The sequence below is a fragment of the Gadus macrocephalus genome, chromosome 18, assembly GCF_031168955.1.
Source record: "Gadus macrocephalus chromosome 18, ASM3116895v1".
NCBI lineage: Eukaryota > Metazoa > Chordata > Actinopteri > Gadiformes > Gadidae > Gadus > Gadus macrocephalus.
The window spans coordinates 13,284,298-13,355,668 of NC_082399.1; the positions used below are offsets into that span (position 1 = coordinate 13,284,298).

At 46.8% G+C, this 71,371-nt stretch overlaps 4 protein-coding genes across 5 annotated transcripts in view; all 4 read left to right on the forward strand.

Moving 5' to 3' along the window:
• ghdc (GH3 domain containing) overlaps window positions 1-2,503 on the forward strand; it is a 6,231-nt gene extending 3,728 nt beyond the window's left edge. Inside the window, exons 8-11 of the mRNA XM_060036381.1 lie at window positions 137-208; window positions 629-762; window positions 1,157-1,245; window positions 1,710-2,503. Coding sequence (XP_059892364.1) covers window positions 137-208; window positions 629-762; window positions 1,157-1,245; window positions 1,710-1,931 — 517 coding nt within the window. The 3' untranslated portion in view covers window positions 1,932-2,503. The remainder of the gene's footprint in view (window positions 1-136; window positions 209-628; window positions 763-1,156; window positions 1,246-1,709) is intronic.
• A 7,869-nt stretch (window positions 2,504-10,372) lies between these two features.
• On the forward strand, window positions 10,373-54,246 carry kcnh4b (potassium voltage-gated channel, subfamily H (eag-related), member 4b). The gene is made up of 17 exons (XM_060037277.1): window positions 10,373-12,643; window positions 19,949-20,182; window positions 26,038-26,169; window positions 27,370-27,506; window positions 34,219-34,459; window positions 36,697-36,854; window positions 37,819-38,026; window positions 39,566-39,760; window positions 40,394-40,593; window positions 41,110-41,359; window positions 42,590-42,804; window positions 45,374-45,412; window positions 46,249-46,706; window positions 48,551-48,642; window positions 49,508-49,584; window positions 51,681-52,251; window positions 52,282-54,246. The coding sequence occupies exons 1-17, from the start codon at window positions 12,568-12,570 to the stop codon at window positions 52,857-52,859; spliced, it is 3,861 nt and encodes a 1,286-aa protein (XP_059893260.1). The 5' UTR covers window positions 10,373-12,567; the 3' UTR covers window positions 52,860-54,246.
• A 6,237-nt stretch (window positions 54,247-60,483) lies between these two features.
• Window positions 60,484-67,794, forward strand: LOC132446699 (ras-related protein Rab-5C-like). Of its 2 annotated transcripts, none has more exons than XM_060037131.1 (6): window positions 60,484-60,657; window positions 61,170-61,460; window positions 62,811-62,962; window positions 64,456-64,578; window positions 65,580-65,673; window positions 66,829-67,794. In XM_060037131.1, the coding sequence occupies exons 2-6, from the start codon at window positions 61,307-61,309 to the stop codon at window positions 66,957-66,959; spliced, it is 654 nt and encodes a 217-aa protein (XP_059893114.1). In that variant the 5' UTR covers window positions 60,484-60,657; window positions 61,170-61,306; the 3' UTR covers window positions 66,960-67,794. The 2 variants fall into 2 exon arrangements, with proteins under 2 accessions (XP_059893114.1, XP_059893115.1); XM_060037132.1 differs by having other exon boundaries at window positions 60,497-60,668.
• Window positions 67,795-70,724: 2,930 nt separating this feature from the next.
• LOC132446698 (zinc finger protein 385C-like) overlaps window positions 70,725-71,371 on the forward strand; it is a 48,872-nt gene continuing 48,225 nt past the window's right edge. Inside the window, exon 1 of the mRNA XM_060037128.1 lies at window positions 70,725-71,371. This exon is cut by the window's right edge and continues 741 nt beyond it. The gene's annotated coding sequence lies outside the window, so the exon portion shown is untranslated.

Sequence of the window (71,371 nt, forward strand, 5' to 3'; positions counted from 1 at the left end):
TTGAACAATGATATATATGTGCAAATCAATTGCTCCCCAACCAAGACCAGAGCGATATTCCTATTATTTGTGAAACACGCAAACGTGGTGGATGGTCTCACAAGGCGACTGAATCCACTGAATACTACTACCTCAGGTACCGGCTGGGAGACGTAGTGAAGGTGGTCGGATTCCACAACCAGTGTCCAATCATGGAGTTTCAGTACAGGTACGGAAATCACACACGCACGCACGCGCGCGCGCGCACACACACACACGCACACGCACGCACACACACCAACACACGCTCACATACACACGCACGCACGCACGCGTGCGCTCACAGACACAGACAACCACAAGTACAACCTTTTTCCATCTGCATTTTCGGCCCTGGATAGCAAACCATGCTGTGCTCATTTAGTCCAACCGAAATATCTCACACTTTTGGATCGCAGACATGGCTATTCACTCGTTTATGTGTGAAGCATTCTCCAATGTGAAAACAAGACTCAATCTCTCATCCAATCCTTCACATGTGCCGATCCAGGACATGCATATGGAAAAGGGTCGCTGTGTGTTAGTGTATATAGCTTCCAATTCCAGATGTATCGTAACCCGCGTGTGTGTTTGTGTGTGTTCGTGCCAGGCGTGGCCAGATGCTCAGCCTGCGTGGGGAGAAGGTATCTGAGGTGGTGTTTCTGGAGGCCCTGAAGCAGGTCTTGGTCCAGTGGCCTGGGGCGCAGCTGGTGGACTACTGCTGCGTCGAGAGTGGCATTCTGGGTAATTTGGTTGAATCAAGCTTTAACTCTGATTCGTTGTTTGCCAAACTGATTCGGTCTTGCTAGAAAGAAGGAAAGAACCAGCCTTGCTATCGTCTGAGAAGAGTTGAAGGGGAGTAAAAAAAAAAATATATATATATATAGGCCTATATATATATATATATATATATCTGTTGATGTTTAGCTAGAAATTGTTTTGTTCTTCTACAAATGTTTTAGTTTTTCCTACTTGCTAAATAGCTTGATTTAGATAAGGGTTTAGGTAAGATCTCTCCTTCTCTCCACTTTTGAGCTTTGGTTTAAATTTGTATACTTGGTTTAAAACCCCACATTAGATACTGAATGTGTGTGAGAGGTCTTAATGTGTGCGAGTGTGCCTCCCTACGGCTGTGCAGGGGACTCTGTGGGCGGATGCGACCCTCACTACCAGGTGTTTGTGGAGCTGAAGGGCCTCAGGAACCTGTCAGAGGAGCAGCGCTATAAGGTACATCATGATTAACCTCACTTTAGATTTTATTCTTGTTTTTCGTTAAAAAAATCGCAATCCCCCGCAAATAGACGACATTAAATGATCAAAATTCATGTCACCAACATGTCGGTGTAGTTCTACAATATCACTTTGCAGCTCATACATGAATGAATACCATTTCCTATCACCGACACAAACAGGGCAATGAAACCAACTTCAAAATAAAAGCACCATGGCCGTTTAAAAAGACTGGCCTTCATGGGATCGTTGTAACCATGTCGGTGCAGTTATCCAATACTGTTTTGCATCTCGTACATGGATGAATGTCATTTCTTATCACCAACACAAACTCGGCAATGGACACAATTCCAAAATAAAAGCGCCACGGCCCTTTTTTTTCAAACTGGTAAGCCCTTCATGGGATGGTTGTACCCAGACCGACTGTGGGGTCCTCACTGTGTCCTGGTGCTGGTCCCCAGTTGGACCACTGTCTCCAGCAGGTGTCGGCCGTGTACAAGTCGTTTCGGTCCAAAGGCAGCATCGGACCCATGAGGGTGCAGCTGGTGGCGGCGGGGGCGTTCGCTCAGCTCAGGGAGCGCATGATGGACCACTCCGGCACCTCCCCCAACACCTTCAAGATGCAGCGCGTGCTATGCAGGAAGGACGACGCCCTCTTCCTGTTGGGGAAGACCGTTTCCTGAGTCCGCCGCGGCGGAGGGGAGGCCGCGGTCGGAGCGTCTGGATGGAACGTCAGGACGCAAACGAAAAGTATTCGTAAACACTGGCCTTGGGATACCTTGAAAACCCACGACTTCAATAGGTCAGGACACTCCGCTCCAAAACCGCTGGCTTGACTCCATTGACAACATGCTGAGTTATGATAATAACAATAATATATCTGATTTCTAAAACGACTTTTTCATGAAACATGAAGCACTTTCTCCAAAAAAAAAGTTGAACGTTGAGGAACTAAGGTGTGTGTGTGTGTGTGTGTGTGTGTGTGTGTGTGTGTGTGTGTGTGTGTGTGTGTGTGTGTGTGTGTGTGTGTGTGTGTGTGTGTGTGTGTGTGTGTGTGTGTGTGTGTGTGTGTGTGTGTGTGTGTGTCCTACTGGGGGAACGGAGAGAGTGGGTGAACTGGTATGATGTGATGGGGGACGTTGACCGACTTGAGAGAGATTCGGGAAACGCAATACGCGTTGAAGGACGTAACGTTGCTGAAACAGACGTGTCAAATATTTATAACCAATTATATAAATATTTACAACCAAACGTTTGTATGGCATTTAAATTGTGTATGTGACTTCAGAAAAGTTCAGCATGTGAAGGCGTGGGTTTGACCCTGCTCAAATTGGCTCACACAGAGGCAGTCAGCCAGAACATGTATTTTCACAGAGCACTCTCTCTTTACAGCCATTTATTCCTGCCTGCATCCCGTTTTATAGTGCTCTTGGAATCCGACATCCTTCTTTGACTGCCGTTTCTTACTTTATCCCACTGTCGCTAACAGGCCAGCAGAGGGCGCCTATGTCACATACAGATATATTATCACCAACACCACTAGATAACTCGGGGGTGTTAACTCTAAATGATTACTCATCCAATAAATATTTTTCCCTTATATCCTATTTAATACCACATAGTAACAAGATATTGGTCCATATAAATTGGTTCAGAAGGCGAGGGTATATAATACATCATTTTGAATACACTATTTATTACTCTGGAATAATAATCTCTTCCATTTTCTAGCTTTTGAACCAAGAGGAAAAAATGGATAATGATGCAATAAGATAATGTCCCTGTCTGTGCCTGTTGCTCTGTCGCTCTCTGTCTAACCCTGTCTGTCTAGGTCTTACTGTCGGTCTCTGTCACTATCTAACCCCGTCTGTCTATGTCCCTGTCTGTCTCTGTCTTACTCTCTCTGTGGCTGTCTTTCTCTTTGGCTGTCTTTCTCTGTCCGTCTCTGTCCCTGTCATACCCTGTCTATTGCTGTCTTTCTGTCCCTGTCGCTGTCTGTCTCTGTCTCACTCTGTCTGTCCCTGTCGCTGTCTGTCTCTGTCTCACTCTGTCCCTGTCGCTGTCGCTGTCTGTCTCTGTCTCACTCTGTCTGTCCCTGTCGCTGTCTGTCCCAGTCTCTCTCTGTCTGTCCCCGTCTGTTGCTCTCTGTCTCTGTGTCTCCCTCTCTTTTCACATTACAGATGTATATGTTGAATCAGCGAGTTCAATCAGTGATTAACCCACTTCTGCCTTCCCCGCGCACTTCTTCCATCCGGCCGTGTTGTTGTATGTGGTTGTCTTCTGTCCTGCAGGTCTGTGCGATCACAAACTGGGCTAATATTTTTAGCCCGCGTCCTATTTCAGCGGCAGGGCGGGCGGTGTAATTACTCCAAATGGGAGAGAGTGAGAGCAGCTTAATTGGTGAAACCCACACCAACGAGATACACACACCAGGCTGGACTTGGGACCGTCTGGATCTTAAACAGTTGGTTCCTAATTGGAAATCAAGTCCAATTAGTGATGGAATATAGAAAAACAGTATAGGGAGAAATGGCCGATTTAATTTATTCAGAATCATCAGTATTGACTAGATGGTTGTTTATTTAAAATTCAAATAATTTAACTGACAAACTCATTTAACCAAGTGTTGTAGTGATCCTCCAGAGCAGTTAGTTCAGTATAGTTTTTTTTTTGTTGCAATTGCTGCATATTCATTGGCTCAGCTGGTGCTGTGAAATGTCACAAATATATGTATGCATTTCATTTTAGCCAATCAGAAACATCTGTCAACTGCCGTCTCTGTATGGGTGGGTTGAGGATTTGAAAGCACCCATGTGGTGGTCACTGTGTTGTGGTTGGGATTCACGTGATTGGGGGGCTTCTGACCAATCAGTGATCTAGTGGTGCCCATCAGGGCATCTCTTGAACCGCACAAAGCTGTGAGAATGGCTGATATCTCAATGGCTTTGCACGGTAAGATCCTCTGATGCCAGTCAAGGTTAGATGACTGAAGGCTCAGTCACTCCACAGCTTATTCAACACCATTATCACTTCTTGTGACCACTATTACCACACACACAGGATTACGGGGCCACGTCCCCATAATCCCTTTACTGTTTATGTGTCCTTCATTTACAAGGACTCTATTTACTTGACTTCAGAGGCGAGTGTCCATATGTTAAACTTAGAAGTGTTCTAGAAAACGGGTCAGAGCTTAAGGTTCTACTGAATTGAGGTTCTGACAAATCTGCACGCCTTGCTATTTCCCAAGTATGCCTTAAAGAAAGTTTGTTCCCGGTACACAACGAAGTACATCAGCACCAGCTGTGATGCTAAAACAGGACTTGTTATTATCAAATCAATCAACTTCAAACTAAAATGGTAAATCAGCTTCACAAAGATAATTTTATTAATAAATAAAACAACCTCTTCTAGCTAGCAGTTAAGACCTTGAAATAAATACACAAAACTGTCCAATAGTGCTTTGAAAACCAACTTTGTCTTTGTTCCATTTTTATATTATTTGTCATGTCAGAGAACAAACAGAGCGCTAAGAAGCTATGGATCCTGTGCTGATCTACGGCTACGGCTACGCTAGGACTGTGCGGCTGGTGGCCCCGTGTAGCGTTGGATCCGGCTGGTGGTTTGTGAGCATGTTTAATGGATCGCCCTCTTTATTAGTGACAAGCGGAGATAGGTGCAGTACAAGGAGAAAGGACAATGGGGCCATTAAAAATGGATGGTGGTGACGGGGCTGCCCGGACCTGACCAGAACCTGAGAGGGAAAACATTACTCTCCGTCAGCGGGCCTCTGTCTTCACCGCTCCTCTCTTTCACCCACCTGCCGACGCTTGTCAGTACGCAGCTCACCTGCTGAGGTCAGAGGTGACTTGCACTTGACCGCTTCCTGAACTTTGTACAATCCTTCTCGTCCTTGTTTTCCCCCGTCGTGTCTTTCCTATTAGATCTTTCTGGGGTTATCTGTATTTATTTCCCTTGCAAGCTTTTGTGTGACTATGTTTATTACCCTCTAGCTATAAAACTGCACTTTTTCTATTTGTCATTATCTTTATTCACCTTTCTCTCTCTCATCTCTAGCTATCAAATCACGATTAAATCAATTATTTCTCTTTCTCGTCCTTTATTTCCTGTTTTTCCTTCATCTCACCCTGGTTTTTAACTTGGCTCTGATCATTTATCATCCTCAGATTTGTCTTGATACGGCTCCCCCCCGCCCCCTGCCCTTGCTTGACCCCTGACCTCTGTGTTTGGCAGAAAGCCCAGGTGGTATCTGCCTGTTCCATAGTACAGTGCACTAACTGTGTTGCTAACTCCTTTTTCCCATTAAAGTACCTCATTTACATTGCACTATGCTAACTGCTTTGATCGTTTTTTTTCGACCCCCTGTATTACAGTTTTTTTCAGTCGCTGAAATTCTCAAAACTACCTGTTCAATCTTCAAATCATTGCGTCACTTGTGCACATCAAAAAAGCAGTTTCTCTTTTCTTTGAACAAGTTGCAAATGCTTTGGTACATTCATGCAAATGATTATGTACAATTCTCTGCTCTTTCCTATATTATCAATTGCTTATGTCATTTTGATCAAAATGTGTAGTCTAATGGGTCTTTGAATAGTCGAATAGTCTCACCCCCACAACATTTAGGCCTTAGTTCATTCCATAAGTACCTCCCCGCATGCTGTGACCTTGCTGTGGTGGAGAAGCTTGCGCGCTTCTATGATCCTGAGCTATGCTGGAGGGAGCCTATGGCTCCTGGCAGGTTCAATCATACCAGACTGGTCTTGGGTGAGGAGTGAGACAAAAGGCAGTACCTGGTCCTACTAGGGAAAGAGGGCCTACTAGGGTCTAAAACCAAGATCTGCATTGGAACATGGAACGTCCGAACCATGCTCGAGACCACCAAGACAACACAAGTCCTTAGTGAGATGAAAAGGTACCGCCTGGAAATCTTGGGGAGTCACAGTGAGAGTCACTGGACTGGCTCCGGTCGTCAAGTCCTGCATGATGGGTCTGCCATCCTCCATTCTGGCCACGAGAACACCCACACACATGGTGTAGCCATCTTAATCTCCAAGGAGAAGGCCAAAACCTTGCTGGAGTGGGAACCAGTAAGTGAAAGGCTGATCCGAGTACGCCTCAACTCAAAGTACTGTAAAGTCACCATTTTACAGTGCTATGCACCAACCAACAAGGCTGAGGAGGAGGTTAAAGAAGACTTGAATGAACAACTGCAAATGGCGGTTTCTAAGGTACCCCAACACGACATTCTTCTCCTAACTGGTGACATGAATTCCAAAGTAGGAACCGACAATTCCAACAACGAGTGGGTAATGGGCAGGCATGGATGTGGTGAAAGGAACAACAATGGTGAACGTCTTGTTGATTTCTGCGTGAACAACAACTTGGTCATCGGCGGTACCATCTTCCCCCACAAGAACATCCATAAGCTCAAATGGCAGTCACCTGATGGTAGGAAAGTCAACCAAATCGACCACATCATCATTAATGGTAAATGGCGCAGGTCACTGCAAGATGTTAGAGCTTATCGGGGTGCAGATGCCTATAGCAACCACCACCTAATCGCTGCAATCATTAAACTCAAGTTGAAGAAGTCAATCCCAAAAGCCACCGGCAGAAGTAACTGAACATTGCAAAATTCCAGTATCCAAAGAAAAACTGAGTTTTTGTTGGAACTCAGAAACCGCTTCAGCACGCCAGAGGCTTCCTCTGAAATGGAAGAAGAAACCACCATAAACAGCAAAAGGGATCTTTGTTGAACACCTGGCAAGTGAAGCCGAGAAAGCTGCAGCCTATGGTAACCTGGGTACAGTGTACAAAATCACAAAGCTACTCCGTGGCAAATTTACAAACCATTCTACGCATGTTTGGGTTAAAAATGGCAACATCTGTACATCAGAGAGTGACAAGCAGCCAGATGGGTTCAACACTTCCAGGAAGTACTCAACCTCCTTGAGCCAGAACAACTAGCCAACATCACAACAACAGGAAAATCAACTCCAACCCCGCTGACTCAGCTGAGGTTAAAGCTGCCATCCAAACCCTGAAGAGTGGCAAGTCTTGTGGCATAGATATTCATGCTGAGATGCTCAAGAAAGGCAACACTAAGAACTGCGACAACTGGCGTGGAATCACCCTGCTATCTGTTCCAAGCAAGGTGTTCTGCAGAGTCCTTCCTAACCGGATGGAGACAGCCATTGACACCAGGATTAGACAGGAGCAAGCAGGCTTCAGGAAGGGAAGAGGATGTATGGACCAGATCTTTGCTCTGCGTAACATCATAGAACAGTGCTTGGAATGGAACACACCCCTCTTCATCAACTTCGTGGACTTCAGGAAGGCTTTTGACAGTGTCCATCGAAACACCCTCTGGAAGATACTGCACTCCTATGAAATACCATCAAAGATCATCTCAATCATAACAACATTCTATCAACATTTTGAGTGTAGTGTCATCATGGGAAATGACCTCTCTGAGTGGTTTTCCTTGCAGTCTGGAGTGAGACAGGGGTGCATCATCTCCCCTATCCTCTTCCTGGTCGCCATAGACTGGATCACAACCAACACCACAGCAGACAGACCCAGAGGCATCCAGTGGACTCTGTTCTCCCAGCTGGAAGATCTTGACTTTGCTGATGATCCTGCTCTCCTATCAACCAACCAGTACAACATACAGACTAAAACTGATAGGCTGAACAACTTTGCCAGACAGGTTGGGCTCAGTATCAACACTTCCAAAACACAAGTGATGTGTGGAACCACCTGAGTTTGTGGAAGATTTGACCTATCTGGGCAGTCTAATCAGCAAGGACAGCGGGGCCTCAAAAGACATCAAAGCAAGGCTGGGAAAGTCTCAGGGTGCCTTCCCCCAACTCTGTCCCATCTGGAGATCAAAACAATACAGCCTTAAAACAAAGATGCTCCTATTCAAAAGCAATGTAAAGTCTGTACTGCTGTACGGTTCAGAGAGCTGGCCGGTTGTCAAAACAGACATGAGAAGAATGGAAGTGTTCCCTAATGGATGCCTCCGACGGGAAGCTGGAGCATCATCAGATGCCTGAGATGGCTAGGACATGTTTTGAGGATGGAGCAGGACCGCATCACAAAGGTCGCCTTAAGATGGACACCACCAGGCAAAAGACAACCTGGGAGGGCCAAAACCACCTGGCGCAGAACTGTGACACAAGAGCTGAAACAGATGAAATCCATGGTGTTTTGCTACTTTTACGAATTGTTTTCAGAAATACATTTACTGTTTTGCCAATGTTGAGGATGATTCGAGAAATGTACCAAAGCAACTGAGAAAAACTGTAATGGCTCCACTCCCCACTATGGTAACCACTATGTTGACCATTGCGGCCAGTTGTCAAAACATTTTTTCCATGGCTATTTGCTCGACGATTAGCCAATCACAGCGTTGACTTCCAGCTCAGGATCGGTCAGGATGGTGGTTCCTTACCCCTTGTTTTAACCTGCGATGACATCTTGGGTAAATGTGCATCTGATTCCCCACACATCGATTTATCCCTTTCAAAATCCGCCCCCTGTATCAACGTTGCAGTGAGGCAGTATTCTTGTGGCCATGAATCATATGGTCCGCGCCTGTATATAGGGAACCTTTCATCAAATACTTATTATTATAGTTCAGCAATGTCCTATGACCCCATATGCACCTCAGGCAAAGTGGGATCAAGACCCCACACTTGGGAAACACTGAGAAAGGAGATTGGAGGTCAGGTGTGCTGCTCAAACTGACACAGCAAGGATCGGCCGAGGGGAACCATCCCCCCTCCGATCTATCGGCTCCTCTAGCACCAGAGCCACCGCTAGGAGCTAGCTATGCTCCCCCATCCACTCTCCCACCTCCCCTCTCCCCCACCTCCCCTCTCCCCCTAACCTCCTCTCTCCCCCTAACCTCACCTCTCCCCTCCTCCTTACCTCCCCTCTCCCCCACCTCCCCTCTCCCCCTAACCTCCCCTCTCCCTCTTACCTCCCCTCTCCCTAACCTCCTCTCCCCCTCCTCCCCTCTCTCCCTAACCTCCTCTCCCTCTACCCCTAACCTCCCCTCTCCCTTACCTCCCCTCTCCCTAACCTCCTCTCCCCCTCCCCCTAATCTCCCCTCTCCCTAACCTCCCCTCTCCCTACTCCTCTCCTCCCCTCTCCCCCTCCTCTCCTCTCCCCCTGACCTCCCCTCTCCCTAACCTCCTCTCCTCTCCCCCTAACCTCCCCTCTCCCTAACCTCCCCTCCCCCCCTCCTCCCCCCTTGTGCCCTTCCCCTCTTCCCCATGCTCTCCTCCTCCACCCTGTCCTCCACCCTCCCCCTCCCGCTCTCCCCCATGCCCTCCCACCCCTGCCCTATCCCCAAACTGCCCTCTCTCCCGCACCTCCGCTTTCTCCGTATCCTCTCTCCCCTACCTCCCTTCTGCCCCACCTCCCTGGTCCTCCAGACTCTCTCCCCTACCTCCCTTCTGCCCCACCTCCCTGGTCCTCCAGACTCTCTCCCCTACCTCCCTTCTGCCCCACCTCCCTGGTCCTCCAGACTCTCTCCCCTACCTCCCTTCTGCCCCACCTCCCTGGTCCTCCAGACTCTCTCCCCTACCTCCCTTCTGCCCCACCTCCCTGGTCCTCCAGACTCTCTCCCCTACCTCCCTTCTGCCCCACCTCCCTGGTCCTCCAGACTCTCTCCCCTACCTCCCTTCTGCCCCACCTCCCTGGTCCTCCAGACTCTCTCCCCTACCTCCCTTCTGCCCCACCTCCCTGGTCCTCCAGACTCTCTCCCCTACCTCCCTTCTGCCCCACCTCCCTGGTCCTCCAGACTCTCTCCCCTACCTCCCTTCTGCCCCACCTCCCTGGTCCTCCAGACTCTCTCCCCTACCTCCCTTCTGCCCCACCTCCCTGGTCCTCCAGACTCTCTCCCCTACCTCCCTTCTGCCCCACCTCCCTGGTCCTCCAGACTCTCTCCCCTACCTCCCTTCTGCCCCACCTCCCTGGTCCTCCAGACTCTCTCCCCTACCTCCCTTCTGCCCCACCTCCCTGGTCCTCCAGACTCTCTCCCCTACCTCCCTTCTGCCCCACCTCCCTGGTCCTCCAGACTCTCTCCCCTACCTCCCTTCTGCCCCACCTCCCTGGTCCTCCAGACTCTCTCCGACACCTCCTTCCCCCCACACGCTCCCCACCTCCCATCTCCCCCATGCTCTTCTGCTTCACCTCTTCCCGACCTGCCCTCTCCCACACCTCTCCCTTACCTCCCCTCTCCACCACCTCCAACTTGCTCTTGAACTACAGGCAATCCTCAAATAGCTGAGAGGATAAAATCCCTGTGGCTTATCACAGATGTTGGAGTCAAGTGGGATAATGATCTCTGGTGACACGCTCTGTTTCTTGTTTTGAGGTGGTAATGTTTAGTGCTTCTAGACATCAAAATGCCTTTCTGACCATTGCGGGACAGATCAGCTTAAATAGTTTCCGTGGGTATCTTCAGTCGGCAAAATAACTAAAACAAAGATGTTTTGGTTTTCCAAACAATCGATTCATTTTAATTTCTTTGGTGAATATGTCGCAGAAAGTTGCGTTAATACGACGTGTAGCTTGCTCGCTCTAGCAAGGGAAAATAAATAAATAAAATAAAGACGTGTTGAATTGGAGGTTCTCATGAAGAAAAATCACGCTTGATCCACTTAATCCTCTCTTTTAAGCCGCTTGACTCTTAATTCTCCCTCTCTCTCCGTGTATGAAGAGGAACGCTGAATGAATGCTGTGACTTGAGCCCCGTCTTTGAACACGTGTTCGAGGAAGCAACATAAATACTGTGCTGCTGTTTTACTTCCACTATATATCTAGGGCGGTAATGACTGTCATTACTTGTAGCCGATGGTAGTCTTGGATGCACATGGGTCTGTGTGTGTGTGTGAGAGAGAGAGAGAGAGAGAGATAAAGAGAGTCTGATGGGCCGTGCTCACTCTCTCTAAGAAAAAAAACAACCATTTCCGAACTGGATTATTGTCAACTAGAATATCACTAATCCTAATGGACGCTGCTCATTGCTGCAAAATACCAAAATAAAAAACGACTGTGGCTTGTCTGTCGCTTGTGTTAGGGATGTTTAATTTGAGTAATTTCTTAAATTTCTTTATTTGTACGATATTATATGTATGTACCCAACCGAATGTAGGAGATTTCTCCCTTCTCCCTTCCGCCACAGAGCGCACCTTGCCTCTTGAGGGCCACAGTGCGGCTACGTATGGATTGTGTTCTTTTGAAAGACAATCAAAGCAAAAAAAGAATAAGGTCAGGGTGGACACAATGGGACTCATTGATGGAAACGCTTTTAAAGGTAATCCATCTCTCAGCCTATAGGAGACAAGCACACAAAACCCAGCGCTGATAACGCCACGGTGTGGTGTAATGGCACTGACACACACACACACACACACACACACACACACACCTGTCCCCATCTTTTTGGCATCCTTTGGTTCCTCCCTCCTCTCTCCCCTCCCCTCCTCTCCTTCCTCCCTCCGAGACACAGAGGAGAACAGCTTTCTATAGTGAGTGCAGAGCGAAGGAAAGCAAAGACTCCAATTGGCTGATCTGTGAGAAGTGGATGGGCGCGGAGAGAGAGAGAGCCAGAGAGAGACGGATAGTGAGAGAGAGATAGAGAGAGAACGAGAGAGACAGAGAGAGAGAGAGAGGCTTAAGAAGAATGTTTTCAGTCTCTCCCCGGTCACATCGTGTGTTAGAGATGAGGCACAGACAAAGAGTAGGAGAAGAGAACCATTGCTGAATAATAAACCTGAGGAATTCTTATGGATTTTTTTTCTCTTTCTGGACCGGTGTTTGAGGGAGACTAAAGGATAACTTCTACTGAACACACGCCGGTGGATTGCCTCTCTCTCTGTGATCAGGGACTGGGATTAATTGCACATCTAAAGTCCTTTGAACCAGCGGCAACACTCTCACAACGACCCGGATCTGCTATACAAGACCCCCAGTGGTTTGGAAACAGCCGGGCTGAAACTAACTTCTGTCTGATTGAACCGCGTGGCGTTCGCTCGTCCCTCTCCACCCAACGCATGGGGCTGGGCTACCAAGGAAGGGGCGCTGCTGCTGCTGCTGCTGCTGCTGCTGGTGGACTATAGATGTGTGTCCCCCCTCCTCCTCCTCCTCCTCTTCCTCGTCCTTCTCCTCCTCCTCCTGGCAGTAGTCTCTCCTCAGCGTTCGGACCCCCGGGTTACCCCCCCGGTGATGGTGTGAGCAGCGGGTGGACAGTGGACCACCTCCACCCTCTCCTGGGTCATCGTCATGCCCGTGATGAAGGGGCTCCTGGCCCCGCAGAACACCTTCCTGGACACCATCGCCACACGCTTCGACGGCACCCGTAAGTACGCAGCCCCCCGCACCCCGACCAGATCGCCCACCCACCCCCCCCGCCACGCCTCTCTTGTACTCGGGGCCAAGCGCCAGCCCAGGTTTTTTTGGTTTCCGTACGATATCTCGGATCGATTGGGGTCCACTCCCGAGTAACTTTAGGAGAGCTTATTTTGATACAGTAGGATGTAATGTTAAAAACGATCCAATTAAAAACTAATATGAGCCAATACAGATTATAACGTAAACCTACAAAACAAGGTTCTGTAAGGACAAGCCAGATAGAACCAGCATCATGTTTGTGTTGCCTTTGCCTCATCACCGCCACAAAGACTAGCCACCCTAAACCCTGTTTACAACGCTTTAAAACTAGATTCATACATTGCAAAGACAACCCGTCAAATATTATTATTTTTTCATTGAAACCTCGCTTGAGAGAGCTGCCTATCGCCGCTGCGATGTCTCGTTCCACCACATCCCACCGCGTTTGTCTCTCCCTTTCAGACTCTTGTTATTTCGCAGGCCCGACTGTTAGTTTTAAACATGGCCATTAAGCCGCTGTCTGTGAGCGCTGTGTGTCTTTGTTTTGAAACCTGTTGCTCTCCCGCGGGAGGAGCCTTCTATCCCGGTGCCAGGGGACCGCTGTGTTTGTGAGCGTGTTGGTTCTGCCCATTCTCCCCTCCCCGAAGCATGCCTCAAACCCGCCCGGCGCTGCACCTCGGATCCTCTCACTACGATGCGTTATGTCGGGGTGGGAGGGTCATTGTTCTGCTTGTAATCCCAGCTAATGCTAGAAGGACCTCTACCAGAGGTTCACCGCACACACTTTGTGGTGCGGCTGTGAATTGAATTCAGCTATGGTTTAATTCATCTGTGAATGTCATTTATTGAATTGAATCAGCTCATCAATCTCATGGAGTTCTAGCAATAGTACTGGGTTGAGAAGTTTAGTACTGGGTTAACTAGGTTAGTACTGGGTTAACTAGTTGAGTACTGGGTGGACTGGTTGCTTCTGGGTTAGTACTGGGCTAACAAGTTTAGTAAACTAAGTAAATATTGGGTTATTATTGGGTTAACTGGGTTATATTTGGGGTTAATCAGTTGAGTACTGGGTTAGTTTAGTACTCAGTTTACTAGTTGATAAAAGGGTTAAATGATTACTTGTGGGCTATAACTGGGTTAACTGGTTAAGTTCTGGGATAACTAGGTTAGTACTGGATTAGTATTGGGTTAACTAGTTTAGTACTGGGTTAACTGGTTACTACTTATGGCCCATCAAGCTGCCCGTTTCCCCCTTCCAGTAGTGTCAAGCCCAACCCGCCCAATCACAGCTCAAGGGCCTCCTGATTGGCCTGCCCAGACTGTTAGGCCCCTCCCCCAGGCTCTTTAGTACCAACAAGGTTAACAAAAGAGATGGGAAGTGGAGGCTATATTGGGTATACTAGTACTGGGTTAGTACTGGGTGAGTACTGGGTTAACTAGTTTAGTACAGGGTTAAGTTTGGTTGTTTAGTACTGGGTTGATTAGTACTCCGTTGATGCCTTGGCCTGCTACGGTTTGACTACTGTGTTGAATGGGTTTCATAATGTGCTAGCTGGGTTTCATACTGGGTGAACTGTGTTTAGTACGGGGTTAACTGGCTACCATAACAGAATCCAACCAAATATTCAAATCAAAGCAGAGTGATGGTGAAGAGTTGATGCGTCCCAGCCTGCTTTGGTTACCCTCCAGGCGCTCTCCATGTTGACGATTAAGCCAGGCTTTCCACGGCGGTGGCCTTGTGCTCGGGGTCAGGAGACGCCAGCCGCTACCAGCATGACTCGTGCATTAGAAGAATCTGCCAATTATTTTGCTCCCCTCCCGAGCCGATTTCAAAAGTACCACCAAGCTTCAGCTTTCGAGGAAAAGAAAAACGGTGGCGAGCTGCCCGCATCTTTAAATAGCATCCTCCCGTTGCCGCGGAGACAGGTCCCGCCACATGCGATGGACAAGGCTGAAACGTTTGGGGCGTTCGAGAGAGAGAGACGGAATCACTTGGCCCCGTCAACCAATCATTACGGACTAGACTTTTTCGTGCATGTGCAGCTGCGCTATTGTTTTGTAGAAGGAAGCGCGTGAATGGACCGAATCCGGCCGTTTAAAGAGAATTCTTTGGTTGAATTGTTTCTGAGGCTGGGATTTGTTGACAGCACACTTATAGAAACATTGTCAACACTTTAGAGACAGAGCTGTCTTTTTGCTTTGTGGGGAACTATCCATCAATAGCTTTAAATCCAGCAGTTTTCCTCTTCGTTCATGCTTTATTCCTTCAGTCTTGACACAGATGTTGACTTTCTGTATTATGTGTATTTGAGCTGTCTCTTTTAATTTCAAAAGCAGACTATAAAAATATACTTTTCACACACAATCTCACATCAAATCGAAAAACGACTTGCCTATTTGACAGATCCTAAGTATAGTATTTAATAAATACTACTACTGCTACTTCTACTTAACATGGAAACTGTGTGTTCTTTTATGACACAATATCCAATACATTCATATACAAGCTATTGAAGTATAGTATTAGCTCGATATAAGGTGTTCCTGGTCCCCATGAGCCAATAAGATTCAATATGGATCCAATGTAAAGTCACGATTAAAGTTAACACAGGCTACAATCAACATGGATGAGTTATTATAAATAGATTATTGAAATGGTGAAAGAAAGATGTACATGACGATTGTAATTTAATTATTTACATGCAGTATGAAGTTGAATCAGTTGTGTTGACTGGATTGACTACACTATGCTAAACAACATGAGGACCACTTAATAACACCATTCAAATAATAGATAACAGACAACACAGTGCTTTTAGATGACAGCAGACAGATATGTTTACGTGGGAGGAACAAGCCCTCTCTTTCCTCTCCATTAGGCTACAAGGCGAGGAGAGAACATGAGGGAAATGGTTGAGTGTTTAGCTCTAGGCAAAATCTGTGTTTCTGCTATGTTGTCTTTGTGTGTGTGTATGTGTATGTGTATGTGTCTGTGTCTGTGTGTTCACGTGTGTCTGTGTGTTCACGTGTGTGTGTGTGTTCACGTGTGTGTGTGTGTGTGCGTGTGTGTGTGTGTGTGTGTGTGTTTCACATTCATAACAATGCTCCATAAACTGCTGAAAGGCAGCATTTTTCCCAGTCCCCCCACTGAAAGGTCAGAGTTCACGTGCGTCCGTGGTCAGCACATATGGTGTTGACGTACATTCAGTTATTTCTTTTTCAGTTGACCTTTCCCTGACTTTTACTGTCTGGGCGTGTGCACGTATTTGAATTAGAACATCTGACATCAGCCCCCCCCCCCCCCGCAACACTTCAGCCCCCCGGCTCCCTAAGCACAACCTAAGGCTAAGGGGCCCGATGGTGGTGGGTGAGGGGTCTGGCGTGTGTGTGTGTGTGTGTGTGTGTTTGTGTGTGTGTGTGTGTGTGTGTGTGTGTGTGTGTGTGTGTGTGCGTGTGTGTGTGTGTGTGTGTGTGTGTGTGTGTGTGTGTGTGTGTGTGTGTGTGTGTGTGTGTGTGTGTGTGTGTGTGTGTGTGTGTGTGTGTGTGCACCTGCCAGAAGGCTTTGTTAACTCTGCGCTGAATGTCCTGATGGAGACAGAGAGAGAGGAGAGAGTGGGGGAGGCAGGAGGATGGAAGAGAGGGGAGGAGGAGGGGGAGACAGAGGAGAGAGAAGCCATTGTATGCCTCTCTTTCAGCTAATTGGCTTTCTTAAGGCCAGGGGAAATGTATCCATCTGTCTGTCTGTAGTAGTTTGTTTGTATATCTCTGTATGATTATTTCTTTCATACAATGCCAGTGAAAGAATAGATATGATCTTCCAGATAGGGAAGACGAGTTATTTTAGACTTATTTTTTTGTGTTTACATCCCGACAGCAATCAATCAATCAAATGCTTTGATGAAAAAAAAAACAATAATCCAGGATCCGTGTCTGTTGAAGGCCTGTCATAAACCCGTCCAATGTATCAGTCGGTACAGAATTTAATCGTTTGATTGGTTCCCGGTCTTTCTCCCTACCCAGCCCTACCCATCCCTACCTGCACCTGCCCGTGCACTTAGTGTGCATAACCCGAGTCTTCCACAAGAATAGGCTGACCTATGGCTCACGCTAGGGAGCTGGTCACATTAGGAGAGGCTTTGGAGGCAGGCCTGATGGGGTGGGCGTTTTTCAGGTGAATACTTTTCTAAAACTAGCCTACTCTGGCTGGTGTCTCAAAAATGGCCGACCCCAGCATTAAGACTGCAGCACCTCAACTCAAACCTGCTGCAGGTTGCAGATTTAAGAGCTACATATTTTCGTGTCATTTGTTAAAAGTGGCAAAGCGAGCCGTCGGCTATTAATGAGTGGGCGTTTCATCATGCGTCCTATTTGTCTTGTGTGGGTGGCAGCTAGCATCTTTTCTATCTTGCATAGTTGGGAGCTTGCGGCTTTAGTCTAGCAAGTCTTCTTTTTTTTTTTTCTGTCGTGTGAAATAGGTCCATATGTTACATGCGGCCAAATCCTACGAGCTGCCATTCCCTCAGTCACAGTGTGCTATCTCAGTCACAGCTCCAAGGTACAGCCTTCCATGTTGAACGCCGGCCCACACCTCATGTTTACCGGCTGACCAAAATGTGCTCTTTAAACGACACCCCTCTGCAGGAAGCTTCCGACGGGGCTCAGGCAAGCTACAGATGGCTGTGCTGTGTGCTGTCTCATTCAGCTGAATGAAATGGCTGTAAAAGATTTCCAGTGATTTATGCCCTCAAAATAATTTCCAGGAGAGGTCAGAGCCTCTGGCTCCCAAGCGAGAGGGGCTCGCTGGCTGGGTTCACCGAGGAGGCAGAGCGCTGTGGTGTCTGGAGGTGTCGGGTTGGTGATTAGTTGTTGAAGATAATGAGCGAGGAAGAGGGGGAGAGCATGCTCACGAGAACATTCACTGTGCTCTGGAGGTTTGCCTCGTGTAACTGTGTAGATGTACTCGTTTACTCTGAGAAGAGACAATGACGCACCACTGGAAGTTATCCGATTGGATTCAGGTGTGGTAATTACACCGGGCTCAGTTCCTGCAGCAGAAGGGCTAACCCTCCTCAGTGTCGTGGGTACCTCTCCAATAAATACAGTCCCAGGGTGGAGGTGTGACTTTTTTTTTTTAGCAATCTTTGACATGCCTTGAGTCAGATGTGCTTCTCTGAGCCTCGCCCAAAAAGGTTTTTCCATCTCAGAGATTCTTCATCTGTTTTTCTCCCAGGGGTAATATCGATATCGTTACTTTGCTTTGTTTGTTGTCATATCTTATTTAAATCTGGCCCTGTGAAGCGCTACAGCTATAGAGCTATTCTACACTCCTGGCGTTGTTTTTTTTAACTCTCGGTTGTGCAGCAGTTTGACTTTTGTGCAGCTTCTTCATTTCGATTTTGTGTGCCTTGATTGCAATCGTTTAGAGTAAAAGCCTCTGCAGAAACGACTAAATGTAAATGTAACTGTGCTATACAAATATTTTTTCTTGACACATAGATATGTTGGGAGGTGTTAAGAGTTGTTTCCTTACAGGTGTTTGTGTTGCTATGCTGGCCTTATCTCAGATGTATCACTGTACGTACCCTTGGCCTAGTTCAGGGACCCATTTATTGATGCTGGGTTCACAAAGTGTCTATTCTGGGCAAATATTATGTAACCCAGAACTTCACCACTGCCTATGGAACCGAACAAAACCCCAAAATACATGAGGTTAACTACAAAAGGAACAGTTACCTCACCGTTTCTTCAGTGTCTTCTAAGCCTGCCACAGTGATTTCCAAAGGTTGGATTTGACAGCCCATCTTACACCGCCTGTCACAGTTCCGGAAACAAACCTCTTTCACGAAGACCTCCTCCCGGCACGCAGTCCCAAAGTTCCTCTTCCGTGTGTACGTCCGGAGTCTGAAACCAAACTCTTGTTTCTGAGCGGCAACAAAGAGTTTGTTTATTTTCTGACTGACAGGAAACGCCGTCTGTCTGATGTGGCGCGTCGTGTGATGGTTTGGTTTCTCCGTCTGCTGCACCCGCGCCCACGATTGGTGGTTAGGGGGAGGGGGGAGGGGGGGGGGGGTGTCTGTCACCCCGACGGGCGTTCCCCGCGGAGGGGTGTTCTGTCGAGGGCTACTAATTAGCGCGGCGCTGGTTGCCCAGAGATCCCCGGGGAAACACAACAACCTTCGGCAGCACATCTCACACCAGTCTGCTCCAGAACTGGGTTCTGGTCGCTTGTATGCTGGTCTTATGGAGGGATTGAACGGGGTTGATGGATCCATTAATGGATGGAGGGATGAATCAAGTGTAGATGAACGGGTGCATGAATGAATGGATGGATGGAGATGAATTTTAGATGGTGGGATGTTGAGATGAATGAATGAAGAGCTACCTGCAAACGGCAGGACCGACGCTAGCCGAGTTCAGACGATTCTGACTCTCCAACTCAACTGCTGGATGGACGCTATCCACATGATGAGGCTGAAGTTGGTCCACTGCCCAGGATACATGTATACGTTACATGTATGCTGCTATGCTATCTGAGTGTTTTCAGGGGGAATTTTTACTATAAAGCTTATGCTTTACATTTCATCAAATGGGTATAATGGGTTCGCTAGGGCTTCGACTATATGTGGTTAGTTGGTGTCTAGTTCTGTGTACAGTGGTCCCATAAATGATAGCTTGATATGAGACAACTGTCAAACAAACTCGTGCTCACTGGTCTTCTGAGATACTGTTTCTAAATTGACGTTTTCTGTCCTTTGCTGAAGAACTGTCCATGGTCCTGAAAACAAGCACCGCTATGTTAGCATTTACACACACAAAGTTAGTAAATGTCACTACTTTAGCTGTTAATATCATGCTCGCTTACAACTAGCTAATATATACATAATATCCTGCTAGCTTTTATAAAGCAAATATAATGCTTGCTAATTTATAGCTGATATATTATACTAATACTTAATGTACTCACTTATTGTATGTTGGACGTCCTGGCACTTAAAAATAGCACTTAGCATTGTGTAGCATCTTATCCTAGCTATCTTTGTTGTATACGGGGAATTTGTTGACCTAGCAGTTGTAAGCCTCTTTGGATAAAAGCGTCTTCTAAATGCCCTATATATCAAATGTCAATGTTATAGCAAATACCATTCTCACTCATATATAAATAATGCCATTCTAGCAAGTATGTAGCTAATATCCTGCTAGCTAGTGTGATTCCTTCCACAAGAGCAACACAAAAACAACCTCCTCCTTCCCTTTTCTCCCCCTCCTCTTCCAGACAGCAACTTCCTGCTGGGCAACGCCCAGGGCCACCGCGGCTACCCCATCGTGTACTGCTCCGACGGCTTCTGCGAGCTGACGGGGTACGCCCGCACGGAGGTGATGCAGAAGAACTGCAGCTGCCGCTTCCTGTACGGCGGTGACACCAGCGAGCTGGTGGCCCAGCAGATGGAGAAGGCCCTGGAGGGACGGGAGGAGTACCAGACGGAGGTCCACTTCTACCGCAAGAACGGTACCACCGGGCAGGGGCGAGAGGGGTGGGGGGGGGAGAAGGGGTGGAGGGGGAGAAGGGGTGGAGGGGGGAGAAGGGGTGGAGGGGGGAGAAGGGGTGGAGGGATGGGTGGATGATGGATGAATGGTTGAGTTGGAAGGATGGAGATGGATCGATTGATAAAAGATAGGAGGTTCACACTCATTCAACCCATGATGAATGAGTGAGTGAGTGAATGAGTCGATGGATGGGTGGATGGGTAAATGCATGATGGATGGCTAGACGCATGCTGGATGGATGGATGGATGGATTGAAGAGGTGGAAGTCTGGATCAATGGATAGATTGGTTGATTAAAGATAGGAGGGTGGAAGTTGAGGGTCACCACAGTGTATGAGTGAGGGATTGAGTGGGTGGATGCCAGCTCGATGGATAGATGTGTAAATGAATCCTACAAGGATGGATTAAGGGTTAACCCTAAATGGATAGATACATGGACACACGGATGATGGATGTGTTGGTGATGGGGTGAAGGGGTGGATTCATGGCTACACAGTAACGCACGCAATAAATCTCAACGTTAGAAAGATAAACTTTGCTGCAGGATATTCTTCGTCTGCGCTTTGAATTGGTTTCCAATTCAGAATAATGCGCAGGTGCTGGGATAATTTGTTCAGCATTTATTTTTTCAAGCTGTAATTAAATCTCTTCTGTTACCAAGGAAACACGAAATGTCTTTTTCCAGTTGAATTGAGAACAATATGACTGTTTGTGTGTGTATATTTGTAAGCATGTTTTGTGTCTGTGTGCGTCTCTGTGTGTCTGGGTCAATGCACTGGCTGAGACACACACACACACACACACACACACACACACACACATACACATACACATACACATACACACACACACACAAATACACACGCCCAAACACAGTATTTTCACATGCTGTACTGTCGTGCTGACAGCTTAACCAAACACTGAGCTGTTGTGCAATACAGCAGGGCAGGGCAGCCTTGTGGTCCGGATGTTTGACAGACAGTTTTGGGGTTGGAACCATTGGTGGACCATTGGGGCCCCCAACATGTTGTCCATTGGGAGCCCCTCTGTGTTGCTAATTACACAGAGATCTGTAGCAGCACCCCGTGGGTGAGAGTTATAATGATGGTGCTTTTATCGTCTTCATTAGACCTTTCCCCGTTCCCGGAGAGAGAGAGAGTTTCAGAAGCACACCAGGCTGTCAGAGGAGGATAAATAGAGGAGAACAGAGACATTAGGGCTACTGTTACCAGCTCAATGCAAGTTCATCTCCAGCACTGCGCCAAACATGAAGACCGCTGGAGGAAACCTGCTGAACATTGAGGCAGACTTAATCTTCATCTTTGGTTTCTATATTGGTTTGCTTCGTCGCTCTTCCGGGATGCCTTTCTTTATTTCTTGATTTTGTTCTTTTGTTTTTCCTTCCTGCGCTGCGTCCGTCTGTTCTTCAGTTCTATTTCTGAATTGTTTTTGTTTGTTTGGTCGTTTTTTCCATCCTGTTGTGTTTATTTGGTCCTTTCTTTCTCTATTCTACTTCTTCTCGTTCTCGCTCTCTCTCTCTCTCTCTCTCTCACTCTCACTCTCACTCTCACACACACACACACACACACACACTCACACACACACATCTGGCCCTCTGGTTGAAGGGCCCTGCTAATGAGAGACGGGGCCCCGGCCCTTGGTCTGCGGCGTCCCCGTCTCGCCCTCCTTTTATCTGAATGCTGGAGCACCGTGGAGAGGCAGAGAGCTGCCCTTCCTCCTCTTCACGCTCCCTCTCTGGGACACAGCCCGACACGATGGGTGGGCTGATGGACTGGTTGAAGCATGGGTGTGCGGGTGGGTGGATGAAGCTGGACGCATGGATGGATGGATGGACGGACCATGGATGGATGGATGGATGGACAAAAAACGACGGATGACTGAAGTAATGAATGATTGAATAGATTAATGAATATTTCATGATGAATGGGAAGATGAATGACGAATGGGTAGATAGATAGATGAATGGATAAATTAGATAAATGATCAGAAAGATTGATTGACAGATGGATGAGTTGAAGGAAGGATGGATAGTTGGTTGCATGCTTCAATTATGATCATGGTTGGATGGATGGATGGATGGACTGATGAATGGATGGATGGATGGATGGATGGCCGGGTCTGTCTCCACTGTCCTGTCTGTCTCCACTGTCCTGTCTGGCTCCACTGTCCTGTCTGTCCTCACTGTCCTGTCTGTCTCCACTGTCCTGCCTGTCTCCACTGTCCTGTCTGTCCTCACTGTCCTATCTGTCTACACTGTCTTCACTGTCCTCACTGTCCAGTCTTTCTCTACTGTCCTGTCTGTCCTAACTGTCCCTGTCCGTCTTCACTGACCGGGCCTGTCTCCACTGTCCTGTCCGTCTTCACTGTTGTGTCTGTCTCCACCATCATGTCCGTCTCCACTGTCCTGTCTGTCCTCACTGTCCTGTCTGTCCTCACTGTCCTGTCTGTCTTCACTGTCCTGTCTGTCTTCACTCTCCTGTCTGTCTTCACTCTCCTGTCTGTCTTCACTGTCCTGTCTGTCCTCACTGTCCTGTCTGTCCTCACTGTCCTGTCTGTCCTCACTGTCCTGTCTGTCCTCACTGTCCTGTCTTCACTGTCCTGTCTGTCCTCACTGTCCTGTCTGTCCTCACTGTCCTGTCTGTCCTCAGTGTCCTGTCTGTCCTCACTGTCCTGTCTGTCCTCAGTGTCCTGTCTGTCCTCAGTGTCCTGTCTGTCCTCACTGTCCTGTCTGTCCTCACTGTCCTGTCTGTCTTCAGTGTCCTGTCTGTCCTCACTGTCCTGTCTGTCCTCACTGTCCTGTCTGTCCTCACTGTCCTGTCTGTCTTCAGTGTCCTGTCTGTCCTGTCTGTCCTCAGTGTCCTGTCTGTCCTCACTGTCCTGTCTGTCCTCAGTGTCCTGTCTGTCCTCACTGTCCTGTCTGTCCTCAGTGTCCTGTCTGTCCTCACTGTCCTGTCTGTCCTCACTGTCCTGTCTGTCGATACTGTCTTTAATGTGTGGCTCATGACTGATGGATAGATGAGGATGTATGGCGGCCTGGCTTGCTGCCGGGGTGGCTCTCTGTCGCCGCTCCACAGTCACCACGTCTCATCTTGACCGTGTGCCTGTGAAGCCCTTTGAGAACGCCGCTGCTTTGAAGGCCTTTGAAGAACCGCCCGATGGGAAATGCTACCAAGTCAGAGTGACCTGGAATGTGTTTTCTCAGTAGATCGCCGCTGGGAAATTTGTATCTGGTGAAAATGACCCCGGGAGTCTACTGCAAAGGATCTGGTTGAAAGGCTCAATGTGAAGATTTAAACTTCATTAAAGACCCCAGGTTGATTCCTTACATAATAATGATACGAATGAGTTATACAGCACTTCTCTACATACTGAAGACACTTTAAATAATAAGATACAAAACATAATAATAAAGAAATTGTCACATTAAAACATTTGAAAGCCAAAAACGTGTGTGTGTGTGTGTGTGTGTGTGTGTGTGTGTGTGTGTGTGTGTGTGTGTGTGTGTGTGTGTGTGTGTGTGTGTGTGTGTGTGTGTGTGTGTGTGTGTGTTCCGTGATGCTTTAAGAGAGAGGCGAGAGTCATGGACCTTGACCTTGTTCTAATTCGATGTTTCTATGGTCTGAGCAACAGCAAGGGTTCTCTGTGTGATTGCCCTTCACGCTGAAGGTTACCTATCTCCCATCTGTAGGTAGCGAGCACTGAGAATCAGAAAAGTACTTTGATGCGCTGTTTATGGGAGTATCCAAAGAAACAAAAATACATGTATTAAATTGAATGACCCAATTTGGTTTGCTTGGTTATTTATGTCTAGAGGAGCTTGTACACAACAACAGATCAAAACCCTGGACTTTAGACTCGTTCAGGCCAGGAAGAAAGTGCTGGAAGAAAGTGGAGCCAACCTTGGTCTAGAGCAGTGATTCTCAAACTTTTTCGGTAACTCCACACTTTGGACAAGGGGGAATTTTCAAACCCCACCTGCCCCCATCGCCCAAACACGCAAAGCTTAACATTTTCAAATGTATTGAAGTAACATCAAGTAACATCATGTTGTATCTATATTCTAACTCAATAACATCAAATAACAGCAAGTTCAACAATTGAGAAAATAAAAGTGCAGCTGTGTCATGACTTATATCAAGTTAAAAAATAGAGAAAATAAATGTGACACTTTGCAATCTGTTAAAAAAAAGGTCTGTGTCACAAAAGTATCCATGTTGTGTTATTGTCAACACCAGCCTGCTCACCATCCCCGCGAAAGTTTGTTCCGTTATAATTGACCCTTCGCTAAGCCCCGTCCCCCTTAGTTACTGTTGCTATGTCTGTCAAGCCTACGCTCCTAACATAAGAAATATGGAGTTTTCAGTAACCGCCTTCACATGGACACTTCTGATCTGATAAGAAGTGGAAGAACAGCTCAACCGGAATAAAAAATTATCATATCTACCTCTATTCCGATTAGAAATCTAATCGGATCAGAAATGTCCATGTAAACGCGGCTAGTGAAATTCCCTCCCGTTTGTCGCCCCCCACCTGTCACGTCTCTATTCCCCACCAGTGGGGCGCGCCCCACACTTTGAGAACAGCTGGTCTACAGCAAATTCAGTTGGTCTGTTTGGACCCAACCAAACAGAAAACAGAAAACCAAACGGTGATCCTTTTGACACCTGTGTTCATTGTCAGGCTGCGGTCCACCTCCAGCTGCCGCTGGGTAATTAGGATCTGCCGAAAACGACCCCGGGACTCTACTGCAAAGGATCTGGTTGAAAGGCTCAATGTTAAGATTTAAACTTCAATAAAGACCCAAGGTTGATTCACAACTCACAATGGACCGGGACCCACAATGGGCCTTGCGGCCCATTGTGGGTCCCGGTCCATTGTGAGTCCCAGACCACACTTGATGAAATGCTGTTCTAGAGAGGCGTACATTTCCAGGGGAAAAGTCTCTAATTGGCAAGAGTTTATGGACTTTGAAAGCAGTGACTGTAGATACAGCTTAGAGTGTGCTGTAATGTTAATGCATGTGTATTTGTTGTGTTGTTTTTCTACAGTAAAGCTGCTGTCGGTATGATTTGAAAATTGCAAAGAGAGAGCGCAGAAAAAGAGTTGAAGATTTTGGAAAGAAACATCTTCCCTCCCCCTCCCTCTCCGCCCCCTCACTCCCTAGGTTTCACAACCGTTGAGAAGAGTCCTTCAACCCCCTGTGGTGGACAATGATTAAAGTGGCTGTGCAAATATGATTGACAGGTGAGATCTGACCATTTCTGATTAGATTCCCTGAAACCATCTCATCAGAAACGGTCGGAACTCGGTGAGAAAATAATCAGGAGCGTTAAAAATCGACAGAGAGCCTTTCACTCCCTGACGGATGGTGACGGCATTTCAAGCGAGCTACCCTTTAATAACAGCTATTAAAGGTGCTGTAGGATTTTTTAAGAGCTATGTAATTTGTTTGAAATAGCCAAGCTATCCATCAGCTATTAAGGATTGAAAATAGCTTGAGCATGAGGTAACTCCGACTTCAGACCACCCCCATGTCAATCCTGACCAAGCTCTTCCTTGATTGGTTGGGGTAATCCATCTTGCCTTTCCACCACAGGTTGTGAACGCAACACTTCTCACACGCGGAGGTAGGGATGTGGGGACATTTGGTATAGTCTGATTACGTTTCAAAATCTATCGCTATTTGCGCTTTGCTACTATCAGATCTTACCTGAAACACCTTTTCAAAAGATCTCAAATGTTATTGGAAAATGATGGTTGTTACCCTGCTGGTCTCTCCGGCTGGTCTCTCCTGCAGGCACGGCCTTCTGGTGCCTGCTGGACATCGTGCCCATCAAGAACGAGAAGGGGGAGATGGTGCTGTTTCTCTTCTCCTTCAAGGACATCAACGACACCTACGGGAAGGCCCACCACAGCAGCAGGAAAGAAGGTGAACCTCTCCCTCCTCTCCCAACCTCGGGGAGTGATACACGACGGCGCGGCCTCTCCCGCGTTCCCAGCGCTCCAGTTTGTCACTGTCACGTTCTACCTGGCGGCCGGGTTGAAACGCGGGCCTCTGATTGGCCGCCGAGAACCAGATCCGCTCCTCTGCATGGGCAAATGTGATTTAGATTCGGATGGCAGCCGCGGGGCGGAACCGGTCCGCCGCTGGGTCTGTTCCCTGGCTGTCTGCTGGGGGATGGGAGCGCAAACACAGGTGTCTCTCAGAGCACTGATTATGGGTCTGCTGCTTCTATCCAACCGGGGCTAGGGTAGTAGACTCCTCTGGTGGAGGTAAGTCTACTGCCCTGTCCTGGTACATCAAATCAGTATTAACAATTAGCGTTATCCGAGATCACAATTGTTCTATGTCGCCTTATGGGCTTGACGAGCCTATAGGGGGAAGCTTAGACGTGATTTTCCTATGATGACGCACGCCTCTGTGAAAAGGGTCCATGAACCAGTTCATTTTTGTTTTTGTTGATATTTCAAGAGTAGGGGCAACGGTGTGATGTTCAAGCCTCTTAGTTATGTTTAAGGGATGTAGAATAACCTACATTCGATTTTTATGTTTCTCTACTGTGCAAATCTTAGCTGAGGGAAGGTATCGTATAACCCAAAAGAGTTCAACTGTGATTTATGAAGTTGTCACAAAGTTCCCTCCACAAATACACCAGTTTCCCTCAATGTCATTAGTTGCATTTCCAGTGGGTTGCCCTTGGCAACACACTGCTAGCCTTAAGAATCCTCGGGCATCTTTTTAGCTGCTGGAGACTAAAGGTGTTGAAACCCCTCATCCTAAACTACATATACTGTTACCATCGGATTGAGAGATGACAGTGCTACAGTATTTTCTATAGTCAGACCCTGACTTTAGGAATCTGAAATAAAATGTACTGTAAAATATAATTTATCTATATAAATAAACCTATATGCAAAAAATAACATCCATATAAAGACCAGAGTGACTGGCCAGAATGACATTGGTTCGATTCAGTTTAAACCCACCAGGTGAACTACAATGGAGTTTTAGTAATTAATTGACGATCATTTTGGTTTATGACGCAAAGTCCCTCCATTTACCTCCGCTCCTTGGCCTCCCTCTCTCTCTCCGGTTGCCGGGGACGCTCGGCGGCGATGACATCACCAGTGTCGGAGGACAGCAGGAGGCGGAGCCGGAAGAGCAGCTCCCACTTCAGCGAGGCGCGTAAGCGGGGGCACACCGTGCTCCACCACCTCACCAGCCACTTCTCCCGCCGCAGTCGCGCCGACGTCAACCTCGCCAACGTGAGTAGCCGGAAGGACGCACTACCTGTCATGCATTGCTCTCCGCAACCGCCTGAGCAACCCGAACTCCCCGCTTTTCTCCTGCCAACCCACCACTTTGCCCGTAGCTACTCATCGCCCGGTGCTGATGAGTAGCAGGTATCAGCGTGTATTCCCATGATGCACTGCTACCCGTCCAACATGAGTACATATGAGGATGAACTCCTGTCCATGCTTTGCGTGCCAAACACCTCATTCCCCCCCTCCACCCTGCCCATCGCTCCGATCAGAACGGTGTTGAGTACCAGCAGTGAGGACATATTCCCACGATGCATTGTACCCCGGCCACTATGAGTACCTATGAGGACGTACGCCCATCATGTATTGCTTTCCCAAACCCTACATACCCCTCCTCTCCAACCACTTTGGCTAGAATGCTGACTTGATGAGGCCAAGCTATGATTGCTTTCCCAAGAGCAATGCATCATGGGGATTTTCACCAGAGTTTCACCATCGGCGATTGGTTGGTGACAAGTAAGGGACGGGGCTCTCGATGGGGCATCTGATTGGACACTTTATTGTGTGATGTCACCAAAAGGTTGATTTAGACATTTCTGGAAATGGCTTTCTGACACGACTCCAGGGGCTTAAAAAATTAAAAGGAGAAGGATTCAAATAGTGTCTACATTTCTCTTTCTTAGTGCATGAGGGGACCACAGCGAGGGCGTTCATATTTTACTTCAGTTTGTCATCAGGGTTCTGTTCTGAAAGAGGGGGAATAATCTCCCCTGAACGACCACTGCTCTGGAACTGTCCTGGTGTTCACACACAACTGGAGTCGGACAGGAAGACACAGTGAGCCGCCTGTCCCCGGAGAGCCACCGTACATGTACATGTTCTCCTTCCTCCTGCGTCGCTGACGGCTGCCTCCTAAAGGTAGACGTTTTCCCCAGAAAACACACACAGTGCAAGCCAGAAACAGCCTGCCCCATGCCCGGGCGTATGTTTAAACAAACCACTATTTGTAGACACCTGACTGAAAGCGCCCACGTTGTTGTTCAGGGATGTTCAGTGGGTGGAAGGGTGGTTCAAAGACAGGCCTTGACTGCTCATGACGCCGAGCTATTGACTTAAAATGGCTGAGAATGTGAAGCGTCGATCATAAACCTCCACCCGAGGAGATCATTTAGCATTGGGGTCAAATGGTCGACCTCAGAACCGACCTGACCCAAAACCAGTATAGACCTCCACCTTGCCCCACATTTTCCGGCACTACTCTTTGAAAGTGTTTGTGTTACCGTTGTCCTTGGAAACGCTCACTTTCACTCTCTTCACCCAAGAACCAGAGCGTCTGATTGGCCGAGGTCACAACGTCTGCCTGAGTGCCATCATGTCGCACACATCGTAGATTCGTTCTTTCACAGTTTACCCACCGCCATTGTTCTGATTTGAGCTGAAACTGCTGGCAATTACCGCAATGAGATCATCCCCCACTCACCACACCCCCGATATGCTAACAAGTCAGGGGACTTTGCTACAACAACACACCTGGCTGTTTAAGCCTTCAATTTGCATGTTAGCATGTTAGCATTTCAATAGGGGTGTGCAATAAGAGAGAGGGGGTTGCCTTTCCCAGAGTGCCTGACTGGAAACTTGAAATATGGATGCTTGTTTCTGAAAGTCGGAAAGAACCGAGAGTAGAGTGGTGGCTCCCAGCCAAACGGTTGCAAATGCCCAAACCAATCTCTTATTATTGGCCTAGTATATGGATAGATTTTCGGATGCCATATTTGGCATTTTCCTGGTTTATTTTGTGGTAACACTTTACAAGAAGGGTACATAAATCACCATTAATAAACATTAGTTAATAGAGCATAAAGCCTTAGCAAACAATTAAATAACGGTTAATTAACAAGATAACTTTATCTCTAGTTAGCGTTTACTGATGGTGTTCACGTCAACTAATGTATTTATTATTGAATAGGGTTAGGGTTAACCTTAATCAAATAATGTAACCAAACAATTAATTAGCTATTTATTAACTGTTAGTCAAAGGTTGTATCAGCGATTCTAGGCCAAAACATAGATGATCAAATTCATCTGCTGCCCGCCCCATAAGCAGGCCGTCCAAAAGAAAGTCTCCGTAGGCAGCCTATGCTAGGAGAACGTACAAAAAAACAAATGGTACTACCAACCACTCAAACCAAAATAAACAGAATTCCAACCATTCACCGATAAGGGGTGGGTGTTGTGGGGTCCTGCGCTGAGTTCATGATCCTTTTTTACTATATGCACGAAACACAGAAGGGCGGGGCGGGCTGGCTCTGTTTGTTTTGGGCTCTCGCTTCAAAGACCAACAGAAGTGACGTCACCCAACATCGCTGATGCAACCTTTAATTGTTTGCATTGACCTATGTCAATGAATGCTTAACTATTGTAACCTTTTAGATAACGTGTTAAAATTGCCCCATTTTAGAAAGTTAGTGGTGCGGTCCGGCAGGCACACAGAATAATGTTAATAACTGTAATGTTTAATTGTGGTGTCAGTGTTATTGTCCTCAGGCATATAAACTGTGAGGGTGCAGAGAGACAGACAAAGAAACAGACAGAGAAACAGACAGACAGACCGACAGGTAGATGGATGGACAACCTCTAGGCTTAGACATTGATATGTTGAGACAAGATCTACGGGGAAACCGATGCATCACGGGGAAATAAAACCACTGTACAGTAGCATTCATTCTGCAGAAGGCCTGTGTACAGAGCTCTACTGAAACAGGCTGCCCGGCCATGAACGGACAGCTGCAGTAGACAGGGGGCCAGAGTGACGGTGGTTTAGGAGGCCTCTGGTGGGCCTGAGGGGCCCGGGGCCCCTGGAGCAGGGAAGACCTCCCTACACCAGCCGTGATGGCGCGAGAGGCTGTCACTGTGTGTGTGTGTGTGTGTGTGTGTGTGTGTGTGTGTGTGTGTGTGTGTGTGTGTGTGTGTGTGTGTGTGTGTGTGTGTGTGTGTTTCTTGCAATAATGGATTTTTGTCTCTTGACGGAATATTCTGATAAGGCAGGTTAGGTATCAATCCCTCCTTTCTGCCTCCCCTCTCTTCTTCTCCCACCATCCATCTCTCCACTCCTCTTCTCCTCCCTCCTCTCCTCCTCTCCTCTATCCTCTCCTCCTCTCCTCTCATCCTCTCTTCTGAGTGTTGGCCTTTCTCTCTCTCCCCTGATCCGCTCGCTCTCCTGCTGTTGTTCCATCTCCCTCGCTTCTTCCATCTGTCATTCCCACTGCCATCATCCGCTCCACCTTAACACCTCCTGACTTCTCTCTTTCTCTCCTCCATCCTTTCTCGCTCTCCCTCTAATTCCTCTCTTTCATTCTCCTCCTCTCCAGCTCGTGATGCTTCGTCTTTCTGTGGATATGAAGCGAGGCACGTTTTCCCGTTCTCCCATCCTTTCCACTGAATCCCCCCCCTCCTCCATCACCTACTGTACGTCCATCACTCAAACCCTCCATTATTTTCAATGCCAGAAGGCTCCGTCATTGACTATTCTTTCCATTCCATCCTTTCAATTATTTCTCTCTTCATCTCTCTCTCTCTCTCTCTCTCTCTCTCTCTCTCTCTCTCTCTCTCTCTCTCTCTCTCTCTCTCTCTCTCTACCTGTCAGTATGTAACTCTCATGTTACCTCGCTCTCTCTGTCCCCCCCCCCCAGCCCCTGATCAGCAGCAGGTCCCTGGCAGCGGGCCTTTACTCCTCCACTGCTGATCTTTGGCTCTCTGAATAGAAGGTCTATTTGCAGGCTGAAAGAGAAGGTGCATGCTTTCCACAAAGCCCGGTTTGCAGAGCCCTTCTCTTCCAGATCCACGCTCGCGCTCAGGGGCTGCAGCACAGATACGGAGTCATGGAGGAACAGAAGGGCGCGCTTCAGGCTGAGGACCTCTGAACCTTTCAGAATAGCCCTGCTGTCGTCACTGTTGCTTTTTCCCAGCCAGCCAATCAGAAATTAGATGGGCAAAACTCAAGTGGTCAACTGTCAACGGTCAACTTGACAGTTGGGTGCTATAAATGATTAACTACAATGATTCACTGCAGTTAGCTGTTTTCACAAATAGAAACTGGAATGTTTGTGTCAGCATACACCGTTCATGGATGCATAATATGTTGTGTCTTCAACTATACTAGATTATTTTCTCCCAGCAACTTTTGGATAGTTTTGTCAATATATTTCAGATTAAATAGTAACTAATTGAGTATTCTTCCTTTGAAGGCATGGTCTGTGGTATTGCAGTAATATTTTTAGAAATAGCACAATAGGTTCTGTGCTAGTGTTAGTAAGTGTGGTTGAGGTCATGTGGGGCGGCCATGTGTCTCCTCACTCACATCAAGGGCAAGCCTTCACAACTGGAACACAGCTCAAAGCATGCTGGGGGATGTAGTTGGAAGCGAAGACTTTGGGGACTAACGCTCGGGCTAATGACGCAGGAAAGATCAGCTGTGGTCGCGTCACATGTGCTGACACATTTGTTTCCTTCCCATCCCTGACAGGGACTGTGTGGACCGCCTGGGGGGGAAGGTCAAAGGTGGGGTTGGTCGTGTGACGTCTGTGATGTAATAGACGGGACGTAACCAAGCTTTTGCCGTCTCCCCCAAATCGCAGCATTACTGCGGGAATAAATGCTGACGATAAACACACATGGGGGTTTTAAGGTCGTTGCGTGATACTCACAAAGCAAACGCAAGAACACTGAACTTTCCTTGAATGGTGGCACAGTAGTAGCATCCTAACACATTGGTTAGGATGAGGGCAGAGTGTTACCATGAGGGCAGAGTGTTTATCTTGGGGGCAGAGTGTTTATCATGGGGGTAGAGTGGTTAACATCGTGGTACAGTGGTCAGCATCTTATATCAGTGGTTAGCCTAATGGCATGATGAAATAGCGTTTAACATGCAGTCACTGTGATACCATGTAAACCCAGGTCTTTTGATGTGGTTTCTAGCTCGACGCCGCTCACCTCGTTCTCGAGCAAGGCACTGGTATTCGACCTGCAGATGCCCCCGGGCTCTGGAGGATGACGATGATGTGAAGTGGCCTTCATCTTGTTAGGGCATTAGACGGAATGGGATTTCCGTGTTCTCGATTTTAATTCCTACCTTCATCATCGCAGAACAAAATGAGCAGCAGAGGAAGTTATTAAACGATTTGGAAGGAACATCGCTAATAAACAGATATTGTAAAAGCCTTTTTAATGTCTCTCTAATAATATGAGATTGGAGAAAAGAAGTCCAAGAAAGATTAACTTATCCGATATGGTGCAGAAAATGAAGGCCTCAATTATGACTTGATAATGGAGGCCTTTTTAAAAAACATCAAAGGTTGTAAAATCTATACATAACATAAAAAAGTTTGTCATTACAACTCAACCAATGTTGCTCATAGCGGTAACATCTTATCGCCTCATTCACTATAGGCCTGACCTTTGACCTTTTCGGGGAGGCGGACCCTCGCAGAACAGGAGGTCATCAGCATATCTTTGGCAGCACGTGACCACGTGGCTGTGACCAACGAGCTGTCTCATTGGTCCCCTGATTGGTCACGGTCAGGGTAGGGTCTGGTGGATGAAGGTGTGATGATGTTTGATGGTGTCTGGTCACGCCTGACCTCGTCTTGAAAGTGTGTCGTCTGTGGCTGCCGCTAACTTTCTCCATCGTCCTCCGCGCGACATTTAATTGAATGCCGGTCATTTGTGGAGGCATGATTCATCGCCATGTGTATTTAACCTGCACCGTCCTTTGTCGCGGGATATTAGCATTGGGCAAACTCATCTAAGCGCCACTTGACATTCACAGTGTGTTTACGCTGGCAGATTTGAGCCCTGCAATATCCATTGAATTATAATTCAGTTCAGCAGCTTTTCAAATGCATCTGAACATCTGGCCATCGGCCCTCTCGTCTATTGCGTTTGTGACAGGTCACACGCGTGCGCATGTGTGTGTTTGTGTGTGTGTGTAGATGCAGTTCTGTGTGTGTGTGTGTGTGTGTGTGTGTGTGTGTGTGTGTGTGTGTGTGTGTGTGTGTGTGTGTGTGTGTGTGTGTGTGTGTGTGTGTGTGTGTGTGCTTGTCCGTCCCTACATATCCTATTATCCAAAAATGCAAATGGCCTCATCAACAAATATTACTCCCTCTTCTCTGCGGCTCTCTGTAAGTAGCAGAAAGGACAAAAAAACATAGGGACTGATGGACGTTTCTGAATACACTTCATAAATAGATTCTCTCTCTTTATCTCCCTCCCTCCCTCTCAACCTCTTTCCCCCCTTCTCTGTCACTTTCTCCCTTCCACCCCTCTTCTCTCTCCCTCCCTCTCTCCCCCCTCTCTCCCACCCTCTCTCTCCATCTCTCCCTTCCACCCCTCTTCTCTCTCCCTCTCTCCCTCTCCCCCTTCTCTCTCCCTCTCTTCTTTCCACCCCTCTTCTCTCTCCCTCCTGCCTTCTCCCCCTCTCTCCCCCCTTCTCTCCCTCTCTCCCCCTCTCTCCCCCCTTCTCTCTCCCTCTCTCCCTTACACCCCTCTTCTCTCTCCCTCCCTCCCATCTCCCTTCTCTCTCCCTCCCTTTCCCCCTATCTCCCCCCCTTCTCTCTCCCTCTCTCCCTTACACCTCTCTTCTCCTGCCCCCTTCTCCCTCCCTCACTCCCTCCCTCCCCCCCCCCTCCTCTCTGTCCCCCCCTCCCTCCCCCTACTCCAGAACATGTTTGAGAAGCCCTCCCTGCCCGAGTACAAGGTGGCCTCGGTGCAGAAGTCGCGTCTGATCCTGCTGCACTACAGCGTGTCCAAGGCCCTGTGGGACTGGCTCATCCTGCTGGCCACCTTCTACGTGGCCGTCACCGTGCCCTACAACGTCAGCTTCACGCCCTACGACGAGGCGGACTCCTCGGCCCGCTCCACCATCGTCAGCGACATCGCCGTGGAGATGCTCTTCATCCTAGGTGAAAATCAATATTAAGATTGAATAAACCGTCCCTTTTGATTGGTTCCGGTCCCGGAGAAGTGAGTTTTGACAAGGTGGAGGTCAATGTATCACTGACCCCCTTTAAGGCCCAATCCAATTTCTACCCCTTACCCCTTACCCTTACCCCTCCCCCTTGTTTTGAAGGGGTAAGGGGAAGGGGTAAGGGATGTGGCCTTTAAGGCCCAATCCCATTTATACCCCTTACGCCTTCCCCTTACCCCTTCCCCTTACCCCTACCCCTTACCCCTTCAAAACAAGGGGGAGGGGTAAGAAATGGGATTGGGCCTACATCTGCTGTTAAAATACGTTTTTTTTAGGCGATCGGAAATGAATTACCAAAATACATACAACGCTTATCATTTACACCTGGCGTCTCCAGTTTCCTGATATATACCGGATATTGCTCTCCCAGTGTTATGTCATTTGATAATGGGATTTTAATAACTTGCATCAGTTCCCAACGAGGTGAAAAAGTAAAAAGTGAAAAAGTAAAAAAGCAGTTTCAAGAAGCTGATGATGGCAGTCCCGAGCGAAATTTCTTTATTTTCTCAATCTTCCTAATGGTAGAGTACCGTGGGTCTAAGTTGTAAAGCCACATGAAATATAAATGTCCCCGTGTCCCTCTTACCCTCCCGGTTTAAAGTGGAGAACAGCGCTAAGCGGATGTAGTCACAGGCTGTTATTTCTGTACGCCTGCAGACCTTTTGTGTCAAGGACAAGCTTAGCTAGGTCCTGCTCTGAACACAGCGCTGGGCATTGTTCAGCACGAGTGACTGTTGAATAAATAAAAACATGAGGGGTATCAGCTGTCTTGCTGTAGGGGATGTATTTGAAACATAATTTTTTTTTGGGTAAATGTTTTTGAAATTTACCGGCCGTTTATGTTGGCACATCCTAATAACTGTAACACAATACGTTTATCGTTTTTGAATATGATTACCCTCTGCTTACTTAAAAGCTAGGGTAGGCAATTTGAAATCAGCCGGAGTAAACCAGATTTTGTAAGTATGACAAAGGAAAAATCCCTTCCCTTAAGGCCTCCCTCCAAAGCCACTCCCCCAAATGACAAGCTTGCTAGCTTCAGCAATAGCTCTACATAGCCTTGAGGAAGACTCTGCTCGTTCGCAATAAGGGTACAGGTTTAGTGTGTCCATGGCAGCCTGGTAGGTCGGTAATGAGACAGGAAGGCCATCCAATTATTTTATTCAGCCTGAATTGAACTCTTGAGTGGGATAATTATAGGCCTGTGAAAGCCACAGATACAAGATTTGTTTGATCAAATGTGCAATCACTAGATTGATTATAATATACTGTTGACATATGAATATACAAGGACATACTCTAGTTAAATATAATTGATATAAATGTCTATATAGCGCCAGTGGCACTAGGAATATGTAAATGGTACGTACATGTATCCATCCACATTGGAAGACGCCTCTTGTATACATTACTGAGCAGGGATGAACATCCTTCTGGGTCCTTCTAGCAGTTGCCGCCCTCAGACTGTCCTCCAGGCTCTCTGGGACGTCCTTGGAGAATGTAGGATACAATCTTGACGTGGTCAGAGCCTTCTAGCCTTCCAGCTAGGGGTGCTGGCGTACAGCGATGGTCTGCATTGTGTAGGATGATGCAGCCTGATAACCTGGCCTTTGGCTGGGACTTTGAATTCTATCCTCTATCACATGACACAAACTGACAACCTCCCACGCCCCCACCCACCAGCATATTTCCCCCTACACCCCTCTACATGTATTCTTTTTTCATTCCATTCGAATCAGGATAAAGGCCTTTATTCATACCTAATACGATGTACTATGTTGTGCTACGTCGTATTCCTGTTTTGATTTGTAGCACTTTTCAACAGTTGAAGAAGTTTTAATTGTTATTTGTAGTAGTCGTAGTATTAGTAGCGGTAACAGTTTTATCCAAAGGGACTTTACCTTTGTTCTCGTGGTATCAGCATGATATTAAGGAACAGATGAGGGGTTGGGCTTCTTGCCGAAGGAGGACATTGGGTTTCAAACCCTGCGCTGAGGTTCAAACGCCCTCACCACTGGGCTATCCTGCCTTACACTCATAGCATTGTATAATATTTGATAGCCTATACAATTGATGATACATACTGTATACAATGCTTGTTTAATTCTGTTTCCTAAAACGTCTTGCTGCTTTGTTCCCTTAAACCTCTGGCCTTGGCGTACCCCTTGGCAGACATCATCCTGAACTTCCGCACCACCTACGTGAGCCAGTCGGGTCAGGTGGTGTACGAGGCCCGCTCCATCTGCCTCCACTACGCGACCAGCTGGTTCTTTGTTGACCTGGTGGCCGCCTTGCCCTTTGACCTCCTCTATGCCTTCAACATCACCGTGGTGGGTACAACCAGGACTTGTACTTAGGAAAAGCTTGACATGTTTCCTGTATCCATTTTTTTTGCATTATGTTTTGTTATTCTTTCAATTTTTTTTATTATAACTTTTAAATTATGCGACTTTCCTGTACTGTTGTGACATCCACTTTCCCATCTGGAATTAGTAAGATACTGGGTTATCTCTTATCTTAAGATATTAATATTCATGAGTGCTCAACGTGTTTTTTTTGTTGAGAATTATGCCAGAGTTAGCGGAAAGTTCACTTTGTATGGAGTATCAGACCGGCAATTACAAATATTTTTTAGTAACTTCAGTAATGACGGAATCATATCCTTTTTCGCTTTCTACTTTGGACTCTAAGCCTTCTTGGCTCACTGTCTGGTGGTTGGCAGAAAACATTGCAGGGCTTTTATTTTCCAAATATTTTCCACCAGCGTAGGGCGAGATGGATGATAAATAGTCCTTTAAATAGAAAACTGTCCTCTGTAGATCCAGACACTCCTTCAGGGATAAAAAGACTTCCTGATGAAAGACAAGCAGCAACACATTGCTACAAAATCCTTGGCCGCCACAAGATGAAAGAGACCATTTGGCTCTAAAAGAAATGATTTTGTACTTTATCATTCGGTCCATTTTATTGAAGGGACTTCACATAAATGTCCTCCAATCATGTCAAAGGATTTAATTTAACAGAAGGTCTTGGTCCTTGGATGGTCTTAAAGTATTGATTTAATTTCAAATGAAATATATTATCTTATATTTTATTATATAGTATTCACTTTTATCCGTGTTTCCCAAGGTTGCCATCTCTGAAACCGTGTATAATCTACTGTGTTTCAATTAACTTTCCCTCTTTCTCTTTCTTTCCCCCTCTACGCCTCCCTCTCCCGATGCCTCTCTCCCCCACCCCCCCTCTCCCTCGGCCCCCTCTCCCCCCCTCTGTCTCCCCCTCCTCTCCCCACAGACCTCCCTGGTCCACCTGCTGAAGACGGTGCGTCTGCTGCGGCTGCTGCGGCTGCTGCAGAAGCTGGACCGCTACTCCCAGTACAGCGCCATGGTGCTCACCCTGCTCATGTCCGTGTTCGCCCTGCTGGCCCACTGGATGGCCTGCATCTGGTACATCATCGGCCGCAAGGAGATGGAGCGGCACCACGACGACGGCTGGGACATCGGTGGGTGGCGGCGGGCGGCGGGCGGCGGGGGCACGGTGGATTGTGGGGACGTCGTCGACGGGTACGGGGTGGTTTATGGGGACGTTGCAGGTGGGTATGGGACGCGGGGTTGGTTTGTGGGGACACGGTGGGTGGGGTATGAGGAGTTGGGGGGATTTGTGGGGACAGCATGGTTTGGTATGGGCAGTGGGGGGGGGTTTATGGAGACATCATGGGTGGATGTTGCTGGGGGGGGTTGCCCATTATACCCGGTCACACGGAAATACAATAAATATAATTGAACTTAATGATGCTACTTTAGAACAGAAAATAACCTTATTTAATTAATTGCAGGACTAATAAGCACTGACACTAGTACTCAGTCCCTCTCTGTGATGACACTTATTTGGAGATGCTTTTTAACCGATTAAAGTAAATGCATTAATGCAGTCATGCTCTGTCCAATCGTCACCCTTAACCTGCTCACATCCCTTGAACCCCCCCATTGTAGATGGCAATGGCAAGTGGACAATTATAGGGCTGACTCTGAAATCTGGTGGATATGCAATCAGAGACTGTACTGAATACTGTACTGTACTGGGTACTCAGGTTAGCTGGGTGTGTGTGTCTATGTATGTCTTTGTGCCTGCGTGTGTGTGTGCGTGTTTGTGCATCTGTGTGTGTGTGTGTGTGTGTGTGTGTGTGTGTGTGTGTGTGTGTGTGTGTGTGTGTGTGTGTGTGTGTGTGTGTGTGTGTGTGTGTGTGTGTGTGTGTGGTTTTACCTGCTAATTAACACTAGGTCTTTCCCAGGAGAAGTCTGTCTAATTCTGCAAAATCCCACATGGACACACTCTCTCGCTCTCTCACTTTCTTCGTCACTCTGTTCATGGGAAACACACACACACACACACACGCACACACACACACACGCACGCACGGGCGCGCAGACACACACACACACACACAAACACTCTGTCTCTCTCTCTGTTACATTCAAAAACATTTTCTTCCACACATGTTTTCTGTCACACTATCGCTCTCTTCCTCTCTCTGGTCTTGTGACCATTGTCAGACAGGTAGATTCCCTGCAGATATCTCCTCTGATAGTAAGGGCAGACACATTGCCTACTGTAGGGAGTTACCCCCAACCCTCATGCTGACAGGCAGGCTGGCAGACAGATATTGACATATTTAGGATCAAAGGGGGACTGATCTCAAGTAGCTTGTGTAGGTATGTTTGTGTCTTTATATGCTTCCCTGTGTGTGCATGTGTTTCCACTGAGCGTGAGAAAAAACAAAGCAACAAATGATCAAACAAATGTTTGACTTATTGATTAAACAGCCGTGATGTATTCCATCTAAGCCTACAAAAATACATGTCTTACTGGCTATGCTAGCTGTAACGCTGTCAGACAAAGGGTTAGTGACAGACGCAGACGTGACCCGAAATAGTTCGGCAAACCGCTGCCAAATCATCACCAAGTCCCAAACAACGAAACTTTGATCTTTAACCACGAGCCCCTCATGCCTCCCGCCCTCCTCCCTCCCCCCCCTCCCCAGGGTGGCTCCACGAGCTGGGCAAGCGCCTGGAGACGCCGTTCGCCAACAGCACGGCGGGGGGCCCGTCGGTGAGGAGCTCGTACATCGCGGCGCTCTACTTCACCCTCAGCAGCCTGACCAGCGTCGGGTTCGGCAACGTGTGTGCCAACACGGACGCCGAGAAGATCTTCTCCGTCTGCACCATGCTCATCGGAGGTACGGCGGAGCCTCGTCTTCTTCGTCTCGCTCCTCTTTGTCTTCATCGTTAGCGTCATGTTGGGCGTGCCGGCGGTGCCGTGGCAGGAGGTTCGGTTTCGGACATGTTGGCCATGTTAGCTGTAGGTCGTCGTGATTGGTCCATAAGGCGATGAGTCAGGATCAGACAGGAAGTTCTCTTCATTCCGCCTCCAGATGGACTTTTTAATGGTGGTTCTGTTTGGTGGAAATCATTTCCGTCCAGCTGTATTCATAAATGTCAAAGGAAGGAACCTTTTTAACCAAACGTCAACTATGAAAGAGCCGATTATTTAATCTAAAATGTGCCCAGTGCCCGGTTGATTATATGATCGTATGCTTTCATTGTGCCTCATTTGTTGAACATGTTAACTTCCACGTTTTTACATTCCCCCCATTGGACCCTGCAGTGTAGGGTTGTCAACCTTGCCTTCATACATCATGAATAGACCATTGACATCATCAGTCGGGGATTTACCGGTGGCCATTCTTGTCACGGCTCGCACATGAAGCAGTATTCTCCAACGTTAGAAAGCAGCCGAGTATGACGGTGCCTCTTCTTCTTTTTCTCGCTTTCATGTTCCCGTGTTTCCCCCCCTCCCTTCCCGTGCGCAGCGCTCATGCACGCCGTGGTCTTCGGCAACGTGACGGCCATCATCCAGCGCATGTACTCGCGGCGCTCGCTGTACCACACGCGCATGAAGGACCTGAAGGACTTCATCCGTGTGCACCGCCTGCCGCAGACGCTCAAGCAGCGCATGCTGGAGTACTTCCAGACAACCTGGTCCGTCAACAACGGCATCGACGCAAACGAGGTACGGCGACCCCACCTTGACCCCTGACCCTCTCCGAGACCTCTGACCAAGTGGTGCCCACCCAGTGGGGCGGGTACTGTGTGTGGCGTGCTAAGGTTGAACAAAGATTTAAGAGAATAGTTTTGGTTTGAATAGTTTATGCAACTTTGGAACAAACCCTGTGTGTTTGTGTGTGTATGCATGTGTGTGTGTGTGTGTGTGTGGGTGTGTGTGTGTGTGTGTGTGTTTTTGTTTGTGGGAGAGAGAATATGCGTGTGTGTGTCTGTGTTTGGGAGAGAGAATGGGTGTGTGTTTCTGTTTGTGTGTGCATGTACAGTATGTGTGTCTGTGTTTGTGTCTATTTCTGGAAATGTGCGTATTTCTTTGTTTTTTTGTTTGTTTTCATTAACACTAGTACGGGTTTGTTTGCTATTATGTACGCATGTTGAAAAAGAGACTGAATGTAATGTACAGATAGTATATACTTATGACGCTTCATAAAAACATCAAACCCATAAGTGACCTCTGACCCCCCAGCTCCTGCACGACTTCCCTGACGAGCTGCGGGCCGACATCGCCATGCACCTGAACAAGGACATCCTGCAGCTGCCCGTGTTCGAGGGCGCCAGCCGCGGCTGCCTGCGCTCGCTCTCGCTGCACATCAAGACGTCCTTCTGCGCGCCCGGGGAGTACCTCATCCGGCAGGGCGACGCCCTCCACGCCAACTACTTCGTCTGCTCCGGCTCCCTGGAAGTGCTGCGGGACAGCATGGTGCTCGCCATACTGGGTACGGGGGGGGGGGAATGGTGCTCGCCATACTGGGTACGGGGGGGGGGGGGGGGGGGAATGGTGCTCGCCATACTGGGTACGTTGGCCCGCGGGGGGGGGGGAGGGTTAAGGGGAGGGAGAGGGAGGGGTGAGATGGTGCTTGCCATACTGGCTAAAGTGGCCCACGGGGAAGGGGACAGGGGGGGGGGGGGGGGGGGGAGGGAGAGGGAGGGTTGAGGTTTGGATTTCTTTGGTCTCCTAGCAACTAGAGCACTGGGAAGGGATGGAAAGGGATGAGTTGGTGATGAGGTGGAACGTTCTAATGGAACATCAAAATACACGGGCATGATCTGCAGAGCACTGTCGCCAGTTATTGAGTTTGAATCCCAGGCAACAGGTTCCGTGCTCAATCCCATATCTCCATGTACCTTTAGGCCTTGGTGAGCAAGATACCCTCACCTCCCACCTTATGCCTAAAGGTGTCTCCGAAGCACTGTGCAAAGCATTTCGTTACCGTCATGTGTCTTGGTTGCTGGATTTTTGCTTTCGGACATTTGCATTTGAATTCAGAACCATTCGGTTGGGAGGTTACCAGCACTAGACTTTCCTTTCCCAGTGTTTATAGTAGCAGAACCTAAAATAACCAGTTTACTAAAAGCCGTAACAGAAACAGTTTAATACCAAGCCCAAACAGAAACAGTTTAGTATCAAGCCATAACAGAAGCAGTTTAATACCAAGTCGTGACAGAAACAGTTTAAGACCAAGCCATAACAGAAACAGTTTAAGACCAAGCCCAAACAGAAACAGTTTAGTATCAAGCCATAACAGAAACAGTTTAAGACCAAGTCGTGACAGAAACAGTTTAAGACCAAGCCGTGACAGAAACAGTTTAAGACCAAGTCGTGACAGAAACAGTTTAAGACCAAGCCGTGACAGAAACAGTTTAAGACCAAGCTGTGACAGAAACAGTTTAAGACCAAGCCCAAACAGAAACAGTTTAGTATCAAGCCATAACAGAAACAGTTTAAGACCAAGTCGTGACAGAAACAGTTTAAGACCAAGCCATAACAGAAACAGTTTAAGACCAAGTCGTGACAGAAACAGTTTAAGACCAAGCCGTGACAGAAACAGTTTAAGACCAAGCTGTGACAGAAACAGTTTAGTACCAAGCCTTGCAGAAAAAGTTTGGTACCAAGCCGTAACAAGTCCTCACCCCATAACCGCCTCCATCCTGCCGTGGTCCTCCAGGTAAAGGCGATCTGATTGGTTCGGACCTGCCCGACACGGAGCAGGTGATCAAGACCAACGCGGACGTGAAGGCGCTGACCTACTGTGACCTCCAGTACATCAGCGTGCGGGCCCTCAAGGACGTGCTGGAGCTGTACCCCGAGTATGCCAGCGTCTTCACCTCCGAGATCCACCACAACCTCACCTACAACCTGCGGCAAGGCAGCCAGGACGAGGTGGGACGCAAGCGCACGCACCCGCCGTTATGCACGCACCCGCCATCACTGAGGTCCCTCCTATAGCCGCCGCCCCCCCGCCCTCGCTACACTGAGTGTCTGCGCTGTAGTTTATATCCTCAGGTTAAACCAACCAGGAACGTTCAGCCTATGAAATCCACATTTTTTAATTCACCACCGTCTGAAATATTCATACTCTGCCTAAACAATCCTCATCTCTTTTTAACGAAGCAGCCTCAAACCACAGGATGTCTCTGGAACATTCCACACGCAGCGGCACTGTCTCTGACACTGGTACATAATGCATGGGAAACGCTCGGATAAGAAGAAATTAGACGTAAGGAGAAATAGTTCAACACAATGTATCTAAATAATGCTGTGGAGGATTTTATAGTCTTTGTTTTGAAGATAAAGACGTTTTAATGATAAAAGGAAACGTCTTCCCCTTTAATATCGAAGAGATCAAGGACTGTGCAAGGGCCTAGTCGTCATGGTGATGCGTGTGGGCCAATGCCACATTGGGCATATTTGCTGACACACAAACACACACGCACAGACACACGAGAACACACATCTAGTCCGTACACACCCACACACACAAATTAAAAATGTGCTGTCGTTTCTCAATTTAGGCAATCTATTTTATTTGATGTAATAATATACGATGAGTCATATGCAGAGAAACCTCCTTTCTCTGTCTTTCTGACAAAGCAAACAACACACAAAACAAACAACGCAGAACAATTATTTTCTGAGAATCATCCGAGAATTTACCAGCGTGATTAAAACTGATTGGTGCATCAAACTGATCAAACTCCCCCTGTTTCTACTGGGATGTAATTACCGGGGTCCACTGTAGAGTGCACCATCATATCTTTACCCATCCAGAGTACTTATTAAGCAAATCTGCTTTTGTGAATTATTTTTAAACGCAGAATGACACAAAAAAGTTGAGTGGTCTACAAAAGACTGCATATTATTTGATTTGATTCCCTTTTCAGCGTTGTTGCTTCAAATCCTTTCTGATATAGTGTGTTTAACCACATTGATGATGAGGTATGCAGTTTATTAGCAGCTAAGCAAGTCAGTCGGTTGATATACTAGTCCGCTTGTTAATTAGTTGGCGCAGATGTGCGGATTCAGAATAAAGATCTGTTGCGGAGCCACGATGGGCCCTTGTGTGCCCTCAGACCATCTGCTGAAACAGTGGGGCCCACAACGCTGGCAACAAGAAGTCCTACAATAATCAAACCCACTACATTTTTTTGTATGCATGTATCCAAAACCTGGTTGTATGTTTTAAAATCAGGAAAGCAGGACATTGAAAATCAAAATCTTGATCATGCTTTCTAAATGAATTATTTGCTCTCACTGTAGCATTCAGCAGATGTAGGCCCTTACCATCTTAATCCGCCTAAGTCCCATTGAGTAACAAAGAGAGACATCCAATAATACCCCAAACTCTCAGGAACGGTGCAGGAGAGCGGCACAGAGCGATAAAGTCGTTTTAATGGCGCTGCTTCATAATGGCGCCGTTATTGCCTTAGTAATTCACGTTATGTTAAATTCGTGGCACTTTTCGCCGATGCTCCACAGAGATAATTTTGTTTCATAAACACACTAACGACATACTCCCCGACGTGTCACAACATATCAGACAGAAAATGTCATCGCTACAGAGGGAAATAAAACAGCAAGCCTCACGAAGCCTCCTAGTTCAATTATAGAGGGAAGAAAAAAAGCATTATGTTCTACCAAAGTGTGGCTCTATTCCCTCTCCATAATCCTTTTACTTTTTTCTAAACTAGTTTGCTGTGTAGAAACACCACTGATGGATGATCACTGCATCCATCCTTTGTCCTCGGCCGGCCTCCAGTGTCTACTCAGATTGGCTTAGCGGTGTTAGCGCTGGGTGTTTTGTTTTTTTTACTCCTATGATAAGTTCATCTTTTTCACAGTTCAGATCCATTGGGTCTCGCTGTCTGAAGCTGAACAGATCAGGTACATCGTGGGGGGGGGGGGGTAGGGGGGTTTACGGACGCCTCTGTTCGCTGTCGCATCCCTCCACCGGTAATTGTAACAAATTGCCAGCAGCTTCTCTGCAGGCGACTGGAGAGAAAGGCAGATTCCCTCGGCATGTTGCTACAGAAGGATCAATTACAGAAGAGCTCGTATAGCGACGGCCATGGAACAGGGAGCGGCTTGTTTTGGGATAATGGCCCGTACGAAAGTCACTCTTTGGGGACCGAATGTGGCCCTCTGAGTGGGCGAGGAGGTTATTAAGGAGATTCTTGGCAGCAGCTCAAGAATAAATCGAGTATCGTCTTTTGTTGTTGAAAAAAAGCGTATTTTTAAAAACTTTACACTGTCGATTCATTCCCGCAAAGGAAATGTTGGTGTGTGTGTGTGTCTGTGCATCCATGCGTGTGTGTGTGTGTGTGTGTGTGTGTGTGTGTGTGTGTGTGTGTGCGCATTTCGTTTGGACATATATGTGAGTTTATACCCAGGACAGTTGCCAGTGGCTGTGTGTTATCTCACGCCTCTCTTGTTTTCTGTCTTGTCACGACAGGGCCTCACCAGGTTTACAAGGTCACCCAGGCTTTCACATGTAAGTTCTGCGGCACCCTTTGTGTTGATCTGCCCTTTACGTCATTCCCCGACACAACCCTTCCCCCGTGTCCCCTAGAAATAATGAACCTCCCGCATTGCCCACACCATCTATTCTGTGCGCACCGTCCGTTGGTGGGTAAGGATCGCCTTTGTGCTTTACAAGGGGCTTCTAATGCTCGTTCTTTTGAATGTGCGTGTTTGTGTGTGAGCGCTGTGTAAAGGTAGCCTCCCTGTGGTGTTTCCAGTGGCTAGGGATAGTTAGTGGCAGGACCTCCTTGAAGAAAAACTCATTAAGAAGTTGGCTAACGATGGGCCCTTGGAGTTAGCTTGCTAGCTAACTGGGTCAGCAACACTTAATCGAGAGCAATGGAAGATCCTTTACTCCCTAATGACGGAGCATGTAATAGCTTTACAGAAAATATATATGTGCAAATATCTACAATGTAGCATAATGAAAAACAAAACTTTATACTGTGTTCTTTGATGTGCCTTATATAGGCCATAGACCACCATGTGTCATTATAACTCTAGCTATACGATGCTTATACAGAAAAGTCAGTTACTGAAGTTACCTTATCGCATATTGATGACGGATGTCCTTTTAGCGCCTATTAACCTTAAAGTTATTCTTAATTCATAAGTTATTTAATTAAAATATACAGATCAGATGCACTTAAGACACAGAGACGTCCCTTTTAAGAAACCTAACCTAACTTTCTAGCTTCCTTCATGCTAAACCCATGAGAATGATCCGCTTTAAAACGTAAGGAAGCCCTTGTTAAAGACGCTCTCCATGTCCACGTCTCAATCCTCCTTCTCTCTCCGATGTGTCAGAACTCACGCGTCGCCGGCGACCACAAGCTGCCGTCCATCGTGGAGACCAAGGGCGGCGGCGGCGGCGGCGGCGGCGGCGGCATCGGCTCCGGCCCCGAGGACCCCGAGGCCTTTGGCCTGTCGCCCGCCTCCCTCCGCTCCGGACGCAACCTGCTGCTGCCCAGCTTCGGCAGCCCGGTGCGCCGCACCTCGCTGGGCAACCTGCTGGGCGACGAGCTGCGGCAGTTCAACGCCCTGCGCCGCTGCCGCTCGCCCAACCTCAGCCGCGGCGCCCGCGCCCTGAGCCTCACGCCACAGCTGGCCTCCAAGAAGGAGCACGGCCTCCACGCGTTGGCCCCCGCCGTCGGGGCGTCGGGGGCCACGGTGGGGGCCAAGGGGCAGCCCGGCGGGGAGCAGAGGCCCGCCAAGCTCCTCATCCCCACGGTGACGTGCTTCGCCCCGCCGGACCTCAGTCCCAGGTACCGGAGGAGTTAACCCTGAGCGTCGTTTGTTGTTTTGGGGAAACACGTTGAAGAACGTTGTCAGGGTTTGTTTTATGAGTGTGATTGCGACGTCACATTTTTAAAGTGGTTCCCAAGGTTTGGCCCTTGGAACACCTTTTCAGAAAATTCTTGGGAGACCACACTGTGGCGCATCTGTGTCCCCGACACATCGTTTGAACCCTTTCATTTGTATTCTAATATCAGTGACCTTTAACCTTCACTCTTTTTTAAATCCAAAAACACCCTGTCAGATATCTTTAGTCAGCAATGTCCTGCGAGCCCAGATGCCTTCAGGCGTCCACAGTGGGACATTGACCCCAAGGTTGCACTATCGTCAAAATATGCACCCTCTAGTTTACTTTGCTTGACTAAATGACTGACAGTCTATTTTAAGCCCAAAGAACACAGAGTGCGGATTTCGCCTCATAATTGCAGCGTGACCCAACAAATAATTAATATTTTTAATAATTTTATTTTTTATGGAGCAAAGCACAAGAAGTGCGAATTCAGCAGGGCTATAATTTGCCTAGTCTATTTTGGATGCAAAATATATAAATACATGTCTGCATGTGTCCATACACGTCCGTGTACTTAGGCTTTTGCAGTTAATCTCTTTGCACATCGTAACGCAGCTGGCTTTGAGTCTCTACTACCACTAGTTTCAGGATGCTTCACTTCCTGCCGAGAGGCTCTGGGTTTGAACCCCAATGTCAGCAGCATTCCTACAACCCATTAGATTCCTTGAGCAAGACTCCCTACAGGCTCCATAACGACCACATCTGAATTCACTAGGATTTGCTTTTGATAACGCAATCTTTCTAATTGACTAAATAGTGGAGAAGAATACCAACATATGTTGACATTGAACACACATTGACAGCAGTAACCGCTACTACATACTGTAGCTGGCCCCAGAGTGAGCTAGCCTTTAATCAGTCACGCCTCGATCTGTTAAATGAGTATAATGTTGCATTGGAGTGGAATATCCCTCCAACTCATGGATCTCAGTACAGTATCACCTCATCCTGTGACGTGGCCGACACCGATAAGACATATTCACTAAGATATTCACCTTGAGGGAATGAGGAAAGACACGTTTTGGTAATACTGCACCGTCCCCTTGGAACCACCTTCAGAATGATCTCAAATCAGCTGTTTTCACTTCCTATTCATTTTGAGGAGCCGGGAACTGGACTGTCTTTTTCCTAGCACATGACTTTGAATATAATTGTCAGTGTTTAATGTTCTTCGCGTGTCGGTCATTTTGAGCCTATCCCTGTGTCTTAATGCCACGCGCTTGGCCCGGGTACATCTCGGAACACATATTGTACTAATGAGTCTCATCGAGGCTCACTTGCTGCAAATAAATAAATGAGGAGCTCCCCAGGTGGTCAGCCCCCCCTTCGAGTGTATCCTCGGGGAGACTAAGTGGCCGCTTCCATTAGATTGCGTCTCGGCTCCCACTGAATTTTTCAACAGCTCTCATCGGCGGGCGTCCATATTCATAATGTATCAGCAGCGCCGCAGCCCGGACGCAGGGGAACCTCTCAGGTGACCCGCCGGCCAGACGGCTCCCTCCCGGGCTGAACCCCCCCCCCCAACACACACACACACACACACACACTTGGTCCCCAGCCCACGTCTCCCCCCCCCCCCAGGCGATCTTCTGCCAGCGCCTTGGGTTCACCTGGCCACGCTCAGCTCGATAATTGAATGGACTCTACTGTTACATTAACTCCCCCCCCCCCCCCCCCCCCTCCTCCTCCTCCTCCTCTGCCCCCCCCCCCCCCCCCCCCCCCCGCCTCTCTCCGCCCGGCCAGGGTGGTGGACGGCATCGAGGACAACGCGCGCTCCTTCCACTTCAACGTGGAGCACAGCGGCCCCAAGGCCAGCGCACCTGGCGCCTCCCCAGGTAGGACGTGCCCGCAGGGGGTGGGGTGGGGGGGGGGGGGGGGGGTCTGGTCGCACGCCTGGGCTCCAGATGGCTGGGGGTTGGGGCGGCGGGGGAGGAGATGGGGAGGTGGGGCGGTGGGGTGGGACCTAGGGGATGATCTGACCTTCAGGCCTCCCCGGGGTCGGTCTGTAGTAAGTCTTCAGCCATCGCTGTGTTTGGGTGCATGACAGGAATGCTGATGAGTGCCTCGCGCCGGGGGAACCAAACGTCAGATGTTAATTCAAATAACAGCGGAAAACAAAGTAAAGAGAAGGATTTGGGAGTTATAGATATAAGATGACACGCGAGTTGTTGGAAGGAAAGCAAAACCCTAAAAGCCAGGCTGTTTCTCAGCTCCTCTGACGCGAGAACCGTAGACACCAAATGCGTCTTAGTCCTCACCTTAGGAACGAGAGACGCTTTTAACACCACAACTTGCACAACAAAAGTCTACAGTATAACAATCGCTTTGAGATTACAGCTTCTTTTTTTATGGGATTCAGAATGCTTAGGTAAGGGGGGGGTGTAGAGGGATAGTTTTATACAATGTCAATGTCAATGACAATGTCCAGGTCATTACTAAAACAGAAGAGGATCCAAGTGGATGATTTATAAATGTCGTCTCACCTTGTGATGTATTAATAGCGTAATAACTTTGTTGTTAGTGTGGATAGACCATGTGGATGGAATCGGCTTTCTGAAAGACGGAGCATGGATGGAGAACCACAAAGGGGTGGTCGTGGCAACGTGGACTCGAGACAGAACACACTGTTATGTAGCCTTATGCAGTGATCATATGACTCGTGTTCCCATGGTGATGGAGGATTGTGTTCACGGTCCCCAGGGTCCAGGGAGGCCAACTGCATGCTGCTGCTGGAGACGGAGCAGGTGAAACACAGCATCTCGGAGCTCAACCTCAAGGTACCCACAATGCCTTCAGTAGGACTGGGGCTAACAGGCTCAGCTGTCTCCACTCACTACACTAAGTCTTGTGGGGGGTTATATTCTTGTTAGGCAGCCAGAATGTTTAATTGATTTGACCTGGTAACCCAAATCGGCCAGTAACTATTGAAGCATGGCAATGGCGTGCATTTAATCTGGAGAGGGACATTTGAGTACATCTTTGCACGAAAATGTTGCTTATTGAAGTCCAGAAACGGACCAGGATTCATATCAGAAAAACTATCCATCAGACCTTAGGTTTGATGATACATTTGATTAAATGTATTAGTGGAGTAAATGAAAGGTAAACAAGCTAAATGTCAATGCGACTCCATTACACTCGGTACAATCTATGCACTGAGCATTGTTTCACTCAGGCTCAAGCCAAACCTGGAAGACAAAGAAGTACTAGTAACCAAAAGTGTTCTGTAAAACGGTCACGTTTATGTTAAAGTCTTCACCGGGGACACCCTATCCTCTCTTATGATGTTGGATTGCTCTGCGACGCAAAGGCCGCCGGTAAAACCATTTCCGATTCAACATACTTATTTATTTTTGGGATGGTGGGGGTGACAGGGCGGCTGACCGACCCTGAGTAACACCGGCCGTTCGGGGAATCAACCGATTCTCCCGGCGGCCAGTCTATGTAGAGAAGTCTATGTAGAGAAGATCCAGCGTAGTGCGGTAGCGCCGCGGGAGACGGCAGATGGTAGCGCGGCAGGTGACGTCTGAAGCAGGTAGTCATTAATCAGCGGGCTGTTTCTGCAGCGGCGCACAGCGTTCCCTCTTACTGCTGACTCGGCTTCTTCCAGACGAAGAAGGGAGAAAAAAGTAACAGAGGATGAGGAGGGCCCTCCTCAGGAAGAGAGGAACCAGGAAAGAATGCACAGGAAGAAACGGGGACAGAGGGGCTCGGTCCCCTGTGTGCCTCCACGCTGCAGTCTGTTCTCTGGCTCGGTTGCGTCAGTTCACTACACTCCCTCTTGCGGATGAACCCTGTCTTGTTAACCCTGCTGGGCTTTGTTATAATCCTCCCCCGTAAGAGGTTTGAAGATTCATCTTCAGAAGTTAGACTTCACCAGATGGATTCGGTGCCCCTGTCTGCACGCGACCTAAGTAAGGAATAATCACCGAGAGGCAGGGCAATAAACAGTTTGATATGCCCGGCTCGTGGGCGGCTTACCGCCACGATAACCTTCCACGAGCCGGGCATATCAAACTGTTTATTGCCTTGCCTTGAGGTGATTATTCAGTTTATTCTACTTCTCCCCGGCCAACATAATAAAACAATTCAAATACTTTAATAATTAGCCTTTTTCTTATTCGTATCTCGCTTGCAAAAATATGTATCGACTGACCCTCTGATAGATTTCCGACACATTTTAGAAACTTTTTTAAACAAGGTTTATTTTTACAATGGACCTCATGTTTGAAATGTATGTGATAGAAAACGATACAAGCGGCGTATTGATCTACTGTGCTCAGTCAGCAGCAAGTAGAACCGACAAGTCAGCGGGCAATATGCCGGATTAATGCACCCCTCCCAGCCAATCAGAATCTAGCATTCTTAAATGAAGTAGAATAATTGGGACTAATCACTGTCTTCTATCGCTGACCAGCTCCAACGCTGAAACCTTCATTGATGAAGACAAGGTTGTTGATACCATAAACCAAAGTGACTCAGCTTAGTCTATTTTATGACTTATCACTCACACTTTGTCAGAGCAACATTTAAGCGTGATGCTCACAGACATCCAAGACTCTTTGGTTGATTATTTGATGTGTGTGTTGATATGTTGCTCCTGAGCCTGAAGTCCAGATCCTGTCCATTTCAAGTCCTAAATGTTGTCGTCTTTGCCTTCTTGGAGATATCTATTGAGATGGCAAATCATGATTTGGGGAAATTGTGTAATTGTTTCACTGTTTTTTGTTTATTTACTATATTCCTTTATATATGACTTTGTATATTTTACGTAGCAAAGTCAACATGATGGTGCAGACACCACGCATGGCAGTGGACACGGTTAGCATGGAGGTTGGTGTGGGTGACTGTTCCAGTGCACCTGTGTCCTCAGATGGGCACGTTGAACCAGGACGTCTCCCAGCTCAGCAAGGACCTGCACCACATCCTGCTCCTCCTCCAGCTCCAGGTGGCCGCCCACCACCACGGCCCGGCCCTCTGCTCCCAGTCCCACCCCCTCCAGACCGCCCCCACCCCGGCCTCGGGTCCGCCCTGCGGCCTGTCCCACGGGCCCCGACCCAGCGTGCACCTCCACCACCGCGTGTCTGGCAGCGTGGAGAGCCTCAGCCACCTGGGGCCCCCACCGCCACGCGTGGCCCAGCGGGGCGTCGACGGGGCCAACGGGCCCCTCTACCAGTCCCGGTCGGCCAGCCCTGGAGCCGCCGACATCTTCCACCCCCGTCCCGTGGACTCCGAGGAAGCCCGCCCCGGCCCCCCGGCTCCCTGGAGCCGCGGCCCGCCGTCCCGGCTGGGCTTCGGCCCGGCCTTCCAGTGCGGGAACCCGGGCCCGGCGTCCCATCCTGGGCACGGAGAGCCGGAGAGCCGGCCTCTGAGCACCGGCCCCATGAACATCAGCCAGTCCCAGCCGTCCCTGTTCCTGCAGTGCGCGGGGGGCGGGGCCGGGGGCGGGGCCGGGGGCGGGGCCGGAGGCGGGGCCGGGGGCGGCGGCGGGGCTCTGGGGGAATTCTCCTGTCTGTTATCCAGCGCCCCCACGTCCACCTCCAGCCTGCTCGCCCCCCCCTCCAGCCCCTTCCACCCGCCCCCCCACCACCAGCACCACCCGCCTCCCCCGGAGAGCCAGCCCTGTGCTGCGGGCCCACACGGGGAGCTCCCCGCCCTCGCCCCCCCCGACCCCTACAGCGGCCGTACCGTCCCGTCGCAGGCCTCCGGCCGCCTCCGCAGGGACACCGCGCACCCCTTCGCCCCCCACTCCTCCTCCCACTCCTCCTCCTCCTCCTCCTCCGTCAGCGCCTCCCCGCCCCCCGCGTTCTCTGGGGTGGTCCCCGTGGGTTCCCCGGGCGCGGAGCCTCGAGGCCGGGACCCTCTGGAGGCCCTAGACACCCTGAACGGCCCCGGGCCCCTGGGCGACCCCGGCGGCGTGGGCCACACCAGCCTGGAGAGCCTGCTGGGGGGCTGCGGGGGCTCCACGGAGAGCGCCTCGTCGCGCCGCTCCAGCGCCGACCTCCAGACGCAGAGCACGGAACAGTCGTGGTCGCTGGACCTCACGGACTAGGTTTCCCTGGCAACGGCAGCGAGGGACCTTGAAACCCCGCGGAGGGCACGGCGGTGGTTGCCGGAGGGGTCGCCGAGCCTGGGGGGAGACGATCCTACTTGTCAGTGTTTCAATGGGTTTTTCCTGGAGGTTGGGGGCGCGCTACTTACTGTGTCCTGTAGTGGGGGCTGTTGGGGCTTTATTGGCCGCTCTTCTATGCAAAGTCAAGTCCTTCGTGCATTGGATTCTCTTTGGTTAATTTTGAATCATTTGTTTTTCATTTGTATGTGATATGAATATGCAGCATATCATTTACAGAACTCTAATTTTAGTTTCCTGGAAAATTTTAGGAAACCCTCTTCAGAGCATGAATCTGTCTTTTATTTAGAGAAAATCAGCACAAAATGAATTTTTGTGGTGATTTTTTTCAGGATATCGGAATAGCTATGAATGAGTATTCAACTTGCATGATACGCCAATTAAATTACTATTTATTTATTTATTGGTTGAAGAACGCTTGTAGTTGGTACAAGCATTGATATACAGTAGTTAGTACATGAATTCCATAAAAAAAGGTATTATTCTAAACATTTAGCATTACATGAATTCACACACACTCTCCAGCTCTACAACAGCTTGTTCTACTACTCATTATCCTGATTTATGTTGATAACTTGATGTTAAAACGCTGTTACCTCCTTGCATGGTAAAGTTGTTGATTTCTGTTTCCTAAGGAAAAGGCATCCAAAGTAATGTGTAAGCATTCTCTATGATCACCTGTATGTACTGTAGACAGAGGCCGCAGGCGACAGAGCCAGAGGGTACTCTGTAGTAAAGCACGTGATGTGGAGTGTTCACCGCACGGCATAGATTGTACTTCTGTTTTAGCTGCTACCTCTCTTCTTTTGGATTCGGAAACCCATTGGTTCTTGATCTACATTTTCTAAACCTATTCTGCAATTGTAAAAATTATATTGTTTAGTCATCCCTATCCACAGTCCAAGTGTGTGTGTGTGTGTGTGTGTGTGTTTGTATGTATATATATATATATATATATATATATATATATATATATATATAAAAAGATATCTATGTAGATGTCTATATATATAATCTATGAAGGATTTCTCAAAAGCACGCAAAGCGCCTGTTATATTTTAATCACACACACACAACATACAACACCACACACATAAGCACATTTATACATAGAAACACATATGTGCATCCATATGTAGATACTTTTTGCCGTTTAATTATTTACATTCTATTCAAAATATCAATGCATCCTGATAGAAAGTATCAATGAATCACACAAGCCGTGGAAGATACACAGTATTGGGAGTCAATGTTGGGATGGAAATAATTTCTCCAAATGATAAAAAATAAAGAGTTGCTGAGGATATAATGTGTGTTGTTTCTCTTGGATTCCCAAAGAATAATATCAATGTACAGGTATCAAATATCTACTCATAAGATAATGAACAAAGTTAAGGTTTGTCATGACCACTGCGATGACGTTCAGGCTGCCTGTACCCGGGAACAGTGGAAGCCAGGTAGAGAATCGTGCTACTGGATCCACTTCTTTGTGGCGGTTGAGTCCTTAGGCGACTGACCCTGTATCTGGGCCTGGACCTACGTTGGTCGCGGGCCCACCACCCATGACGGCTCGGAGGAGACCAGGGTCATCGGCCGAGGCCGAGGAGACTGGATCGACAGACGTGGCTGCTAAAACCAGACGTCAACCACAGTCCACGTGCCCTTTTCAGGTTTCGGTTGACAGTCCAGAGTATCAGACCTCCTCATCCTGCTGGAGGGAATAACTGAGAAACCTGGAACGCCTCATCTGTATCTGAATCTCTTACCTTTGTTTGTTTTTTTATCTATAATCTAATAATCCAGTTTCCTGGCTCGATTGTGATAATAACAGTGTTTACAATCATGATCGTAGCTAAGAGAGGGTTTACCTTAGGAAATTGACCAATTTACGATCTTTATCGCAAAAAATTTGCCGCATGGTGCAATTGCGATTGATTGGCTCGTGTCATTCAACTCTATTTGCCTGAACTTAAAATATATTTTGAATTGGATTTGCTAATTTTGGAGACTTTGCCTAAACTTAGCGCTACTCCAACCTCTTATTATTTTCAAGTCTTGACCCAGGTAAACCAATTGAAACAAACGAAGATAAAACCTTTTGTTTCCTCAGATTTTCATTCTTTTGCTTACTACATGCCCTTGAACCACTGCACTGTGGGTTTAGGCAAGGCAAGGCAAGGCATATTTATTTGTACAGCACATTTCATACACGTGGCAATTCAATGTGCTTTACACAAAAGAAAAATGAAAAAGAAAATGAATAAATAAAATAAAGATACAAATTTGGAACCATACACAATTTTAGCAAAAGTAAAATGTAAAATATACATGGAATACCAACAGCAAAGAGTGAATTTAAAAGTAAAAGAGAAAATAGAAAAGATATATAAAAACAATGTGCCTTAACTGCTGAAAGCATCTAAAAAGAGTTTTTTGCTATTTATTTAATCATTAAAAGAGTATGGCTCTAGAGCACTAGATTAATGCTCCCCGAGTTAAAAAATGGTGACAGTGGGGGAGTTTTTGATGGTCTCTGGAAGCTGGTTCCAGAGATGGACACCATAGTGGCTAAAAGCTGCTTCACCCTGCTTTGTTCTGACGGTCGGTTTCAGTAGTAATTGTTTATGTTGTGATCTTAGGGACCTTATTTGGGAATATTGCTTAAACATGTCATGTAGGTAGTTTGGCCCAACCCCCTTCAAAGACTTAAAAACAAGCAGAAGTGCTTTAAAATCAATTCTGTAACTAATTGGGAGTCAGTGCAGGGACTTTAAGATTGGGGTTTAGGGAGTTTAGAGAGGTAAAAATAATTGAAATGGGACAATCTACAAAAACTATTTGTTTTCTAAGTCAAGAAAACGGTACAATTCAAGTAAGCTTGTTGGTGACTTGTCTTTCATTATTTAGTATACTTTGCCATCCTCAATATTAAGGGGTTAAAACACTGGATAGCAATTTCTTAGCTGTATGACATTGGTGGAGAATGATGAATGCATAAACATAAAGTGAGGATTCTAATTTCAACTGAATATTTATACTAAGACATATCCTCAGGTATACACAGTAATCATAGCTGACATTTTCAACAGTGTGGAGTAAATAGGGAATGCTTGTGTACAGTGCCAAGAATATGGTGCTACGGATCTTTTAGCCCACATATGGAGTTCCTCAGGTATTCATTCTAGTGCCTCTGTTATTTTACCTCTACATGCTCCCCCTAGGCCAAATATTTCAAGAGTATAACATAACATACCACAGCTATGCAGATAACACCGAGATTTACCTTGCATTATCACCTAATGACTTTGGTCCAATTTACCCTTTATGCCTGTGCATTGAAAAAGTAAATAGCTGGATGCAAAATAGTTTCTTAGAATTAATTAAAGATAAAACTGAGATGGTTGTATTTGGGAATAAAGAAGGGAGACTGAGGCTCAGGGCTTACTTAGAGTCTAAAAGTCTTCAGACAAAAACCCATGTAAAGAATCTTGGAGTTATCTTGAATGCGGATCTTATTTTTTGTGATCATATAAAAGCCACAACTAAAACAGCCTTCTGGTACCTAAGAAATATTGAAAAGATCAGAGATTTCGTATCTCAGCAGGACTTAGAGAAGCTCATGCATGCATTTGTATCATCCAGGCTTGACTATTGCAATGCCCTCCTCACTGGCCTCCCCAAAAAGTCAATCAAGCAGCTGCAATTAATTCAAAATGCTGCTGCCAGAACTTTAACAAAATCCAAAAGAGAGAACACATCACAGCAATCCTCAAGTCTTTGCATTGGCTTCCAGTACAATTCAGAATTGAGTCAGCTGGTTGTGCCTAGGGTCAGGTCTAAGCAGGGTGAAAAGGCATTTTATTTATTTTTTTAACCTTTATTTTTCCAGATAAAACATTAAGAACAGTTTCTTATTTACAATATTGATTGAGCATTTAGCCATTATGCTGTCCACTGTTGGAACCAACTACCAACAGAATGTAGTCTGCTCCAACTGTAACTTATTTTAAAAATAAATTAAACCCCCATTTACTTTCTATTGCTTTCAATTAATCTTGTTTTGTTTTGTTTTATTATTTTGTAACTTGAATATTTTTGTATTTGTTTATTCATATATGAATATTATATTTCATTTCATTTTTATTTATTTTTTAAAGCACGTTGAATAACCACTGTGTCTGATACTGTGCTATATAAATAAATTGGACTTTGACTTTGACAAATAATTGAATGTTGACATAATGGGTTTAAAGTTTAACACATCCTCGCTGCAAAGAAACCAAACGGCTAATATCCATCACTCTGTAGTCTGTATGCAGCAAGGTCCAAGACAGATTTGACCTTGACATTTGGACACTAGATGTTTTCCATGACAAGGTACAGCATGCTTTACATTGTAATGACTCATTTTCAACACTTCTCGATATGAAAGCATCAATAAATCACAATAGCCGTGTATCCCACACCGTTTTGGAAATCCTTTCTCCAAATAATACAAATAAAGGTTGGTTATCATCAATGCCCAAATAATAATTCTCTTACTCCATCGAATATGTATAAACATAAGGAATGTAAATCTCTAGAGATGTAATATTTATATCAAAACAAAATGTGTGATTTTATTATCTTCAACGATTACTGGAAACTTCTATTTGGCCTTCTAAGTCATTTGCGTCATCAATGTTTAACTATTAACACACAATTGTTGCATAATAATGGACGTTTGATTGACATAGGCTTGTGTGCACGTTGTAAACACACGCATATTGGGTGTTTGTTTGGGCTGAATATGCTCATGTGTATGTTGTCCACACATTTGATTCATTTGACCATGTCTTAGTTAGTCCAAGCGAATAGCCAAACAAGACATAGAAAAAAAAAACTTTTCATGGAATACCATAATGATGTGTGATACTGACTCTAGAATCTAGAACAGGGGTATTCAATACAAATAATTCTCAATCAATCCAGATAGAACAACATCTGAGTCACTTTTTACCTCTGATCTAGAACATGGGAAGAATAACAGTTGTGTGAGGACAAAGTGAGGAACGTCCCTGCTGTTGCAACATTGGAAATTCCCAAAGCATCAGACACCTCTATAAATACGGTCAAGCCACTGGGGTAGACACTTCCATCCCATTATCCAAATCCAAATTCTTCTTCTAGACAAGCAAGAGGATCAGTCCAGAAAGATGAAGACTTCAGCGGTTGTTCTGGTGCTTGCGTTGGCCTTCGGCTTTGGTGAGTCGAGGCCTACAGCCCAAACGTCTCCATTTAAATGGCACACTTAAAGAATACCAACCACTCATATCTAATATACTTGATCTGTAGGAGAAGCTCTGAGGTGCAACCGGTGTATCAGTAGAGGCTGTTCCAACACCGTGGAGACGTGCAGCGGACCCAACAACGTCTGCGCAAATGTGATCTTCCTACCTCCCGCCCGTAAGTACACACGCCCTTCTATCCGACCCGATACATGCTGCTCTTTAGCTGACCGGTCTTCCTCCTCCGGTGAAGTCATGTCTCGCTGTTTGATAACTCATTCTCTTCCCCTGTGTTCTTGTTACTTAAGACCTTATGTTTCAAGATGTGGGTGCTTTTACTGTTTGTTTGTGCTGTTTCGTTTGTCATCTTATTAAAGATGGTGGTTGATGTAGTAATAGTTATTGTATTTCTTTCTTCCTATCAGCCATCAATTACTTCAGACGTTGCAGTAAGGCGTCCGACTGCTTCCTGATGCAATCTCAGCCCACAATTATGACGGCCAGATGCTGTGGGACAGACCTCTGCAACTAAGGCCCAGAGCTGGGGTCGGAGGTCACCAAGGTTACATCTCTACCAGGGCTATTCCCATTTTGAAATGGGCCATTTCCCTTTCTGTACCATTTGTAGGCAGGAGGTGGATTGACACGCATCACAATAAAGCTGATTTGTAAATATGAATTTACTGCCTCTAAGACTCTTCTTTCTTTGTTTGTTGTATAAAACCTTGTGTAATTCCTTGTTTATTTGCAATGAATTTTAACAAGAAGAGAAGTTGACATGTAAAGTGGGAGTAGGCCCATTACGTTAAGGCAGGGGACAGGAACCCTCTAAGACCGTAGAGCCTCCCAATGTATGAACTTGAAATTGTTCTTAGAAGGGCTGACTTGCAAGTTTACGGAATTATAATTTAAACTTTTTAGGGAAGACATTCATTCATTGCAAATGAGACATGATTATTTAGATGGGAAGAATGATTCACTACAGATTAAGGTATTATAATAAATAGATTTTGTCCAGGACATTTATATAAAATAAATGATGCAAAAAATGTCGTTTGAAATGATTTTTTTTTGTTGTTTGTTGTTTTTTGCTATTTATTTAATCATTAAAAGAGTATGGCTCTAGAGCACTAGATTAATGCTCCCCGAGTTAAAACAAAGAGGGGATAAGATTAAAATGGTGGCATTCAAGATAAGTTAAGTTAAGGTCAAGAACAGAACAGAGTCTTTCTCCAGAAATTGGAAACCTGTTGGACAGTCTCGCCGACTACCGTTAAACATTGAAGAAGTGTGCTGACAGTTTATCCCCCTGTCCCACCTCATATGCCTGCGGTCATATTACCTTGGCTATAATATCACGTCTCTCTATAGATTGTGTTCCCCAATTGTACATGCGCATTTAATTTATACCACAAACAAACACTTTAGTAAATTTGCACTGCGCACTGTTCTCTCCCCCGCCCCCCTCCGCCCCAGCGTCCATGTCTTGATGGGGGTTCATCCATTTGGGGGTTACTGGCACTGTAGCCAACAGGGTGGTTTTGACAGTCAGTGGATGCAGGTTACGATGAGGACATATAATACGAGCATATTACGGCGTGGTGCCCCGCGGACATCAGATACCCAGACCTGCTCGCCTTCCAGCAGCGAAGAGTGGGACGGGACATGTAGGTAATGAAAGTGATTAGAGAGCGTCGTTGGCCCACAGTCAGCCGCAGACGGACGCTGCTTAAGGGTTAACGAGAGGTCATCAGAGGTCGGTCTGACATGTCTGACCAAAAATTATCAAATAATTGACTATTGAATCTATGTGAACGTCAACACTCAGAAGGAAGCAGAAGCAGATATACCCCCCCCCCCCCCCCACCACCACCACCACCACCCCCCACTCATTTGGATGTGTCTCGAGGTTCAAAACAAATGCATTATTGCATTATTTACATCGAATCATCTCAGACCTAAAGCTCATAGATCACCGAAACGAGTGAAATGGTTGATGTCCAAACGAATAAGAACAGACCTACTGGTATAATAAAGTGGGCTATTCAGAATATGTATTGGCGTTCCCCATGCCCCATCTGGTGGTTACACAATAAAAAACTGAAATAGGAAGAATCCAGTACAGGATTATTCTATATTGCACCTAAAAATAATAAAATAATTTCCTAAATTAAAGTAAATAAAAAAGTATTTTTTTTTTTCCCACTGCGTCTTTAATGTGCACTCTTTATGTGGATTATACTGAGTAATATCCGTGGGGTTTGATTGGCTCCGAACAATCACGTGACGGGCGAATCCAGGAAGTGTTGTGGGTCCCTAAACGCGGAAGTGTGGATTAGCATTAGCATGGGCTGCTAAAATAAAACCTTAAAAGTGGTCAAGAAAGCAGAACAAAGTATAGTCAAGCTTCATCCAACGGTTTTATAAAGACAACGCACAGCCCAATAATCCCGGTAAAGACAATGTATGCTTTTAAATTCTACTTTTCAAGCGATCACTGGTTGATAGGTTGTATAGTTTAAATTTAACCACGGCCTGTGGTCATTTTAGTTACATCTAAATATCTAAAATGATTAATCAGCCTTTGGTACGACTCACTAAACAATCATGTATGCTGTACTGAGAGTCATTGTTCACCGATGTGGCTCCCTAGATATCTGTCCGTACCATTGTTGTTTAAGGTCAAAACTTGTCAACAATTGACACCCCAAGGTGCCTAAAGTCACCAGCTCAAATTACTGCTAGGGGCGACAATAGGGGATATAACTTTGGTGTGTTAATGATCAATTGTAAAGTCATGAATGTCGTTATTGTTTTGTGGATTTTGTATACTGTTACATTAACTATTCATGTATAATGTTTGTGTATGTGTATAGATATTATTAAAAAAATTCCAGATATTACTGGAATTGTTATGCTAATAATAATAATACATTTTGCTTTTTTATGTGTCACTGCATGACAGCACGTCATCCGTTGCTCGCCGCTGACCTGAGATCAAGAGGGATCGTTAGGTTCGGTCCGCTCAGCCACCACCAGTGCCTGCGTCTGTGTCTGGGATAGGGTCAGTGTGTGACAACCCACCAATAACAGCGTCCGTCCATGGCGGCCAGCAGGCCCAGTGCCACCTCGGCAACCAATAAGATCTTCCAGTTCAAGCTGGTCCTGCTCGGGGAGTCAGCGGTAGGGAAGTCCAGTTTGGTGCTGCGCTTCGTCAAGGGACAGTTCCAGGAGTACCAGGAGAGCACCATCGGAGGTAAGGGACTGGGACCACAGGGTAACCATCACAGTGTTGGTCTGGGGTCAGCCAGCAGCCCTACTATGTTAAAGCAGAATAACTTCAGTGGGGGAATGGGGAATGAAACAGCACTCGGAGCTGTGTGCAGTTCGGTATGGGGATATTCTATCGAAGTAAAATCTTTCGCACGGTGGAAGCTTTCAGTAGGGGAGGTAAATAAGCGTACATCTAAAGTAACCAGTCTGTACGTTGTTGAAACCTCTACAGACACTTTTTTACAGTTTATATCTGCTGGCCGACTCTATGCTCCATGTATGTTAATGACGGGTTTACAAATCCCGGCCTCCGGCAAAATGATTGGTTGAAAAATAAATATGATCGGAAGGAAGTGAAAGGCACCGTTCACCCAGATTTCAACTTGTCTGTCATCAGTCTCTAGCTGTTAATCTAAATAAGGAATTTGATTAATATTCATATTTAGATATGAAAGTCTAATATCTGAGACCTGGGCAATAGGATCAGGACTGGGGGTTTCCTAATATGGGCATGGGATGGTTAAAGATATCTGATTTATAAGCTGTTGACATTTAATAGTACGTTTTTGATAAAGAAATAGAAAAGTCAAAGGTATTTAGAGGCCCTACTTCCATAAACAGACTGCCTAAAGATAACCAAACCCAGTGCTGGGTAAGTTGACACATCAAGAGAGCTAGCTCATAGTTCAGTTCACACAGATTAAAATGAACTAGTTCATGTTCAGAGTTCACTATTAAGAATTTTGAACTGTTCATTTCTTCTTTATTTATTCTATTCAATGATTGTTCAGTAGAACCTCCTCCTACCCACCCATCCCCAGCCCCCCAAGCCCAAAGGTCACGCCCCACGGCGTTCTAGATGCCTGAGAAGCGGATCCCTCCCTCGGACGTTGCCATCGACATCATTCGTGGTCCGACAGAGTGTCCCATATCCACACACACCTAGTATACTCAGAGTTCACTTAGGTGTGGAACGAGAGGAGAGGTAGCCGTTTGGCTTCTGGGGCGAACCTGCCCATTGAACCCTGAGGGTTCAACCACGTCGCTGGGTTATTTTCCTCGCACTCAAATCTCATGTTTCACATGGGAGTGTCTCATTAGATAAGGAAGATCTGCTGGCCTTTCACATGGGTTTTAAATTGAATGTAGACTCCAGAGCCTGCAGACTCCTGTAGGCCAGACGCCCCTGACCAACACCTGCCCCTTCATGCATCTGTATAAATTCACTGTAAATCTCTTAACGTAAAAGCTTCTGCTAAGTCACTGAAGGGTAAACGAAAACAATGGGGGTCGGCCGCGGCCCTCCCCTCCCCTCCCCTCCCCTCCTCTCCAGCGGCCTTCCTCACCCAGACGGTATGTCTGGACGAGACGACGGTGAAGTTTGAGATCTGGGACACGGCGGGCCAGGAGCGCTACCACAGCCTGGCGCCCATGTATTACCGTGGAGCGCAGGCCGCCATCGTGGTCTACGACATCACTAACGCGGTGAGCGTCGCCGCCGTCGTCCCTCCGGTGGCCATTTTAGAATGTTATTTGTGATGTCGGGGTTGTTGTTGAATTAACCCTATATATGCCTTATGTTATGTAAATAGTGTTCTTTCTACAGTAAATGTTCCAAAACACTTTATTTAGTTATTTGTGTTGATATTAATACAATACTTATTATATTGTTAGTTTGTTATTTTATCCCACAACTGTTTTTCTTAAAGGTCCCATGGGATGCTACTTTATCGATGCTTTAATATAGATATTAGTGGGCCCCTATCGCAGTATTTGAAGACGTTCCCGAAATTCAGCCGTGGTGCAGAATTAAATCCACTACGAGCAAGTATGAGGAGGCGAGAGGCGGGTCAAGGAGGAGGGTGGGGGTGTGGCCCTGAGCAGCTTGCAGCCACGGTACCATGCACTCTGTTTACAGTGGATGTATCACAATGGAGAGGCGCACACAGCATTTAGCCGTGTTCCGTAAATATTCTAGAACACTCCGGGTGCTCCGGCGGGAGTCCTGGAGCTCTATATCTAAATAATATCATATTATCATATTAGATGTCTCTGGTTCTTCCACTTTCACATTAATCTGAAGTAGTCTGAACCGCGACATGGAGGAGAAAGGGATGGATGCCCGCGTCAGAGCCCGGCTGTCGAGGCACCACCGCCTCGGAAGTGGGCAGCGGAAAACGGGGCTCCGGTGGGAGACAATCGCGGGCAACAATCCCTTTCTCCTTCATTTAGCGGTTCATGTACTTCAGGGAGGCAAAGCCAAAGTTCCTTCCCCAAATTCCTTCTCAACCATGGCTGAGATAACCCCCACTACGAGTCTTGTTGTGGAAATACCAGAGACGTCAGAGAACCGAAGTGTTATGCGCCATGAACACCAACAGCCGTACGGTTATCCAAATAACAAAGAAGTGTACAACACTTGTGTTACAGTGTGTGTAATCACACACACACACACACACACACACACACACACACACACACACACACACACACACACACACACACACACACACACACACACACACACACACACACACACACACACACACACACACACACACACACACACACACACACACGTGGCGCTCACACGATCGTAGCTCATTGTCTCATTGGCGGACCAAATTCTCTGGGCGGGCAAGGCAGAGAAAGGGGAGGTAACCTGGCCCCTTATGACGACATATGGTGCCACATTCCATATCGGCGCGCCTGAGCTTCCAAGGTGAGCAGGATACCCAGTGCTCGTTTTACACCAAACACACATTTTAGCCACTGGGGGACCAAAGGCAGGCTAGGGGAACTCATATTAGTGTTAGAAAACCTCATAAAGTGAGATTTTCTTGCCATGGGACCTTTTAATTAATAATTTCGGTAGATGGTTACTTTATTCGTCCCACCCTGAAATTATTATAATTTTCAGGCTAACTACCATTAGCCGTGGCGTGAGCGCTATCAGACTAACATGTTGCTCCCTCCAGGACACGTTCTCGAGAGCCAAGACCTGGGTGAAGGAGCTGCAGCGGCAGGCCAGCCCCAACATCGTCATCGCTCTGGCCGGGAACAAGGCCGATATGTCTGACACCAGAGCTGTGGAGCACCAGGTAGGAAGGAGTCCCACCGCAGCCCACCTCCAGCTAGACCCTCTGCAATAACTATGTTAGGACCGTGGCTAGGGTGTTTGTCTCCCAGCAGAAGGGTTCTGGGGTCGAACCCCAATGTCTCTAGCCCCTGAGCATGATGCCCTACTCTCTCTGTCAATGTTTGTACTCTAAGTTACTTTGGGCAATGCCTCTGAATGATGACTGAACGGTGAATCGTAAAATGTTATTGAAACTATTATGGCAAAGGTTGAAATGGTAGGGGAATGTAGCATTATGAGGAACTGCATTTTCTCAAAGACCAATGGACTAAGAATATTCCTCTTTGCAGAATTAAATGAAAAAATAAATCTAATCGGTTTTAAACATATATATATATATGTTTAGGGTTAGGGTTATCTCCTCCAAGAATACACTCCCTCCCGCTCCCTCCGCTCAACCTCTGCTGGACTACTATGTATCCCCACATCACGACTCACTTCAATGGGTGCCCGGTCATTCAGCTGTTCAGCACCCAGGCTCTGGAACTCCCTCCCCCCACACATAAAACAGTCAGACACCATTACAACCTTCAAGTCACAACTCAAAACTCACCTGTTCAAACTCGCACACAACGTCTAACTGATGATTTTTTGTTTCGTTTCGTTTTGTCTTGTTTTTGTTTTATTTATTTCTTATTGCTTATGTTTATTTATTTATCTGTTTCCACAATGTCTTGTTTTTTTGAAAAAAATTATTGATGACTATATGCTCTGTAAGGTGACCTTGGGTGTTTTGAAAGGCGCCTCTAAATTAAATGTATTATTATTATTATTATTATATATCTTGAAAATAATTAGATATTTTTAGCCCTTTTTTTGTGATAATATGGCTGAGCTGTCTCTTGAATAGCTCTCATAATATTTATATTGTGGTGATGTTATTTAATGGTGTTTATCACTTGTGTTAGTCTTGTCTTGATCAGTTTGTTTTCTAATCCAACTCTAAACCTGAACGTGTTTCAGGAGGCTCAGGTCTATGCTGACGACAACAGCCTGCTGTTCCTGGAAACCTCCGCCAAGACTGCCCTCAACGTCAACGAAGTCTTCATGGCCATTGGTAAGGGCATCATCGTCATCATCATCATCATTATCATCATCCTCTTCACTCTTATAGGGCTGGGCGATTAATCGAATTACGATTTCGATTTCGATTTTAGCGTTGAACAATAACAAAACTAATATAATCGATTTTTTATTTTTTACTTTATTCAATGTTTATAGCAAGTGCAGAACAGCTGGATACATATCTGTACATTATTTTAGATTTCAATTTTTTTCTTTTTTACTATTTTGTGTACATTTTTTTAAGGCTGAAATTTCATAGTTCTCAGTTACAAAGTGTTTTTTGGGAGAGACATGCTGAATAAATACATAATGTTTTCAAACTCAAAAATAATCTTACTCTTATCGTACGCCTATTTACCGCACTTCCTGGTGTGGTTCTTCAAATATAATCTCGGTTCAAAACATTGATAAGAAACTCCCTATATCCGTAAAGAGGCGTATATGTATTTGCTATGCCAGGTTCTGTGAATGTTCTGGAAACTCCCTAATCTTTCTGCATACGATTCTCAAATTAGTCTAGAGTATATTATTCAGTACAGAAACAGTAACTGTCAGTGACCAGAGCAGGCACGTTCTCTCTTTGAAAGCAAAGTCACCATGTAATAGGACATAATCCTGGCTCATAGTTGGGTTTCGGTCCTTTCCGAAACCTGTAAAATGACGCCGGTTCTGCGTGTTTTCTACCTAAACTCGACTTACTCGTTTGCCATTTTTCTGAGCTCAGCCATGTGTCTATAAATGGCATGGCCATGCGTCGACTTGCCCGTGCACTTCACCAGCGGCAGATCACATCACGTCACAATAAATTATGCTTTGGTTACCTAAGATATTCTGTGTGCTGTGTCACAGGCTGGCTTGGGATAGGGTACCTCTGTAGCTTTTTTCTGCGTTTGAAAACGTCCGTGTGACATCAGAAGGTCACAGGCACCCCTAGCACATGGCACCGTTTCTGATGGAATGCTAAATCTACACTTTGGAGAAGTTTGACTCACCCAAAATGAGTGGATGAGTGGACGAATGAGAAGATGGCGTTTGTTTGAATAGATGGATACAGAACAGAAGGACGAATGTTGCACGGGTCGATGAATCGACAGGCAGTGGTTTGCGTGTTGCCAATCTCCTTCCTCCGGTGTTTTTTCCCCTGCAGCAAAGAAACTCCCCAAGAGCGACCCGGCGGCGGGGGGGGGGAGCGCGGGCCGGACGCGGGCAGGGGTGGACCTGCAAGACCCCCCGCCCTCCGGCCGCGGCGGGCGCTGCTGCGGCGGCGGCGGCAACTGATGACGTAGCTGGGCGACCTGAAGGACTACAGAAAGACCCAGATCTCCAGAGGGAGGAGGAGGAGGAGGAGGGGGGAATGAAGAGGCCGCCCCCCCCCCCATCCCAGATGAGATTATCTGATCCCCTCACCACACACACACACACACACACCTTTCTGATCAAAGGAACGTTTTTAAAGAATCATAAGCTAGAGGGAGGTTTCCCAGAATCCCTCACTCCGCAGGATATCTAGCCCGTCTGTGTGTCTTCGCCCGGCCTCTCCGTCTGTCTGTCTATCTTTCTGTAACTTCTATGTTTCAGATGGTTGACCTGTTTAGGTGAACCGTCGTTCTGCCTACCTGTTCCACACTGCCTTGCTGGCTGTCTCATTTCTGCCTGTCTGTCTGTCTCTCTTCACCTTTTATGTTTGAGATTATCGACCGGTCTTACAATTTTAAAACAATGATGCCTGTATGTAGTTTTCATGCCTTTTTGTAGCTGTGCGTGCGTGCGTGTGTGTGGTGTGTGCATGCGTGCGAAAGGCAGTAAGTCAATCGTACTCTTCCCGCTTTTGATTCAATCTTCCAGATGTAAAAATCACTCTTTCTTCTCTTTATTCTCACTGAACATACGAACACCAGAATAAAGGGATTGTAATTTCATAATCTCTGCATGCTGGGGCGCTTCTTGGCCACCAGGGGGCGCGATTGACCCAGAATTCGAGCGGTGCGTTGACGCAGTACAACCTACTACGAGTACAACGGTCGTGTTCGGTTTCAGCTGTTAGACACCAGAATATATATAATATATATAGGACCAAAAAGTAATAAAAACATGCAACTTTTCTTGACTCATATCCAGATTGCGTTTGTCTTTAGCCTTGTGATCGTTGCAGTGGAAGGTTTGGGTGGGGATGCAAATTCCGTTTTAAAAGGATCTGTTTCTATTTGAACAGTTTGGATGTCTTGACGTGCATGGTATATGTAAAAGAGTGATTGAATGATTACTCTTGCATGCATGTTTAAAGTCATGATTGCAGTTTCTGAATGCCGTGGAATTAATTCTGATAGTCTTTATAAACACCAACATATTCCAAGTTATGGTTTGTGGCTGTGTTATGGGTGGTGGCGACAATATCATTCATGAAAACACATTTCAACTCACTTGGTGTCTCTACGGGGCTTCAGTGATCTTAAATGGGTTTGTCTGAGTTTGAAAGAAAGATACTGGGGAAAACACCCTTCCCATTTTCACAACTGTTCCCAAATATTTGTTCAGAAGGAACCAAATCATTATTTTAGCAATTAATAATAATGATAAAATAAATACCCCATAGCTCGAATAAACCGAAACATGTTACAAAAATAATGAAAAATGTAACATATTTAATAAATAATGTTGTGCATGATGGCGACCACTAGATGGCAGAAAAGTGCTTCGGGTTTTTCTGCCACGGCCCTCGACGTCTGGAAATGAACGAAAAAGGTTAGTTTCGACTGAAAAGACATTTCTTGAAAATAATCATGATTGACTTTACTGTACCAGGTTTAATCTCTTGATTCATACAATATAGGGGGAAAAATATATATTTTGAAACATCAGTAATTGGCGTGTGTGTGTGTGTGTGTGTGTGTGTGTGTGTGTGTGTGTGTGAATGATGTGTGTGAATCTAATTGGTTTGATGACATGGGTTTATAATGTTTATATGATTATTTGTATATTTACTAATTTCATAAATTGTAGCCTATATTTTAAAGACCAAGATTACACAAGGAAGTGGAGCAGTCGGCCCTCCTTCATAAAACTAGAATGTATACTATATTTGCCATAAATAAGCAACATAACTGTAAGCCTACATATGCTTGGGCTTAAAATATAGGATATATTTAGGCCGTACAAAAAAAATGCATGGTCATGATTAGGTATAATTTATAGTATTAGAATATTAAACCATTAAATAATACATTTTGATTATTTTTCACTTCACGATTGGGCCTCATATCCTGCTTTCTGCAGGCTGGTCTGCGGGCTGTGACCGATTAATCTGGCCTCGGTCTTACTGGTTCCTGTTCAATGACTCAGTACACACACGCACATCTGCAATACACAGATACGTGCGTCCGCTGTGTTCCCAGTAAATGATTTCTCATTTGGTGAGCTGTCAATCAGAGCTTGTGCCGAGAGAGAGATAACTGTACCGCTTATCTCTTCCTGCACATTTTGCTTTAATGTTTGATTAAACGTTTCCTTGAAGTAGATTTGAAAATATACGTTATTGCAGCATTTTAAACAGCTTATATTAAACATCCTCAAACCAAATGTATTTTGGGCCGGATTGGTGGACACTGATTGGTTGTTCTTGGGCAGACTGAAATGCTATTTAGCACCAAGGACATAGAGGGGTGGGTTGATAAGGCTTATCTATCACCCATGGGTGCTGAGAAGACTCGATGTAATTTGAGATGGGGTGCTGATAGTGTCTGTGATGTGTTTCTTATCTGAAATGAGACGACGAGCTGCGTGGAGAAGACGGAGGGTGATTAAAACAACATTTACTGCAGAGACCTGCCAGGCAAAAAAAAACACACTGCATTGTTTGCTTTTGGGCTGTTTTTACCCAAAGCACTGAGCAGCTCTTCTTCTGAAACACATATTTAAATATATTATTATTATTATACATGCACTTAAATTAGACTGATCCACGGTCAGAGAGAGGCTGCAGGTCATAAAGTAGCAGCCACACGCCAGTGCGTTTGGTTTAAACGCTTGTTTTGAATGAGGTAAGACATGATTAAAGCGCACAAAATATCCTTCCCCTTTTATTCCTCATCTATGTCTCATCGCTCTGAGGATCATCTGTGTGATTGTTTAAATGGGCCCACTGGTCGTGTTTTTCTAAATAAAGGCCTTTAAAGCAGCTGAAATATCCGAGGCCTGAGAGGCACTCAAACAGCAACAGCAAATATAACGGGGCATTAAACCTATTTTATTAATGTATTTTTCTATAATGTACTTTATCACTGCACTCCAATAGAAAAACTAAAACCCGGTAGACGCATACACGTGCCGCATTATGTGCTCGTAAAAAAATTATTGTGGCGACTCCTACGGGGGTCGCGTGTGTTGCTGCCACCGTTACCGAGACTTGCATGTTGGTTGGGTGTGCGGTGCGCTGTGTGTTGTGGGTGTGCGTTAAAATAAAGGCAGCTCTCGGAGTCGTGCGGTGTATGGGGCACGAGAGTTGCGTCACCGCTTAACCTGGGCTCCCGTCTCGTCCTTCCCGCACTGTTCGCCACAATATATATTAGGAAAAAATACAATTACCAAACGGGTTGATTGGCATCTTTGGCTCCGAGGGGCCACTCTGTGGAGCCTTGATTGGGGCGTGTCTTGGACGCAGCATGAAATGGACTAAAATGGGCCCTGATGATGAGAGCACTCAGGATAATCACCCTCATGATGACGTTGCAGGGTGATGGCCGCGGCGTCTTTTGATGTCGGACGCGCTGCTCTCTGAGAGAATTCAAGGCGAGGAGACACAGAAACGTGTGTGTGTTTGTGTGTGTGAATCCGGATGTGTGTGTGTGTGTGTGTGTGTGTGTGTGTGTGTGTGTGTGTGTGTGTGTGTGTGTGTGTGTGTGTGTGTGTGTGTGTGTGTGTTTATGTGCCCTCGCTCGTGCACGTCAGTGCTCTCGTGTCAAACAGATGTAAAAACACACCAGGATGTTCTTATTTAAGGGCCGTATCTTAGTGACAGCTTGTCATTGCTTTGTCTGTGTGTGTGTGTGTGTGTGTGTGTGTGTGTGTGTGTGTGTGTGTGTGTGTGTGTGTGTGTGTGTGTGTGTGTGTGTATGCTTGGGTGCGTTTGTGCGTGCATTGCATCGCATCAAGCCTATAAGAACAAGTGTGTGTGTGTGTGTGTGTGTGTGTGTGTGTGTGTGTGTGTGTGTGTGTGTGTGTGTGTGTGTGTGTGTGTGTGTGTGTGTGTGTGTGTGTGTGTGTGTGTGTGTGTGTGTGTGTGTGTGTGCAGCCATTTATTTTTAGGGCGGCTGTCTTGTGGTCGCTCGGCAAGGTGCCAGAGGACTTTCATGGGAAGGACATATCTCAAACTCCAAGTATGTTTCCACACAGCATCCATCATGGTCCGGGCTGACAGCTGCTGCCGCGGCGCGCGGACAACACCGCGTGTCCGATGCCGCGTGCGATCCCACTACTAGAGGCCCCGCGCGCTCATGTCCACCAGGCCCGCTATTTTAATGAGGGGCGGGGGGGGGACTGCGGGGATTGGATGAATGATCTCAGGGTGATGTGCAGTGCGCGCGAACCACACCCGCGAGGTGGTGGATTTGAAAGTGTCCGAGGTTGATACCGGTCGGCCTGGTCAGCATTCCCCCGTGACCCCCTCGGCCGTGACCCCCTCGGACCGTTTATCT

Bases quoted from the DNA above. Each gene is read 5' to 3' on its own strand.
- kcnh4b (XM_060037277.1), top strand. From the start codon at position 12,568: ATGCCCGTGATGAAGGGGCTCCTGGCCCCGCAGAACACCTTCCTGGAC. The intron at 48,643-49,507 runs GTAGGACGTGCC...CACGGTCCCCAG, and splicing joins CGCACCTGGCGCCTCCCCAG to GGTCCAGGGAGGCCAACTGC. The intron at 49,585-51,680 runs GTACCCACAATG...CTGTGTCCTCAG, and splicing joins TCTCGGAGCTCAACCTCAAG to ATGGGCACGTTGAACCAGGA.
- LOC132446699 (XM_060037131.1), top strand. From the start codon at position 61,307: ATGGCGGCCAGCAGGCCCAGTGCCACCTCGGCAACCAATAAGATCTTC. The intron at 61,461-62,810 runs GTAAGGGACTGG...CCTCCTCTCCAG, and splicing joins CCAGGAGAGCACCATCGGAG to CGGCCTTCCTCACCCAGACG. The intron at 65,674-66,828 runs GTAAGGGCATCA...TTTCCCCTGCAG, and splicing joins CGAAGTCTTCATGGCCATTG to CAAAGAAACTCCCCAAGAGC.